General features: G+C 38.9%; 1 protein-coding gene across 1 annotated transcript; it reads left to right on the top strand.

Moving 5' to 3' along the window:
• Positions 1 to 31,635: 31,635 nt before the first annotated feature.
• HNMT (histamine N-methyltransferase) lies at positions 31,636 to 69,187 on the top strand. Its single transcript, XM_056117620.1, has 6 exons — positions 31,636 to 31,843; positions 35,085 to 35,137; positions 48,448 to 48,555; positions 49,299 to 49,429; positions 55,210 to 55,303; positions 68,336 to 69,187. Exons 1-6 carry the CDS (start codon positions 31,707 to 31,709, stop codon positions 68,689 to 68,691), a joined length of 879 nt encoding a protein of 292 aa, XP_055973595.1. The 5' UTR covers positions 31,636 to 31,706; the 3' UTR covers positions 68,692 to 69,187.
• The last annotated feature ends 2,902 nt before the right edge of the window (positions 69,188 to 72,089 follow it).

The raw sequence follows: 72,089 nt of genomic DNA, 5'->3' as shown, positions 1-72,089 counted from the left end.
CCGGAGCTGGAGGTTCTTCATTTCCTTAGCTATTTCTTCGATGCTCTTGAAGGCATTCCAAGCCACTCTCTTCCTCCTGTGCAATTCAGGTGCCAGGTCATTCATCATGTTGACTTCTTGACCTAGGTACACATAACTGTTGCATTCAGAGATGGTCATTCCGTTGAGAGTGAATGGGGTGTCAGGAATGAGGCTGTTTCTCATAAACATTGTCTTCATAAGATTCAGCTGTAGTCCGACCTTTCCACACTCACGGTCAAAGTTGACCAGCATTTGTGCCTCTTGGCTAATGTTTGGTGTTATTAGAACAATGTCATCAACAAAGCGGAGGTGGTGTAGTTGCCGACCATCTATCTTCACTCCCATTCCTTCCCATTTCAGTCACCACATGATGTTCTTGAGGGTGGCACTGAAGAATTTCGGTGAAATGGTGTCACCCTGCCGAACCCCTTTCTTGACATGGATGATCACTTCCTTGTAGAATGGTGAGATCCTGGTATTTAATCTGTAATACAGCTCATGGAGGATCCTGATGTATTGAGTTTGAATGCCCTGATTGGCTAGGGCTTCAATAACCACTTCCATCTCAACAGAATTAAAGGCCTTCTTTAAGTCAATGAACATTAGACAGAGTGGCATCTTGAACTCCTGAGAAACCTCAATGAGCTTGGTTATTGTGAGGATATGGTCGATGGTGCTGAATCCTTTGCAGAACCCAGCTTGCTCGCATGGTTGTACTTCATCTAGTGTTCTGCCAATCCTATTCAGGATGACTGTAGTTAACAGTTTGTAGATGACAGACAATAGGCAGATTGGGCAATAGTCGCCAATGTCGTGGATGTCTCCCTTCTTGTGCAGTAGTACAGTCCTGCTGGTTTTCCATTGGGACAGAACCTTGCATTCAGACAGGACCTCCACTACCCAGCTGTCGCCACGCTCCAGGACGATTTCCGGATGCTCCAGCCGAGACTCACGCACGTCTGAAGCCCCACAGAACAAGATAAGTGGAACTCTGAGACCTTGGACTCCAGGCTCAATGGATCCAGGGACAGAGATTCTCTGCTTGTTCCCACCAACCACAGGTGAGGAAGGGATTAAAATCAGGAGCCTCACCCTACCCTGCCCTGTCTGCTTCCATCAACCGCCAGTGACCCAGGAATTGGACTGTGCACAGAAGACCCACCCTACCCCTAATAGTACCAGATAAATACCTCAACGGCATACCTCCACTACCTCCACTACCTCCACTACCCAGCCACCGCCATGCTCCAGAATGCTTTTTGGACCGTGCGGCTGCGAAGCGGCCACGCAACACATTATAAGATACTTAATATCCATCTTCCAGAATTGCCATACCATATTTGATAGGGTTCAAATATGGTTTGAACCATGGGAACACCTACAAGGGCAATTAGAGGCCGTCCCAAAAGCTTCTCACCCTCTCTGAGAGCCTGACAAGCTACCGAGAGTATTCCGCCTGCACAGCAGAGTCTCACAAGCTATCCGTTGTGTATTCAATATGCCAAAACCAGTAATTACAATGGGTCTCATTCCCCTGAATCTGAAGGTGTCATCAGTATGGCAGCATTGAGAAGGTTGAGGAAGGAGAGGCTGATAAAATCTCAAGGCCGAATTAGCCTGACAAAACGAAGGAAGACAAAAATGATTATCTGTACTTTCAATGCACATATGCTAGCATCAAATGCATCCATCGAAGACCTGATGGTACAAGCGCAAAAGATCAAGTATGACATCATTGGTCTGATAGAGACAAGAAGGCATCAATCAAAACATACCGTTTACAACACTGGAGAACAATTGTTAATCGGAACATGCAATAAAAGAGGCATCGGAGGCGTCGGTGTCCTTGTCAACTTGAACTTGGCCATGAGCATTGATTCATTTGATGCATAGCAACCCAAATCAGACTATTACACTTGAATAGATGTGGCTCACTGCCAGCAGTTTCTATCTTCATTGTCTATGCACCAACATCCAATTATGATGAAGGAGAAATTGAGTTCTACATGGAGCTGGAGAAGTTCTATAAAGACCACACCTTCTACAAGATCATTGTTGGTGATTTTAATGCCAAGATAGGACCGAGAAGATCAGTCGAAGAACTCCACATTGGGACCCATGGCCTAGAATGGAAGGAACAGGGTGAGAGACTGTCTGAGTTCATCATGTCGACCAAGACTATCCATGGTAACTCAAAGTTTCAGAAGGCCGAATCTAAATGTTGGACATGGGAGTCTCCCAGTGGACGGTTCCCCAACAAAATAGACCACATCATATTCAATCGATGGTTTTGCCTGAACAATGTCGCTGTTGTCCCAAAATTCCAAACGGGATGGACCACCTTCTCCTTCGTGCAAAATTCTACTTCACAGAGTGGGGAGAAAGGACTGCAACGTTCAAAAAGAGAACTACCAGAAGGACCACCAACTGGGATCTCTTTGGCACTAATGCTGCAACATGGGAAGATGCCGTTGTTGACAACATTGACAAGGAATATGATCAACTGGTTCAGCACCTCCATGATTGTGCGATGAACACCAAGAGAGACATAGCCACAAAAAATGACTGTCTTTGAAAACTCTTGAGCTTATTCGCCAACGTGGTTTGGCGCATGCCTCAGGCTACTGCAAGTGAATGTCCGAGCTCGCAAAGCGATCAAGGAAAACCTCAGAGAGAAAAGCAGGAGCACTGGTAGATGCGGCAAAAGCTAGGAAAAGCATTCGTAACGCCCACCTGTCCTTTGCCAACTACAAGACCAAGATGACTGCCCACCGACGTCCTGATGGATCTATCACATCTTCCAGAAGGGCAATGGAGAAGATTATTCATGACTTCTATTCAGATCTCTTCGATGTCCACCTGCCCACATACCAAATTCCACAGGATGGATATGTCATTCCCAGTGATCTCGCTTCCGAAATTTGACACGCCATTTCATCGGTAAAGAAATGAACAGCACCTGGCCCAGACAAGGTCAGACCTGAACACCTGAAGAACCTGCCGTAAGTACTCATCAATATGCTGGCTCGGCTCTTCACACGCTCCTAGCTCAAGCACTCAGGATTTACTCCTGGAGGTGCTCGGGGGACCATATGGGGTGCTGGGAATAGAGGCCGCGTTGGCTGCATACAAGGCAAATGCTCTACCCACTGTGCTCCAGCCCCATAAATGAATCTTCTTGGACCCATGTATGGCTGAATAATCTGAGGTACACTAGAGTGGGTAGGTTAGCCCAAGCCTCCCAAACATTGCCCCAACAGCTTCTTGCCCTTACAATACACATTACATTCTTTAAGTCATTATTTGTGGTCTTTGTTGACCCATGTGACAATCTCTTTCTCCCTTTGATCTCTGACCCATAGTTTCAATTTTGTAATCTTTTTTCTCAGTAGATCATTATCTACTGGCCATAATATCCAACGGAGTCTAAGAGCATTACTCAACTATTCCGAGAATTTTCTATTTTTCAATTAGAAGCATTAAGAAAAATAATTCCATTGATAGAAAGAGTAGAAGGCTTAGGATAGAGAGAAATAGATTTAGGTTGATTATTTTTTTCTTTGAAATTTTTATTTTATTTATTTATTTATTTATTTATTTATTTTGAATACCCATCCCTCCACCAGTGACCATTTCCCACCACCACAGATCCCAGTATCCCTCCCACCCCCTTTTCCCCCCATCCCACCCTGCCTCTGTGGCAGGGCATCCCCCTCTGTTCTCTCTCTCCTTTTGGGTGTTATGGTTTGCAAAAGAGTTAAGCCTGATTTTCAGGGAGAAACATTGGATGATTTACTTTCCATTGATCACTTTGTATATAAGGAGATGTATATTGGAAAAAATGTCCTGGGACCCGCATGCCAGAGCTATGCTTGTAGAGGCTCATGGTCACTGGAGTTCCATCTGGAGAAGGAGGGATGCAGCACCTACCCTATCTGGGACCTCCCGGTGATATCGGCTCTGTTTGGAACCTGAAGCATTCTCTGGGAGCTGTGGGGTCCTCCAGCCGGTTTTCTTCTTTGTTGCTGTGTGCTGTAAGATGGCGCTGGGGGGCAGGTTGTGGGCATGACTTCCGGAATCAGAGGTTGCCTGGGAGCTGGGGCGGCCCCAATGCAGTTTGGAAAAAATGTCCTGGTACCCACATGCCAGAGCTATGCTTGTAGAGGCTCATGGTCACTGGGGTTCAATCTGGAGAAGGCTAGATGCAGCACCTACCCCATCTGGGACCTCCCAGTGATATCAGCTCTGTTTGGGACCTGGAGCATTCTCCGGGAGCTGTGGGGCCCTCCTGCCGATTTTCTTCTTTGTTACTGTGTCTAGGTTGATTATATTTTTATTTCCAAGGTGCTGGTAATATGCTCTTCATTTCCTCTGGGGGTCGCTCCAACTGCCAACTTTCAGACAACTGAGGTAATTGTCTCTATCCTATTTATCTCTGTGTCCTCCATAACAGCTAAAATGTGGCTTACTGCATTAGACGTTCAATATACATGTGCCAAATGAAAAATGAATAAAATTATAATTAGAAGTCCATAATAGTAAGAAGTGACAATACTAATGCAAACCACACTGCGTTCAGTGAGGAATGTTTAGGAGCCCACAGTTTGGAAATGCTAAGCTCATGGGGTGCACTGTTAATTAATGAACAGCTAAGTGCTGAGTTCAGGAACAAGAAAAGACAATTATAGCTCTGTTGTTGGTAAGGCAGCTTTTTCATGATGTGTGAGTCCTGCATAAAGTCTTGGAAATTTCCATTTTAATAAAAACAACCGTGGAGAATCATAGGAGACAGGAGAATCTGGTCTTTATCTCCGACAGTTTGCCTGCCTCCTAAAATAAGGTTTTACCAGCCTGATGCAAAATTCTGGTTGAACGTTTTGTTTACATCTGCAGATCTCCTTGTGTTCTCTAAAAGCGATCAGAGAGATTGAAGGTATTAAACTCTGACAGGCTGCCTTTCATGCTGAGTATAATTAGATTTTAGTCTCTGGTCAGAGACATATGGGTAATTGGGGCAAATTACTATCAAGCTAGGCACTTCCTCATATGAATTCGGTTCTGAATTCAAATTAACTTGACTTGAAGAAACCTGTCTCTGTGGGATCTCTCCTGTCATTCCCATCACTCCGATAACTTCTCTTCTATTTCTAACAAATTTAGGCATGCAGCCATCCTTTTTGGGTCTCTCAGTCATTATTTGTTTTCTTGATAGTCCATTTACTCTATTCCCCTTAGATCTCTAGGGTTCCCAGCTTTTAGCAGTTCTTTGCAATTTTTTTGCAATTTAAAAGAAACAATCTTAATAATCATTTGAGAGTTAGCCAAGATTGGTTCCCTATAGGATAGGTTTTCTGACTGACATTAAGGACTCAGTCTAAGATGGCTGGGTAGATGAAAGCTTTTTTTCTTTAGAAACTTTGTGGAGAATTTAACCAAGATGAATAAGATTCAGCAGTGTGTGGAAAATAGTTCTTTAAGTGCCTATAGGCCTACTGGGGAAAAGAGACACAGTATGGGTGCCTACTTATCCAAGTTACAACGCCAAGGAATATCTGATTTGTATCATTGTCAACATCAGCATTGGGGGCTATGTCAGTAGCTAAGTTCAGGTTTGGTGACATTCGGTGTCATTCTGCAGTCCAGTGGCTCAGTGATGACAGGGAATAGGACCGGTCAACTGCACTGAGCAGAGTTATGATCTTGTGCTAACAAAGAAGAAATCATATTTTGTGGGAAAAGGAGAAATCTTGGGGTCAGGTACTAGAGACAAGGACTAGATGAACTATCCTTTAATGACCAAACGTAAGACAATAGAGCAAAAAAGCATAAGATGTTCTTTTAAATTTTTTTCAGTTCCTGCTTAACAAATTATCACAAATTTGGGAGTTTAAAATACATGGATGTATTATTTTAAGAGTTTTGAGGGCCAGAATTTTGAAATGCAATGTTCTATGTATTGTCAGAGAATTTTCCTTTCTGGAAGTTCTGTCAGAAATCTATTTTCTTGACCTTTCTAGCTTCTTAAAGCTGCCTGACTTATATCTTCCATTAAAGCTTTCTCAATATACCATTAGTTTAGTTTCCCTCATCTGATTCCTTATTTCACTTTTATTGGGCTTATTTCAGAATATAATCTGAATTTTTTTATTTAGCTGCTTTATTATTTTTGTGGTTATTGTATTTTTAAAATTTTTATGTAGGAGTACTGCTATTTATTCAGCCACTGAATAGGCTGATTGAATTGTGCATTAACTCCCCCTTACTTTTTTTTTCCATTTTTTATTTTATTTATTGAATCACCACAAGAGCAGTTACTAAACTTTCGGGATTAAGTCTCGGTCATACAATGAAACACCCATACCTTCACCAGTGCCCATTATCCACCACCAAAATCGCCAGTATACCCCCATCCCACACCATCCCCCTACCTGATGGGGCAGATGATTTCCAAATTACTCTCTCTATACTTTGATTACATTCAACATTTCGACACCACACCCACCATTATTATTTGGGATTTTACCACAACACTCAGATCTGCTGAAAAGGCAACAGTAGACAGTTTTTTTTTTCTATTGCTGTTTATGAATAACATATGATGTCGTGTGGCTGCAGTAGTGGCCGTGTGAGTTTGAAATTCTGAAATTTTAACAATTAAATCTGGACCACGCAGTAGGTTACTGCCATCCGGCAACCACAGGGGGGAAAACCTACTGGGTTCTGAGATTTTTTCCTGAGTCTCTGGGATCAAGGCCATTAATCAGCTTGAACAGGAGCCAGAGAGGCCGTTCATTGGTGGTGACTTGGGGTCTCATTGGGGTGGAGAGGAAAGGGCCGGCTCTACCCTTATCCCATGAGGCCCCGTGTGTCTTGTCACTGTGGGCCCAAACCACACTGTCCAATGACCTCTGGAAGATGATGGCCATAAAGCCTCCAAGGGGGAGCAGGCAGAGGGACAACACCCTTTTCCCCCTGTGGTGGTTAGACAACAGTGACCTACTGTGGGGTCCGTACGCATTTCTGCCAAAAGGTGCTGGGTTTCAAGATTTGTTTCTGAGTCTCTGGGATCATGGCCATTAAACAGCTTGATCAGGAGCCAGCAAGGCCATTCCTGGGCGGCAACTCGGGGTCTCGTTGGGATGGGGAGGAAAGGGCCGGCTCCACCTCCATCCCATGAGGCCCCGTGTATCTCTTCGCTGCGGGCCCAAGCCTGACTGTCCAGTGGCCTCTGGAGGATAACGGCCACTGGGCCACCAGTAAGAACAGGACAAGTCACAAAACCTATTCCCACCTGTGGTTAGCCAGCTGCAGTAGCCTACTCTAGGGACCGGATGCATTTCTGCCACAAGCCGTTGGGTTTTGAGATTTGTTTCTGAGTCTCTGGGATCATGGCCGTTAAGCAGTTCGATCAGGAACCAGAGAGGCCATGCCTCCAATTATATAGCTGAGCCGGGAGTGGTTTGTGGGTGTGTCTCCCACATACCTAACTTTTGACCGTTTACTTACTTGGTAAACTTTGTTGTTGGGGTCTGATCAAAGGCACAGCAGCAATTTTGGGGTATCTGGAAGTCTGAAGGCGCCATGAGACTGCTGATGCACTCACCTCACAGGTACATATTGACCTGCTGGCGGAAACCATACCCCCTGGCTATTGTAATTTTAATCTCATTTTAAAATTTTCCTTTATTGCTTTTATTGACAGTGCTCAGTGTTTACTTTCGGATGTGCTCAGGGATCACTCCTGGCAGTACTTGGGAGATCATAAGTGTTGCGTAGGAATTGAATGAGGGTCAGCCTTGTTCAAGGCAAGTGCCTTAAGTCCTGTATTATCTCTCCAACTCCTTGATCTTATTTTTATAGTACCTTGTTATTTTCAATATAATATCTTTAAAATTAATTTCCGATTAATAATAGTGTTATTTTCTTTTGAATCATTCTTCTTTTGAATCATTCTTTCTTTTGAATCATTCTTCTTTTAAGTATGGTGCATCTACACAATGAATCATTTGTATCTACACAATGAATCATTTTTCCTGCAGTCACCAGGAAAAATGATGTCATGGTATTTACTTAGAAATGAATGGATAAGGAGAGTAACATACTAAATGAATCAGAAGGAGAGGGAGAGACATAGAATGACTGCACTCATTTGTTACTGTTGTTACTGTGTTTGGCATATTGAGTACCTCACGGGGAGCTTGCCAGGCTCTGCCATGCGGGTGAGATACTCTCAGTAACTTGCCGGGCTCTCCGAGAGGGGCGGAGGAATCGAACTCGGGTCGGCTGCGTGCAAGACAAACGCCCTACCGCTGTGCTATCGCTGCACTCATTTATGGGATATAAAATAGTATAAAACTAATACCCAAGTACAAGACAGTGAAAAAAAAAGTCTGGAAAACTGGTCCTTGGTTGGAAGCATACCCTAAGGGTGGCAGGGGCTGGGGGAGGGGGGAGGGCAGTTTAAGATAGAGAAAGGACCACTATGACAATGGTAGTTGGAAATGATTACGTTGGATAAAAACTTAGTGCTGAAAGTAGGTAAAGGGATATTACATGATATTTCAGTATTGGCATTGCAAACAATAATGCCCAAAGGGGGAGAAAGAGAGAGAGAGAGAGAGAGAGAGAGAGAGAGAGAGATGAAAGAAAAGAGAAGTGCCTGCCATAGAGGCAGGCTGGGGGTAGGGTGGGGTGTGGTGGGAGGGAAACTGGGAATACTGGTAGTAGGAAATATACACTGATGAAGGAACAGGTGCTGTGGTGTTGAGACATTGTCTGGCTGAAATCCAATCATGAACAACGTTGCAACTGTGTATCTCACAATGATTCAGTAAAAAATAAATGCATAAATGCATTTTTATTTAAAAATTAAATAAAACTTCATTTCTGTCTTAGACTATCTATTTCCCACCCCAGCATTACATGCTTAATTTGGGGTTTTTTTGGTACTTTCTTTTTATTCCTTGTTTCTAGAAAGTGACCAGCAACTGGTTGCTGTACTGAGGACCAACTTGATGGAATTCTTTCTAGAAAAGTGAAAGAGTAGCCAAAAAACAAAATTTGCTATGAGCAAGAAACAACTCAAAGTCTATATATCATTTAAGTATAAACATTATATACTACAAGATTTTGATATTACCTTCAAATTAAACACAAATTCATGGTATAATACTACACACATTCTTGTGACAAGAGTAAAATTTTAATTCTATAATATAAGCTAGTTCATTTATATCTTATAAATTTAAATCTTATATATCTTATAACAAATAATTTAAGATTCCATGCAAACATTAATAGCAATAATAATTAATCTTGCATGAATCAAATACTTTATAACTGTGCACGGTGACTTTACTTACATTATTTGAGCCCTACAAATATCATACGATGTTGAGAGTGGAATATTATTTGTTCTATTCATGGAATAGTTGTTCCTTTTCACAAAAGGGGGGCACATTTAATTTCAGGGAAAAATAAAACATTTGCCAGAGGTCACGTAACAAAGTAGCAGAAATAGAGTTTCCAGATCCTTGGTTATGAGACAAAGTTTGTATATGGAGAAGGAAAGAAAATCACTGTGTCTCACTTTGCCACTTGGATTTTTTTCAACAGTGTATAGAAAGTCCAAAAATTCAGTTTTGTAGAGATTAAAGAAATTTCTGACACCCAAATATATACTCCAAATGTACCTATATTTGGAAGCTGAAACTTTTTCATAAGAAAACTTTGAGTTGGCTGTCCAGATTGAAAGATGGTGTCCCCAAAATACGACAGTTTACAGAATGGGAAAGGATATTCACCGAATACACATCTGACAAGGGGTTGATATCAAGGATGTATAAAGTACTGGTTGAACTCCACAAGAAGAAAACATCCAACCCCATCAAAAAATGGGGCAATGAAATGAACAGAAACTTTCTTAAAGAAGAAATCTGAATAGCAAAAAGGCACATGAGAAAATGCTCCACATCACTAATCATCAGGGAGATGCAGATCAAAACCACAATGAGATACCATCTCAAACCTCAGAGACTGGCCCACATGCAAAAGAACAAAAGCTACCGGTGTTGGCACGGATGTGGCGAGAAAGGGATTCACCTTCACTGCTGGTGGGAATGCCGACTGGTTCAGCCCTTTTGGAAAACAGTATGGACGATTCTCAAAAAATTAGAAATTGAGCTCCCATTTGACCCAGCAATACCACTCCTGGGAATATATCCCAGAGAGGCAAAAATGTATAGTCGAAGTGACATCTGCACTTGTTTGTTCATTGCAGCACTCTTTACAATAGCCAGAATCTGGAAAAAACCTGAGTGCCCGAGAACAGATGACTGGTTAAAGAAACTTTGGTACATTTACACAATGGAGTACTATGTAGCTGTTAGAAAAGATGAAGTCATGAAATTTACATACAAGTGGTACTACATGGAAAGTATCATGCTAAGCGAAATGAGTCAGAAAGAGAGGGATATAGAAAGATTGCGTTCATCTGGGAGACATAAAGTAACAAAATAGGAGATTAATACCCAAGAATAGCCGAGATCAGTACCAGGAGGATTACTCCATGGCTTAGTAGAGGCCAGCCAGGCATGCTAGGGGAAAGGGCAGCTCAGATAGAGAAAGGAGCACCAAATAAAGGGTGTTTGGAGGATCCTCCCAGCATGGGAGATGCATGTTGAAAGTAGACTATGGAACGAACATGATTGCCATTCAATGCCTTTTTGCAGACAACAAAACCCAAAAGGAAAGAGAGAACAAAAGGGAATGCCCTGCCACAGAGGCAGGGTGGGATAGGAGGGATGGGGGTGGGAGGGATACTGGGATCCATGGTGTTGGAAAATGGGAACTGGTGGAGGGATGGGTATTTGATCATTGTATAATCGAAACCCAAGTACAAAAATTTGTAAGTCTACAACTGTACCACATGATGTTTCACTAATAAAAATTTAAAAGAAAGAAAGAAAGAGAAAGAAAGAAAGAAAGAAAGAAAGAAAGAAAGAAAGAAAGAAAGAAAGAAAGAAAGAAAGATGGTGTCCCGTAAGGAAGACACTGTCACCTTTGCCACCTTCCTGCCTCCACCACTAGCACAGCAGGAGAAGGCCGCGTAGGAGACTCAGCCATGAAGCAAGTGCAGATAGATGTCTGGGTGGTATTGAAGATAATCAAACATTAGCAAGGAGGACAAAGAATGGAGGTGGCTCAAGTTGTGCTTTGGGCCTTGTTGAAGAAAATCCCCTTGAAATTACCAATTGCTTTCTATTCCCCCAGAAGATGATGTTTTTGGCAAAGTTCAGTATCAGGTGGAAATGATGTGGATTCTGTGCCAGCCAAGTAAACATTGATTAAAAATTCACATCTGATCAATGTACTAATGCGGGAGCTTGAGAAGACTTTGGCTGTAACAGATAAACATAAACTGCTCAGTCTTTCTGGCAGCAATCATTTGGGGAAAAATCTACAGCTGCTGATGGACAGAGTGGATGATATGAACCAAGATATTTATAGTTCAATAAAACACATATATGAGAAACATGAGTAAACAGGAGCCGCAGAAACATCAGAATCAGCAGTGTTGCCAGCAGGAGAATATGCAGCAGAAGAGTCAGGGGATCCCCCACTCTTTGAGGAGGATTTGTACAAGCTTTTACCACCCAGCCCCACACTCACCTCCTGTCCTCCCTAGGATGGATTCACTGTTCATTGCAGGCCAAATTAACACTGTCTGAAGTGATAGCACAGCGGTAGGGCACTTGCTGACTCAGGTTTGATTCCTCCATCCCTCTTGGAGAGCCCAGCAAGCTACCGAGGGTATCCCCCCACACACACACACACAGAGCTGCAAAGCCTGGCAAGCTACCCGTGGTGTATTTGATGTTCCAAACACAGTAACAACAAGTCTCACAATGGAGATGTTACTGGTGTCTGCTCGAGCAAATCGATGATCAACAGGAGGACAGTGCTACGGTGCTACTGTCTGAATATCAAGGAGTTCACATCCCTAAATTTAACCAAACTCTTCATGGTACAGGCTCTTCGAGAGTGTAACAACTAAGAAAAATTTTTTCAGAAAAGGAATTAACATGAACTTTTGAAATCACATTTGGTCAACTCTTGGAAGAAAAGCATTTGTATATTGTAAATACTTTCTATGCAACAATAAAGTAAAAATTGGAAAAAAAACAAAAAAAACTTTGAGTTGAGTGCTCTGGTTCAGGGAGATGTAGAATGACAGAAGTTCTTGATTCTGTCTTCTTTGTTACTCCTGAGGTATATGCATAATGCCAAACAATTTCAAGTAATACAGTAAAACGCGATAGCACAGCGGTAGGACGTTTGTCTTGCACACAGGCAACATGGCCGACCCGAGTTCGATTCCTCCGCCCCTCTCGGAGAGCCCGGCAAGCTACCGAGAGTATCTCGCCCGCAAGGCAGAGCCTGGCAAGCTCCCCGTGACGTATTCGATATGCCAGACACAGTAACAACAAAGTCTCCAATGGAGACTTTACTGGGCCCGCTCGAGCAAATCGATGATCAACGGGAGGGCCTTTACCTTTACCTTTACAGTAAAACAAAACAAGAGTACTAAGAAAACTTCACATATGTGTATTTGCGATCTATTTCACAAGCAATAGAAATAGAATCCAGCTGTTTGAGGTAAAAATGATACGTACTTGCTTTAGCCCTCTCAAAGCTGAATATATCTTGTTGCTATTGTTATTATTTCCTGGGTTGGTGATTTTGGGTCACAACCGGCTGTGCTCAGGGCTTTGATTTGGCTCTGTGGACACTCCTGGAGGTGCTCAGGAGATCATATGGGGTCTATGTGCAAAGCAAGCACCTTAATGCTGTCCTATCTGTCTGCTTTTACTCTCTTTGTTTTTGAGGTAAAGAAGATTAATCTATTATTTTTCCATTGCAATATATTGGCTTTCTAGATATCCAGAAAGTCCGATATGAGATATGTTATTCTTATTGTGCAAATTGGGCAGGAGTAGGGCGTTTGTTTGCCTTGCATATGGCTGACCTGTGTTCGATTCCTCTGTCTCTCTCAGAGAGGCCGGCAAGCTGCCAAGAGTATCTCACCCGCATGGCAGAGCCTGGCAAGCTACCCATGGCGTATTCTGTATGCCAAAAAACAGTAACAACAAGTCTCACAATGAAGATGTTACTGGTGCCCTCTTGAGCAAAACAATGAACAACAGGAGGACAGTGCTACAGTGATTGTGCAAATCAATAAATCAATCCTTCCTCTGGTTTATAAAAGGAAGGTGGCACAAATATTCAGAAACACAAGTTTTGGTGCCCTATAGTAGTCTGCTACCTTTTAAAATTTAACTTGTATAATCTGCTAGGAGGTGTAAGAGGTCCTAAATGAACATATCCACTCATGGATCAAACATGTCATTTCTTGCTCCTTGGTATGTCAGTCTATCAAAGGATATTACACACACATTTTGAAAGAGATTTTATGAATTCTTTGAAGGGCACAACTGGCTTAAGGCTCTAGGAAGGAGGTAGATCATGGGGGTCAGAAGCCATCCTTCAGTTAAAGTGACCTTTTCAGTTTATCTGGTTAGATCAGATCTAGAATGAATACTTAAGTTCTCTTCCGTGCATTCCTCAAATAAAGGCTGATGTATTTTTCCTTTTATAGAAAAAAAGAGATTGCGAAAACCAGATGGGCATTTGCTCAACTGGCTTGCTATTTGAGCTTTGAAACATATTGAGAAATATTGAATCCATTGCAGAGAGCAAAACACAACATTTGGCTAAGTCAAAGACTGGGGAAATTTCTTAGACATTTATAGGACCCATCTTTCTTGAACTGTGCTTCAGTGGTTGCCTAGTTTTGTGCTTTCATTAGTTAGTGATGTGAATCATTTGTGGAACAAAACAAAGAATAAATAAAGATATTATCTCTGGTTGTTTCTCTTCCGCTTCATTGAAAACCTTCCTGAGGTTTTATTTATCCCTGAATTTATCAAATTTCACTCTTTCAACACATGGTTGAGGAGATTTTAGGCATTCTAGATTTTGATTTCAATTTTCCTGTTTTCTATTTATTTGGGTTTTTTTCCAATTTTTGTTTTGGCATTATAGCTAGCTGAGTTCAGGGCTTAATCATGGATCTGTGTCAGGGTTTACTCTTACTGGGACTGAGAGTCTATATCAGGTGTTGAGGTCAAACCCTGATCAGCGCCTTAACTGCTGTAGTAACTCTCCTACGCCTGGATTTTCTATTTGATGCCATCTGTGGTAGTGGTGAGCTCTGGCTGACCAAACACTTTCCTTTCTGATGTACCTATATCTCTCTTTTTTCTAAACCAAATTAGAGTAAGAGTGAAACTAGTCACACAGAATTAATTAGACATAACACAGCCCTACAAAGACAAACCCCAGATAAAGGCTTCCAGACCTTTCCATCCACACTGCCTCTCTGAGTCCATGGTCCACAGTCCTCCCATTGTTCATCAATTTGCTTGAGCGGGCCCAGTAACATCTCCATTGGAGACTTTGTTGTTACTGTGTCTGGCATATCGAATACGTCACGGGGAGCTTGCCAGGCTCTGCCTTGCGGGCGAGATACTCTCGGTAGCTTGCCGGGCTCTCCGAGAGGGGCGGAGGAATCGAACTCGGGTTGGCCATGTTGGCTGCGTGCAAGGCAAACGTCTCTCTGAGTAATGATCTACAATAATTTCACTGGTTGTGACACTGCTGTCAATAGTTCTGATTTCTAGAATTTGGCAGACGCTACAAGAGATAGGAAGAAATTAATGCCAGAGTGTAGAAGCGGGAATTTTTTTTGTTGGTTTGTTTTTTGCTTTTTGGGTCACACCCAGCAATGTTCAGGGGTTATTCCTGGCTCTGTAATCAGGAATTACTCCTGGTAGTGCTCGGGGAACCATATTGGATGCTGGGAATCAAACTCAGGTTGGCTGCATGCAAGGCAAACGCCCTACCTGCTGTGCTATTGCTCCAGCCCCAGAAGTAGGAATCTTAACTTATAAAGTTTTTTTTCACATACTAGCCCTTGACTGAGTTCAAACTACTGTTCCGAGTCAGTTTCTTTGCAATACTGGAGAAATAATCCCTACCACACTGGTTTTCTGACAGAGAACTAACGTAGCCAGTTTAAGATTATTGTAGTTTACAACTTTACAAATAAAAGATCAAACTGTTATGAGATCCTTCTTCCAGTTTCTTTCTTACTTTCCACTCTAAGTTATATTCACATGGCATTAAAATAAATATCCCCACCCCCTACCCTCCACTATCTACGTGAAGTTTTCTAGCATATTTTGGCCCCACAATTAGAACGTTTTTCTCCAGGTCTGAAACATTTTCATCACATTGATTTATTTGAAGCTTTGGTTCCCCAGTTTTTGTTTGCTTTGTTCTCTAAAGAAGAGAAATTAGGAAGTCTTCAAAGTCCTTAGGAAGGTGGTAAACTAAAGAAATACAGGAAGGAAGGAGGATTTGAAATAGGATTAGGGAAGTGGAGAAGAACCAGTTAGCTATCATATCTCCTAGTAGATATGCCTAATAAACAACTAAATGGATTATATTTGCTTGTTCATTTAAAAATGTACATGAAGCAAAATATTCATCCTTGGAGTATAGTTCTAGTTTGAACAAATGCCTCTGCCACATTCAGAGTACACAGTAGTGCCATCACCCCCAAAATACCCATCCTGCTACTTCTTTGATAGAGCCCCACCCTACATTTCAACTCCTGGAAAACACTGATTTCTTTCTTGTCCCATCTAGGCTTTTAAATAGAACTTGCAGGGAATATTCCTCCCTGGTGTGGTAAATTTGGTTTTTTTCTTACCTCAGCATTACCCTTAGTCTGGATATTTGCTTTTCTGTACTCATAGCAATAAAGTTCAAAGGGAAGGAAAGTCGCCATTCTCAGTCTTCCTATTTTTGCTTTGGCAAATGCTACTCTGCTTGCATGCCAAGAGAAGGTCCTGGGGGTAGAGATATATTGTTTTGCAAGAAAGAACACACGGTATCATAAGAAGACCATTTTCAGCACAGAACTCCAGCTCTGGTATAAAATTAGAATTGCTTCTCAACGAGAAACAGCCTTTATTCAACTAAGTACAAATTCCTTCAGGAGAGTCTTAGGTTTGATACAACTTTTAATTAAGTTTCTAAAAAGCTGGAGCTCATTTATTCTTCCTCTGTCTGCCATCTAGAAGCAATATGTGGGCTCCTGTGTTCACTAGCACCTCGCTCTGAATTCTAACTTTAGTTTGAGTTTTTAGACAAAATTTTTGTTCATTCTACAGAATTTTCTATAATTATTTGCCTGAATATTAACAATATCTACCTTCCCCCCTCCCACTTTTATTATGAAAATCTCTCTGAATAAGACTATTAAGGAGTCTAAGTTATCTCTGTACTGGATAGCAGTTGGTATCTTAAAACCAAATTAAATAAAATAAATTCCCTAAACAAATTTTCCAACGTGCATTCATTTTTTTTATCTTGACTAGTGATTAAAGGGTGATAAAATTAAATTTAGAAAAATTATTCTGGAGGAAATGTTACAAAAACCAGGTAAGTTTTCCGGTATTTATGTGATTAGGAAAAGATCAGATAGTTTAAAAGTCTGAACTTGAAAATTTTAAACAGCAATTTCTTTGGTGCCCAGATTAAAAATAGACCATAAAACAAAAGGGGCATTTTTGAGAGGCAAAAATTTCTTACCCTTTTCTGTCTTGTTTTCATTCAATGGCATAATATTTTTTGAGGCCAAATAGGGAGTTTTTTTTTAACAAAAGTTGGCAAACATGTGTGGAAAAATGTCCCAAAGGAATTGTGACACCAGGGATAGCCAGGCATGAGTTTGAAAAGGCAAGACCCACATCCTAGGTAGAGAGCATAATATTGTAGAGGCAAAAAACTCATACCAGTATTTGGAATTACTAGCACTAAATTCTTCAAATTTAACAAGTTAATTCCACTTACCTTCACTATCTTTGGCTCAACACATGAATGTATGACCTATGTCTTTGTTATGTCTATGTTAATGGAAATATTTTGGGATGTGCTAGAAAAACCCAAAGGCTTTATATGCATTTTGCATATATTATGTATCTACCTTTAATTATGTATTTTATGAATTCAGATTTCACTTGGGTACACAAAATGCACTTAGAAATCACAACTCAGAAATATACTGGCAATTTTTCTTACCAGAAGTCTTCTTTTCACTACTTAAATTGGCTGTCATCCACATGTAATGCCTAATTATACAATATCCTGAGAAAGAAATTAGCTCTTCAGATTCTGTAAGTCTCACCAACTCTTAGAACTCTAGGAAGATGCAAAACAAATGTTGATATATATACTTTTTTGTTTTTAATTAGCCATATTGATAAACAGATCGTAATTATTTTCTACAGCCCAAGAGCATATGGGTAATTACTATAATATCCTTATGTTCTCCAAACGGTTTGTACTTTACGATGATATAATCTATACTTAAAAATGGAAAATAGCTTTAAATCTGTGTTAGGGGAGGAAGAATACCAAAGAGTTAGTGGTTTCCAAATGCCAGATATTTAGATGTGTTATACTGTTGCTAGTCTCTGAATAGTAGCTTTAGATCCAAATGATCTTGGACTTTTGGAATTAGAAGTGTGATGGAAAGTTTTTTTCATTTGAATAAACTCAAATCTAAATGAGTTAAGAGATTGCACAATGTCACACATAGAGCAAATAAATAAGCAGAATTCAAGAAGTGGAACCAGAGGTTACATACTATGGACGAAGGGAACTTCTAGGGCTGCTCTTGGCAGCTCTGAAACTCATGCAAACTGGAGAAGTTCTAATGTCCTTTGATGATTCTTTATCTTGATCTTTCTGAGACCCTTTCTTTAACTCTGTAACTATCAGAAGTGATAGAAATATAATAACATTAATTCTATAAGTTTCGGAGAGCCCGGCAAGCTACCGAGAGTATTCGATATGCCAGACACAGTAACAACAAAGTCTCCAATGGAGACGTTACTGGGCCCGCTCGAGCAAATTCTATAAGTTATAACTGTATTATAGATACTATAACAGCAAAATATTGTAAAAATAGTCTTTATTTTCACTTTATTGAAGTTATCTGTTCCCAGGATAATATGGAACTTTGTGACCTTGGACTCTGGGCTCAATGAGAGCTGGGAAGACCCTCTGACTGCTTCCCCCAGTCTCCAGTAACTCAGGGGTCACACCCATAAGCCACACCCTGCCGGCACCAGATAGTTTCCTCATCAGGCACTCTCCAGGCACGGCTGCTTCTCCAGTAGGGAGCATAAAATGAGACCCCCCCCCCATAATCATGCCACCAGATTCTGTGCCAGGCTATTTTCACTCAGGGTGCCCCGGGGGGGGCGGGGTGAGAGCCCTCCCTGCACCAAGGGACCTAGCCCCGGCAACCGACCTCCACTACCCATCCGCCGCCATGCTCCAGGCTGCTTTCCACACACTTAGGCCAATCCTCACATATGAGTGAACATATTCCTGGACACATCATAAGATACTTCCTATCCATTTTCCATAATTACCACACTATATTTAATTGGATTAAGACAGTAGGCAACAAATCGTAGAGGGGAATATAGATATATGCCTCTTGGAGAGCCCAGCAACCTGAGAGTATCCCGCTTGCACAGCAGAGCATGGCAAGCTACCCGTGGCATATTCAATATTCCAAAAATAATAATAACAGGTCTCATTCCCCTGACCCTGAAAGAGCCTTCAATATGGCAGCATTGGGAAAGAGGAGTAACGAGAGGCTGCTAAAATCTCAGGGCTGGGATGAATAGAGACATTACTGGCTCCCAGCCCCAATAAATCAATGAACATCGGGATGATAGTAATACAATGATCTGTAAATAATTGAGCACTTAGCATAGTCTGTGTGCTTTGTTTCACGCTTCCTATTTCCTTTTTTTTAAAATTAATTCTGACAGTTAATATACCCTAAAAAAAAGGTCCCTATCTCAGACTAAACTGTCAGATTTACTTCAAGTTGTTCCCCTATCCTGTCCTTTTTAATACTGTGGTCCTGAATACAGCAATTCATGTCCTCCATCCTTGCATCAACTGGTTTTCAGCTAGTTTTATAAGGAAAGAAGCTGGAAAATAAGAAAGAATAGAAAAATGGAAATGGTGGGTGTTTGTCTGTTTTCTTAGAATCTAGTAAGCATTTTTAAGAGTGACTGTTTTGTAGTTTTTGTTGTAGAGATTCTTTACCTCTTTAGTTAGGCTGATTCCGAGGTATTTGATTTTCTGGGGCATAATTGTGAATGGGATTATTTTTTTTAATGCCACTTACCTCTGTTTCATTATTTGCATATAGTAAAGGCTATTGGGAGAATCCTCCCAGGATGAGAGATACATGCTGAAAATAGACTACAGACCGAACACGATTGCCACTCAAATGCCTCTTTTGCAAACCACAGCACCCAAAACGAGAGAGAGAACAAAAGGGGATGCCCTGCCACAGGGCTGGGGTGGGATGGGGGGGATGGGAGGGATAGTGGGAGCATTGGAGGCGGGGAATGGGCACTGGTGGAGGGATGGGTACTCGATCATTGTATAACTGAAACCCAAGCACAAAATTTGTAAGTCTACAACTGTACCTCATGGTGTTTCACTAATAAAAATTTAAAAAAAAAAGAGTGATTGTTGACCTCCCTTATTCTAGCTCTTACTAGATATCCAACCAATTAAGAGTTGCTTGCAGATGGTACCTCTTTTTACAGAGTTTGATTAGCTAAGCTCTTCAGGAAATTTATAACTGGAGATTAAAGAAAAGATGTCTCTATTGCATTACCGAAATTCAGCCAGTTTATAAGCCTCAAGACCATCATAGCTGCTTTGCAAATAATCACAGGCTAAAATATGTATGCTGCTAGCTTCCTAGCTGCAGCTGACTTTTAGGAGAAAAATGTTTCTGATTCAAAGTAAAAGTCACAGTAAAATTTGATAAAATTCTTTCCTTTAAAAACTTAAAAATGAAGAACATGCATATATAGATATACCATATAAATATAAATGCATATATAAACATAACAAGATTATCTAATATATATAGAAGTATTACATAAATTAATAAAAGTGAGAAAATAACACGAATTAATAAATATATGAAAAAATTAATAGGGCTTTTATCAAGCACTCAGCATCTTATATAAGCCACAAGTATTCGGAAACACACTGAAGAGTGTTAACGAGAGAAAGATGCAAATTGAAACCAGGAGAAGATATTACTATATACCACGAGTTGAGATAAGGTGAAAATAATTAGTGAGCCTGTTGAATAAATGATACCCCTGTGCTTTGCTGGTAATTGTTTATGTATATGTATATAAAACTATATATATGTATATAAAACTATATATATATATATATATATATATATCTTTTTTGGGGTCACACCCGGCGATGCACAAGGGTTACTCCTGGCTCTGCACTCAGGAATTATTCCTGGTGATTCTCAAGGGACCTTATGGGGATGCTGGGAATCGAACCTGGGTTGGCCACATGCAAGGCAAGCACCCTAACCACTGTGCTATCGCTCCAGCCCCTGTGCATATTTGTTAAACTTTTTTATAACCTCTAAAGTTGAACATTTATTTTTCCTATGATATAATTTCACTTAGAGATACAACTATAAATGTATATGTCCATCAAAATACATGCACAGGCATGTTTCAAAAAGTCAGAATGATGGTTAACTGTGAGTGGTGGTAGTAGTATTGATAATAGACATGAATTAACTTCTTGGATATGTACTTATATACATTCATGTATTTTTATAAAACCTTCTACAATAGGCTGATTTTGCTTTGGGGTCATATCTGGCCGTGCTCAGGGTTTAACCTTGGCTTTTTTTCTTAGGGATCACTTCTGGTTGTGGTTGAAGGAACATTTGAGGTGCTTGGATCAAATTCTCATCAGTCACATGCAGTTATACCATCAACTCCATTATCTCTCTGGCTCACACTTGAGGTTTTCAAGTGTACATAATGCTGTGTGTGTTTTTGTGTAAAGTAATCTTTGGACTTCATGGGAATATGTATCCTTTTCAGTCTACAAAATGCAGAACAAGTCTCCCCAGATGGCACATGTCTAACACAGATGCCAGAGAAGTTTGCTTACCATTACCATGCTCCTTGCAAAAATTTTCTAACATAAATATTTTCACTTTATCACGTCCCTAATTTAACATGACACCCACCTTCACCTCACTGAGAAGATCTGTCATAAACTGTGGCCAAAGCTCCTTTGACAAATTGTATTATTTTGTTTGCTTTGTTTTCTTTGTTAAAAACTGTTGGGTTCCTGGTGAATTGCCAGACTCTAATCACTTAATCGATGTCTATCTTTGGAAGGCATTCTCTATGTTTCTAGGTGGCATTTAAAAGAAATTTAGATTATTAAGTTGAAATTAAATTCTCAAAAGACTTTGGCATGCCTTTAGTTGTGGTGCTCATATACTTTCTGGTTGTAACTTCACCAGGGGTCATGATTTGCTCACATATATGCTCTCAGAAGGTTGAGAGCGTTGTACATTGTACAATTGTACAATTGGTTCTTGAATTTTTACATCCCATTAGTTATGGTCCTTGAACTCATCTGACTGTTGCATGCTTAAAAATCACTTGCGATGCTAAGGTTCGCTGATAGCATACTTTCAGAATATCAGTGGTCACATATAGTAACACCAGGTATTGGATTCATAGCCTTGTGATTATAAGACATTTGTTTACACCACTGAGTCACCTCTCCGTCCCTCCTTTTCTTCTCTTGCACAGAATAAGTAAAACGGGAATCTTCTATGAAATTAATATAATTTAGCAATGTTTAATTTATATATGTATACATATGCAGCTTTATGGAATGCTTAATGAAGGGCAATGTTTTGGAGTATAAAGGAAAAATTCCTCATCCTTCTGGATTCTTTACAAGGTTGATGAGTAATAAAATACATTAGATGGGTTAATAAAAAGTCCATAACAATCCATATATGAAATATACATTGTTGAAAATTCTAAAGAAAGTAAATTAGAATGGGAATATATATCTGTGCCAAGGAACCTGGAGTATCTAGAAAAAAAAGAAAGAAGGAAAAGTAAGAGTTTTAATGACAAGCTTGAATCACCTGATCTTTTACTCTGAGAGTTAAAAATGAGTTTCTTATATAGACAGGTTCTGTTTACTAATAGATCTGTATCTGAACTGTATCCTATATGCAACATTTTTATAATTCAAAAGAAAGTAGGGGAGGGGGCAAAATTATTGCTTCCTTAGTTAGGAAAGGGAAAGGATGAGACAAGGATGGAAACTCTCAACCTCTAGGGCCTTTACTGCTTTTAACAATATGTGAGCTTCAAATAAATAAACACATAAATAAATAATCTTCAAGCTTTGAGCAATAGTACAGATATCCTGAGGCCCATAGTGTCTTAGACGACCTTTACTTCTCAGTGCCAAGATGAATCTTATTGGAACAGCTTGCTCTGGGTATATTGAGAAAAGCCAACCACTCAATTAGAAGTCAAAAGGAAAAGTATTCAAAAGGTTACAGATTGGGTTGAATGAAAAGAGGACAAGATTGTTATGTATGATTAAATGGGACCTTAGTGTTTTGTGATAATTTATTCTTCTTTTGTTCATAAATCACTTGATCACTTGACATCCCATTACTCATTGAGTATCTCTAGCAGGCGCCAGTAACATCTCCATTCATCCCTGTCACGTACTACTGTAGCCCAATGGCGTCTGCTCCCTCCGGGAACATGAAGAGCATCAAACCAGTCATTTAGGCTCTTGACAAGTCTGACCATCTCTTAGGTGGGCGGCCACACGTTCTTTTGACATCCCATAAAATCCAGTTGGTAACGGCTTTAGTCCAGCGGTTGTCTTCAAATTGCATTATGTCTCTGGCCCATCTGATTTTTGACTCCTTGACAAACAAGACAGCGTCCCTGATTCTCAGTCGCAGACAGAAGTCAGAACTCCGGATTCCTTCTCTCACTTGAGTGAAATGTGATACTCCAAGCATAGCTCTTTATATTCCTCTTTAGGAGACCCGAATAGGGTTCTTATCCTGTTTTCGTAGGACCCAGGTCTCTGAGGCTAGCATTGGAAGCATTCATCGAGGACCTGATGGTGCAAAGGCAGAGATCAAGAACGACATCATTGGTCTGACCAAGACGAGAAGGCATTGATCACATCACTCCACTGTTGACACTGAAGAAGCACTGCTCCTTGGAACATGCGCCAATAGAGGCGTTGTAGAGGCGTTGGTGGTGTCGTTGTCCTTGTCAACACAAACTTGGCCATGAGCATTGATTCATTTGAATGCCTAACAACCCAAATCGGATGCTTACAGTTGCATAGATGTGGCTCATTGCCAGCAGTTTCTATCTTCATCATCTATGCACCAACATCCAACTATGATGAAGAAGAAATTGAGAAGTTCTACATGGAGCTGGAGAAGTTCTATAAAGAAGACCACACCTTCTACAAGATCATTGTTGGTGATTTTAATGCCAAGATAGGATGGAGAAGGTCGCCTGAAGAACTCTACATCGGGACCCCTGGCCTAGAATGGAATGAACAGGGTGAGAGACAGTCTGAGTGCATCATGTTGACCAAGACCATCCATGGTAACTCACAGTTCCAGAAGGCCAAATCTAAATGTTAGACATGGGAATCTTCTGGTGGACAGTTCCACAACAAAATTGACCACATCATATTCAATCGACGGTTTTGCATGACCTATGTCGCTGTTGTCCCAAATTCCAAACAGGATGGACCACCTTCTTCTTCGTGCAAATTTCTACTTCACGGAGTGGGAAGAAAGGGCTGCAAAGTTTAAGAAGAGAACTCCCAGAAAGACTACCAAATGGGAGCTCTCTGGCAATGTGGGAAGATGCTATCATTGACGGCATCGATGAGGGTCCTATATACATATGTGTATATATATATTCCATATATATTTGTGTGTATAATATATATATATACATATATATGTATCACAAACAAACCAATAAGAATGAAAAAGGGAAATCTTTTGCTTTTTGACTTAGTAAATAATAGTGATAGGAAGAGTACAGAAATATTTCACTTTTTCTTTGTCTATTATATTATGGAAAATCGTTATTGTGTGGATATGGTCGATGGTGCTGAATCCTTTGCGGAACCCGGCTTGCTCACATGGTTATCCTTCATCTAGTGTTCTGCCAATCCTATTTAGGATGACTTGAGTGAACAACTTGTAGATGACAGACAATAGGCAGATCGGGCAATAGTTGCCAATGTCATGGATGTCTCCCTTCTTGAACAGTAGTATGGTCCTGCTGGTTTTCCATTGGGACGGAACCTTGCATTCAGACAGGTAGCGAGTGAAGAGCCGAGCCAGTGTATTGATGAGTACTGACGGCAGGTTCTTCAGGTGTTCAGGTCTCACCTTGTGTGGGCCGGGTGCTGTTCGTTTCTTTACCGAAGAAATGGCATGTCAGATTTCGGAAGGGAGAACGTTGGGAACGACATATCCATCCTGTGGAATTTGGTATGTCGGCAAGTGGACATGGCTATTGAAGAGATTTGAGTAGAAGTCATAGATCATCTTCTCCATTGCCGTTCTGGAGGATGTGATGGATCCATCAGGACGTTGGAGGGCAGTCATTTTGGTCTTGTAGTTGGTGAAGGACAGGCAGGCCTTACAAATACTTTTCCCGGCTTCTGCCACATCTACCAGTACTTCTGCTCTTCTCTCTTTGAGGTCTTCATTGATCGCATCTCTGCACTGCTTTGCGAGCTCAGACGTTAGCTTGTGGTTGCCTGAGGCATGCGCCAAACCACGCTGGCGAATTAGTTCAAGAGTTTTCGAAGATAGGCGATTTTTTGTGGCTATCTCTCTCTTGGCGTTCCTCGCACATTCATGGAGGTGCTGAACCAGTCGATCGTATTCCTCGTCAATGTTGTCAACAATGGCATCTTCCCATGTTGCCGCAATAGTACCAAAGAGTTCCCAATTGGTGGTTATTCTGGGAGTTCTCTTTTTGAACTTTGCAGCCCTTTCTCCCCGCTCTGTGAAGTATAATTTTGCACAAAGGAGACGGTGGTCCGATCCTGTTTGAAATTTTGGGACAACAGCGACATCGGTCAGGCAAAACCATCGATTGAATATGATGTGGTCTATTTTGTTGTGGAATCGTCCACCGGGAGACTCCCATGTCCATCGTTTAGATTCTGCCTTCTGGAACTGTGAGTTACCATGAATGGTCTTGGTCGACATGATGAACTCAGACAGTCTCTCACCCTGTTCGTTCCATTCTAGGCCATGGGTCCCGATGTGAAGTTCTTCAGCTGATCTTCTCGGTCCTATCTTGGCAGTAAAATCACCCACAATGATCTTGTAGAAGGTGTGGTCTTCTTTATAGAACTTCTCTAGCTCCATGTAGAACTTCTCGATTTCTCTTTCATCATAATGAGATGTTGGTGCGTAGACAACGAAGATAGAAACTGCAGGCAGTGAACCACATCTATTCAAATGTAAACGTCTGATTCGGGTTGTTAGGCATTCGAATGAATCAATGCTCTTGGCCAAGTTTGTGTTGACAAGTACACCGACGCCTGCAACACCTCTTTTATCGCATGTTCCGAGGAACAATTCTTCTCTAGTGTCGAAAACGGCATGGTGAGATTCGTGCCTTCTTGTCTCGGTCAGACCAATGATGTCGTACTTGATCATTCGCGCTTGTGCCATCAGGTCCTCGATGGATGCATCTGATGCTAGTGTATGTACATTGAAAGTACAGACGATCATTTTTGTCTTCCTTCGTTGTGGCAGCCTAGGTCGTTGAGATTTTGTCGGCCTCTCCTTTCTCATCCTTCTCAGTGCTGCCATGTCAGTGAAACCTTCAGGGTCAGGTGAATGAGACTAGTTGTAGTTACTGGTTTTGGCATATCGAATACACAACGGATAGCTTGCCAGGCTCTTCCGTGCGGGCGGAATACTCTCGGTAGCTTGCCAGTCTTTCCGAGAGGGATAGAGGCTTTTGGGGAGACCTCTAATCCCCCTTGTAGGTGTTACCATATTTGAACCCTATCAAATACAGTACGACAATTCCGGAAGATGGGTATTTAGTGTCTTATGATGTGTCGCGCGGCCACAAAGCGGCCGCGCGCGTCCGGAAAGCGTCCTAAAATGTGGCAACGGCTGGGTAGTGGAGGTAGTGTCATTGAGGTTTCTCGGGAGTTCAAGATGCCACTCTGTTTAACGTTCATTGATTTAAAGAAGGCCTTTGATTCTGTTGAGACAGAAGCGGTCATTGAAGCCCTAGCCAATCAGGGCATTCAAGCCCAATACATCAGGATCCTCCGTGAGCTGTATTGCGGATTCACTACCAGGATCTCACCATTCTACAAAGAAGTGATCGTCGACATCAAGAGAGGGGTGCGGCAGGATGATACCATTTCACCGAAACTCTTCAGTGCCACCCTCGAGAACATCTTGCGACGACTGGAATGGGAAGGAATGGGAGTGAAGATAGATGGTCGGCAACTACACCACCTCCGCTTTGCTGATGACATTGTTTTAATAACACCAAACATCAGCCAAGCGGCACAAATGCGGGCCGACTTTGACCGTGAGTGTGGAAAGGTAGGACTACAGCTGAATCTTACGAAGACAATGTTTATGAGAAACAGCCTCCTTCCTGACGCTCCATTTGCTCTCAACAGAACGACCATCTCTGAATGCAACAGCTATGTGTACCTAGGTCGAGAAGTCAACATGACAAATGACCTAGCACCCGAGCTGCACAGGAAGAAGAAAGCGGCTTGGAACGCCTTCAAGAGCATCGAAGAAATAGCTAAGAGGACGAAGAACCTCCGGCTCTGGGCACATCTCTTTGATTCCACTGTTCTTCCTGTATTAACATATGCCTCAGAGACCTGGGCCCTACGCAAACAGGATGAGAATTCTATTCGGGTCTCCCAAAGAGGAATTGAAAGAGCTATGCTTGGAATATCACGTTTCACTCAAATGAGAGAAAGAATCCGGAGTTCTGACATCCGTCGACGATCAAGAATCAGGGACGCTGTCTCATTTGCCAAGGTGTCGAAAATCAGATGGGCTGGTCACGTAATGAGATTTAAAGACGACCGCTGGACTAGAGCTGTTACTGACTGGATTCCACGGGATGTCAAAAGACCGCGTGGCCGCCCACCTACCAGATGATCAGACTTCTTCGTCAAGATCATGAACGATCGGTTTGAGGCCCTTCATGTTCCAGGAGCGAACAGATGCCATTGGGCTACACTAGCATGCGACAGGGACAAATGGAGACGTTACTGGTGCCCGCTCGAGCAAATCGACGACTAACGGGAAGTGATTAAGTGATTATGGAAAATAATATTGATACTGGAAAGGTACAAAATGTGAGTATCAGTACCATACCATTAAAATAATTGGAGATATTTAATTGGAATTTGGATTTAGAATCTTCATTCTGAAGGTTTATGATGTTGTGCAACTTATTTGCTCCAAGTCTTGCTTTAGGATCCCAATAGTTCGTTCCCAGAGGGTTGAAGGAATAAATGACATAATATAGATAAGGCATTTTGACGCTGCGACAGCTTAATAAAAGGTGACTAACAGGGGACAGAAACTGAAAGTCGGTAAGAGACTAAGAATACTAAATTAGATAATCTTTCTAGTCCAGATTAATCACATGTCAGTATAATAAAAAAAAATTGTAAAAAACAACAGTGAAGTCATTGACAGTGACCTTTGTAATGTCTTGGCAAATGATATATGTGCTACATTGTAATTCTAATTTTCAAAAAGGAGAGGAAAAGATTTCAAATTTAGTAACTGCAACTGGAAGTTAGATGTATTAATTCCTAGAGAAAATTCAGGTGCAATAGGGATCACAAAACAAATATTCTACATGGAATTTTAAGAGGAAGTTGTGTTTGCTGAAACTGGACTTTTTAGTCAAATGCCCATCTTGCTTCAAGCAGCAAGATTTCTCTCTCTCTCTCTCTCTCTCTCTCTCTGTTTTTCTGAGGAACTGAAAGAGTAATCAGAGAAATGCCATGGATATAGTGCATAAACATTTCAACAGAAATTGTGATAAACTTTAATAAAGTAGCATATTAAAGAACATTCGAATGAACATTATTACACCCAGAGAAAGCTTTTTAAATCAGTTCTTTCTAAATTACTGACCATGGAATCCATTCTTTATGGAATACCTAGCAACATCTGAAAAAAAATTGAACCAACCAGAATATTCCTGGGCAACACTTGTCAAGAATAAACCTGATCATAACAGTAGCTACCAGTTAGGCAGACTTTATGGTATTGTGTCTATTTAAGGCATCTTGCATAATTATTACTTATATTTCCTCCTTTTTTCCCCCATTTTCTTTATTGGAGTGGTATAGTGCTCACATGTTTGTTTACCGGGAGTTGCACACTTTGGTTAGATTTACCTGTGCCGCTGTTATGGGGATTGAGCTCACAGTCTTACGCTATGCTTTAGTCACTGGGCTATCACCTGTAGCTCCCACCTATTTTTTTGAAAGACAACTGTAAAACCAGAATTTGTCTAAAAGAGGACACTTGTGTAAGTTATCATATAAAATTGTATTAAAGGATAAATAGTACTTGCCATTGGACTGACATTTTTTTGCTTTCAAAATTCATGTGAAATTTTACTTCCAAACTGATTTGTCTAGGCATTGAGGCTGCGGTGGAGTGATTAAGTCATGAGAGTAGCAGACTTGCGTGTGGAATTAGTGCTCTTATAAAAGATATCCCAGAGAACCTTCTCAAACCTCTGTCATGTGAGGACACCAAAAGAAGGCTACTGTCTATTAACTTGTAACAGGCTCTCACCAGATGCCTAACCAGCAGTCACCATGATTTGGGACTTTCCAGTCTTACGAATAGTGAGAAACAAAATACTTGCTTAAAATACCCAGAATGTCAGAATATTTTTGTTACAGTAGTCCAAATGCACTAAGACAGATAAAAGTCACACTTTTTTTTTTAACTTTTTGGGTCACACCCATTGTTGCACAGGGGTTACTCCTGGCTCATGCACTTAGGAATTACTCCTGGCGGTGCTCGGGGGGGGCCTATAGAAATGCTGGGAATCGAACCAGGGTTGGCTGCGCGCAAGGCAAATGACCTACCTGCTGTGCTATCACTCCAGCCCCCCCCACCCCAGAAAAGAAAAAAGTAACACTTTGAAAGTAGGCCTGTTCTAAGAGCCAGTTTCAAAATTTCCATAGGTTACATATAGAAAAAAATCAGAATTAAAAAAAAATCTGAATTATTTTGCTTAGGTTTAAGGGGTTTAATCAGACAGAGCTTTACTATGGAGGAGTTACGGGAGACAGACCTGCACATTTTTTTTTAATCATTTTACAGAACTGAAAGGCCATAGTGGTAAGCACATGATTGGAAGGGGTAGTCATCATTCAGTTGCTCTGTAAGAAGTAGGAGAAACAGGGCTAAGCGAAGTGCTCAAAAGACTGGAGCACATGTATTGCTTATGGGAGGCGTGGGTTTGGCTCTGTACACTGCATGAGTATGGATAACCAAGAGTGAGCTCTGTGAATCAAGCTGGGAAGAGCACCTGAGCACCACAGCTATTGCTCCCTACCCCTAGAAAAGGTTAAATATTATTAAACCATAACAATAAATGTTATCAAAGTTGTAAAAGGCTCAGAAATCAGTTCGGTTTTGGTGGAACTATAAAATATGCAGTCACTCATGAAGGTGGTGGCACATAAAGAATGGGAACGAACGTTCCAGAGGGTGCAGTAAGAGAAGGAGATAATGTAGGCAAGGCAATACAGAAATCTATTCCAATAATGCCCTGCACTTTGAAGGGATCACTAAAGGAAAGTGGAACATAAATCTGAAATATCTGGGATCCTTGATAGGAGATACTCTCGTCTCCAAAGATTCGTGCTGTTATACTGCATTAGTACCCAAGAAATCCTCTCTAGCCACTTTTTTACCAGTGGTCTTTTCAAATGGTAATTTGTAGTTTTCTGGTTCCTCACTGAAGGAGTTCAGTCTTAAATTCTCTTGAAGGCCTGAAGGCCTGAAATTCCTACAAAAAGAAATCTCAGAGCCGAGATAAATTTTAAGGTGAAGAAGTTTCAAGCAGCTGGAGATTTCTGAAAGTGGCACGCTTACTCACGGTTGTGTCTCCCGGGTTTTTACTTTTTGGCAGGGGTGTGTAAGGGGGTTAAGGAGGGATGGGAAGTGGGGGCTGGAGAAGAACTGGCAGGAGATACTTGGGACAAAAGCTGCCCTACCCTAGGGCTATTTCTGGTTTTGTGTTCAGGGTCACACCTCAGATCTGGTCTGAGACTGGCAAGGCAAAGGCCTTAACCCCTCTGCTGTCTTTTGGCTACTTTCTCTTCACCCTTTCTGACTAAGAATACACAGCATATACAGCAGTTGCTGTCAAAACAGGAAGTAATTAGAATGTAGTTTTGTTTTCACACACCTCCACTTCAGGGGGCTTTATTTACTTATTTATTTATTTATCTGGCTTTCTTTTCAACTTACGAGTTTTCATGCATATTTCAAATAGTGGATTTATTGGCCTTTTTTAATACTTGGGATTAATATAATCGGAATAGCAGCTATATTCATGCATGACTGCGTATTTTATAGCTCCACCCAAACGAGGATGATCTCTGAGCCTTTTACAACTTTGATAATGTAAGGGACAGGCCCAAAATGGACTACCACCAGAATTAATTTAGTTTAGCTCAATAGGAACCTGCATTGCAAAATAACTTGTTTTTCAAGGAACAGGTCTAGATAAACTTTTTCAGATCCACTTTAAAGGAGCCTGCACTGCAAAATAACTGGTTTTTCTGCCCCTGAGCAAGGAATTCAGATACAGGTAGTCGAAGGGTAGGGGTCAGACCAGATAAATGGATGTCTCTCACAAGACCCATGTTGCAAGACCCAGGACTGCCTTAAAAACCTGTCAGTTCCTAAGCACTGATGCAAAATGCTGACCTTTAAACTATAGGCTAGGAAGTGATATACCCTTAATTGGATTGGTTAAGAAAGCATATGTTGTTACAAATCTATTTGGATTTGAAATGTGCGGGCTTTGCTGTAACGGCCAGTGAAGGCCTATATAAGATCCCCTTTGAAGAAGTTTGGGGTCTTGCCTCACCTAACTGACCTGCGTGTCTGTGTAGGCGGCTTGACCCTGGCTAGCCAGTCTTACAATAAACCTTGCTTGCTGTTTGCAGTCTCTGGAGTTTCTTTGTCGTTAAAGGGAGATCACGATCCGCGCCCTAACAATAACATTTACTGTTATGGTTTATTAATATTAAACCTTTTCTAGGGGTAGGGAGCATTAGCTGTGGGAGCAATCGCTATAGCAATAGCAACAGCTGCCTAGGGCGGGGGTGAAGTCCACTGTGTACTAATAGTGACTTAGTGACAAGCTTGGCTTTGTACACCAGCTTTTCCCGCAAGTTAAATTCAAAACAAGCCTCTTTTTTTTTTTTGGCTCAAAATTGATGGGGGTGGGGAGAAACAGAAGGAACTAGGAAGAGAAGGAGGAGGAAGCTCAGCCTTTCCCTCCAGTCTTTTCAGAAAGCCAAACATGGCATCTTGCATGAGGAGCTTGTTTTCTGACCACAGCAGATACGTTGAATCTTTTCGGAGGTTTCTCAAGAATTCCACGGAGCATCAGTGCATGCAGGAATTCCTGGACACGAAGCTGCCAGGCATAGTAGCAAGGTAACGCAAAGGGCCGCCTTTGTGAAAGGGACAAGCCTTGGGCGAGGTCTGTGTAGTGATAGATGGTCCCGCGCGGCCCAGAAGGTTGGGGGCGCGGGCGTGGGGGTGGTCGGGACTTGCTGATAGCCCCTTTGCTCGGCCCTGGGCGCCCCGCGCCACTTCTCTCCGCGGTGCTTTCCCTCTCTGCTTGCTTTAAACATCCAAAGGCTCTGATTTGCGCAGTTATTTCCAGCCGCGCTGAGATAAGCTTTAACCATTTGAGGGCCCAAATCCCTCTGTTCATCCCGGAAAAGATAAGATACAAATCTTTGGAGCTCAGATTTTTGCTGCCTTTCTCCAAATTTTACATATCAAAAAAAAAAAAGAAAAAAAATGCCCAAAGGAATCTAGTATATTCTTTTTATTAGAATCAAATGTAAATGATTACGGAATATTCTGCCTCTCAGGAGTGAGAGGGTGTCTCCCAGTTCTCTGAATATCCATTTAAATTCAGTATGCTATTCCTTTATTACAGTTATCACTCAAAAAATAGTCTTACCCTTTCAACTTAATATTAGCAATGTAGCCCTTTAAAAAGGCATTTTTCTGTTATCAGTGAAAGTCAGTAGTTCCTATACTTCTTGCAGTTTTTTTGTGTGTGTGATTAATGTGTTCAATTTGTGCCACCGTTGATAAGCATTATGAAAGTAACAGATTCCACATGCTAAAGATAATCAAATCACCTGGGTGGGGTGGGGGTTGGCTGTAACTTACTCTGCTTCAGGAAATAATAATGGAAAACTGAGAAGAAATGACTGACAATGAATCCAGACTGCGACAGCGAAAGAAACTTAATATTTTCTCCTTTGTTGAATTTTACTATTTTAGGCCTGAAATTCTTTCACCAGAACTGGATTTCTGCCTAACCAGAGTAGACATTGTTGGATATATTTGAAATTATGCTTCCTTTCTATTTTCCATGGTTCAGGTTTTAAATGTATTCTTAAAAACAAAACATTATGTAATGCATTAATAACAAATGGCTGATGCAAAAAGCCAAAGCCAACAGCTATGACTTATGAGGAACTGTAATTTACCTCTTAGTGTCCTTTTGCTTATTTCTAAAATTAAAGATAGAAGTTGATTTCTGAGTTTCTTTTGCAGTCCTAAATGTTGAGTGTCCATGGCTTATCCAATCCTTTGCTTTTCTTCAGTCTTCTGTTAGAAGGGATACTTTGCATGGTATGTTAGAATAAAAGGTGCTGGCCATCCTGTCTTCAGAGGGTATGAAATCTAATTGGAAATATTGAATTTAAATTTTTAAGTGAATAAAGGCTGGAGAAGTTTCCAAGGCATAATTAAATTAGCATTTTTAAGTTAATATACACTCAGGAGCAATCTGGGTTGTGAATTTTTAAATCTTTTGTTTATTTTGATTTTGGCCCACACCTCAAACCTCCAGGGACCAGGTATTGAACTAGGGTCAGCTGCATGCAAGTTAATCACCTTCCCTCATATACTGTCTTTTTAGCCCCTGATTAGAAACAATCTGAGCTCAAATATCATTTATTAAAAATTGTGTATACATTTATTTTCCTGATGGTGATGTTTATGATGACATTCAAAAGGCCTTTAAAACTGCTGCTTAAAATTGTATGTTTTAAGTAGGCAAGATTTCTACATTTTTTTTAAATTTTAATTTTTTGTTTCCTTCTCTTAACTACACTTCCCCCCTCCCCCCCTCCCCCATATACTTATAGCAAGCTGCCAACCATGGACCAGTCCTCCTGACCCCAGTTTTTTCTGGTCTTGGATATTAGTCTCATACTATTTTTTAAAAAAATAACTGATAAGTGAGTGCAGTCATTCTATATCTGTCACTCTCTTTTTTACTCAATTTACTCAATAGGATACTCTCCATGTTGATCCATTAACATCTGTGCATATTCCTTAGTGTAGATGTACCATAGCTTCTTTATCCAGCTGTCTGTTCTTGGACACTCAGGTTGTTTCCAAATTCTGTGTGAATAGTGCTACAATGAACATAGAAGTGCAGATGGCATATCTGATGGTGTTTCTACATACATTTTATTTTTGCTTAATGCACAACATGCTCATTTAAAAAAATATAACAGTTCTGAAAAGCTTATAATAATAAGATTTTTAGAAGTACCATAGTTCCTTGTACAGCCCAGGACATTCCCTAATTTTCACTCTCCATAAGCAACTGCTCTGATTTTGATGTCAGTGAGTCCATAGGTCACTTATGTGAGGTGGAGAAGAGAGAGCTAACCTTTTCTTTTGTATTAGCCTAAAGTTAGTTCCTCTGTTGCTTCCTAATCTATCAATTCCAATCCCACTCTTCTTTCTTTCTTTCTTTCTTTCTTTCTTTCTTTCTTTCTTTCTTTCTTTCTTTCTTTCTTTCTTTCTTTCTTCTGGTGGTAGGATGTGTGCACATCCATAGTTTTCAAGCCTATTCCTGGTTTTGTGCTCAGGGATCACTCTACTCTCTCTCTCTCTTTCTTTCTTTCTTTCTTTCTTTCTTTCTTTCTTTCTTTCTTTCTTTCTTTCTCTCTCTCTCTCTCTTTCTTTCTTTCTTTCTTTCTTTCTTTCTTTCTTTCTTTCTTTCTTTCTTTCTTTCTTTCTTTCTTCCTTTCTGCTCAGGGATCACTCCAAACAGTGACAGGGACCACATGGGGTGTGGTGGATTGAACCCAGGTCAACTTCCTGTGTTTCCAACTCCTCCTGTGTTTCTATTATTAGAACTGTAGTGCACGCTTTATTCTCTCACTTTAAAACTTGAGAATTAAGTTTTTTCTAACATGTTTTTACATCTCCAGTGCCTAGGATAGGCATATAAAACTGTTTAATAAGCATTTGTTTATTCAAAAGAAGTCAGCAAGAATAAAATTGAAGAAGGTAGATATTATAAAGTATGAATCACTCTAACCTTTGTCCCACCTACAGTGAATGATAATCAAACTCAAAGTTTCACTTCTTCAGTTCTGTTTCTTCAAACACAAGCTAAACAAATAAAATTTCCTACCTCTCTGCCAGTGAAGATGGTTAATGAATGGAACCTGTATTTCTAAAAATTTCAAAAGCAGTAATACAGCCCTTGAAATGATCAGAACCTTTCATATTGGCCTCTGTTTGGTTCCTATAATTTTAGTTTGTTCTCTTCAATTAGACTTGATAATCAGATTTTACAAAGCACATAGCACTTTTTTTTTAAATACAAAAACTCCTTTTCTTTTTACAGGATTGGAGACACAAAATCAGAAATTAAAATTCTAAGCATTGGCGGAGGTGCAGGTATGAATAACACATTTTTAAAATTTAAATTTCACTCCAAGCATCATACTGTTTTATGGCAATACTGAAGAAATCTATTCTCCTTTTGGAAAAGAATAACGTATTTAAACCAGTACAAACAATGTCGGTTCAACTAAGATGAAATGTCCACACAGATTTATAGTTCAGGGCATCAATTTTCATTATTATCTGTACTGTGACTTTGTTATTCTTGCCTTTTTTTGGGGGGGGAGGGGTGGCAGAGCAAAGGGATGTTTCTGGTGTTTAGGGCTTATACCTACTTTGATGTCTCAGGGACAATTACTGATAGTGCTTTGGATGTGAGATTAGAATTTTGATCCACTGCAAGAAAGGCAAGTGCTTTAACTCCTCTACTCTCTCTGGCTCCTTATGAGCGGAGAAACATAGTATATAAATTTTATGAAAAATTATTTAAATTCATAAAAAAGGAAACTTTCACAAGACATTCCTTAAGCTGATGTTTATTTTTTTTTTTCTTTTTGGATCATCCTCGATGATACTCAGGGGTTACTCGTGGCTCTGCACTCAGGAATTATTCCTGGCAGTGCTTGGGAAACCATATGGGATGCTGGAAATCGAACCCAGGTCAGCCCCGTGCAAGGCAAATGCCCTATCCACCTTGCTATTGCTCAGGTCCCAAGTGATGTTCCTTAAGTTGTGGTTCTTGGATTGGTTGTCTGGTTTCCATACTGCTGTTGTTCAATGAGACAATAATAAGAGTATGCTAGCATGTAGATCAATGCATAACACCTTTCATTGAGAAAGTATTTCTAGGAGAAAAATCCTCTTATTTGCATTGTTAATTTACATCCTTGTGATCCTACTGTTTGAAATGCAATAGGCCCTCACTAGTCTCTTACTCCAAATTCAGTTCCAAAATGGCCTTCTAAACATTAAGCAAACTCCCAAACCTGATTGTATAAGCCATATCATGATCTCATTACTCTTGGAATCAGAACTTTTTATCCTAGGGGAAAAAAGAGAAATCGTCAAAGGTGGATTGAGATAAAGATAATTCTGATTCTTCTGCTAATGAACTGGTGACCTGAACTGAAATAATCTTAAATTTGAGCACTAGTTTGTGAATGATTAATTATATCTCACAAGGTACATGCAAATTATACTTTAATAAATTGCTTAGTACTTTGCCACTGTGCCTATAAAGTGTATGCTGGTCTATTTTTGCAAAAATAAATCAGTTTCGCTGGTAGATTTTTGCCTCAGATCAAGCTTCTGAGTAGAGTTTACATTATTTTTAAACAGCTAGTGTTCTGGAGATATGAGTTAATATATACAATGCAATCATGTATTATTTATATGTTATTTGAAATAATTGCTGAGTGCTAATTTGGTATTGGTTTCCACTTGAAATGGAAACTACATTATTATTTGAAATATATAGTGCCAAGTGGGAATCTCAAGGCTCTTAAATGAGTATTCCAGTACTACATGAATGAGCTGAAATGGAATATTTGCACAAATTACCAAGAACCCTCTGATGAAATGTCTAGTTTCTGCCATTATTTGTTAACTTTAATAAAATATGCTTGTGATAGAAGGTTTAATCCTGAAACTAGTTTTTCCTTATTATATCTTTTACCAAGAGAGCAGAAACCAAGGACAAACAATAGAATATTTTCATGAGTGATATAATATTGTGTTTAATCTAGAACTTTATTATTGTTTATTGATATTATAAATACTAATTATTAGAATAATAAACTTCCTAAAGAGTATGTTACTTTTATTTAACTGATGCAGACATTTCCAGTGTATTTTGAATATGAGTTTCAGATAAGCAACAATGAAATTGCCATCTGATAGTGTCACTTTTCCTCACACAAGAGAAGCCTTACTAAAAAAAAAATTATTAAAAACAATCTTTATCGTGGTGAAGGTAATTGACCTTTTAATATAAAGTTAATTGTATTTCTAATGTAAATTCATTCAGATGCTTATAAGCTATGTTGAGAAAGGAACATTTGTCCCACACAGCAATTCCTTACATAAAGGTACACATAAGAATTATTTTTGAGAACTTCTCTAAACAAAGGGAGCAACAGTTACAAAGTTCTCCCTTTTTTGAGCCCTAATATTTCTTTTAATGATACTGTCTGTCTTGGGGAAAATGTAGGTACCCTCCTAGGTTACTGTTAATAAGAAATTGATGGGGGTGAAAGAATTCCAAGAAAAATTGAAACTATAGTTAGATAGTTTTCATTACTCAAGTACCCTGTGTCAAATTGAAAGCAATCCATTTAAGAGTCCAAAGACTCCATGTCCTTAGCATGAAATTTTTGTGTTTTGGATAAGAGAGGATACCTCTCTTCTTTAGTCTGAGTGTTCATATGCCACTCTGGGAGATGTATATCTAATAGCTTGTCAGTTAGCATGCAGAAGGAAGGAAGGTTACATTTCCTCCTTAGCTTCCGGAAATGGCTCCAAACATTTTGCACACTCAGCACTGTCTGATGCTATGTATTATATGTTGATTTAGGTATTCCCTTAAATATACCACTTTGGTCCGATTTGGTGCCTGGTGCTCATCTCTATTATCACATCTTACAGGAATTCTGCTTCAGTCTCTAGTTTATGAGCTTTCTGATTTTACTTTCTAGATTTTTTTTGGTTGTCCAAATACTTGCAGATAATATTTTCCACATCTTATTTGGAAATGTTTTCTCTGCATTTATAATATTACTGCTGCTTCTCCCATCCACAATGTAAACATAACAAAAGCAAACTAAACACCTACCTTACTGAAACTTTTTTTTTTGGTCAAATATGTTCATTTTCTTTGAGGGCTCGCTTAATGTTCTTTTTGAGAAACATAAACAGGGTTTGCCTTGAGCCCTTTCTGTCTTCTGCCTCTCTGCTCTAGAGGCCGGCCATTGTGTTGAGAGTGTCTATGTGTTTGAGAGAATGTAAGGTGTTTGTGAGTGATGCTTGAAAGTATAGTTCTAAAGTTAAGCAATTCCTAGGGCTCTCAGTAAATCAAAAGTAATCTACTATAGCAGTAACATTGATAAGTAGCTCTATAACCAATAAATTATATATTCAATGTTAAAAATTGTTACAATGAATATTACGGGTCCATATATGTGCATGATTTTCTGTGCTTTAATATAACACAGAAAGTATCTGGATTGCATTACTTGAAGTTTCTAAATATTATGTTAATTGCAGCGATTATTTTTTAAATATTGAAAGCAGTAACAGTATTCTAATCTGTTAGGACATCCATTGACATCCATCTTCAACACTGATGCTTCCCTAAAATTGAATCACCCAGTGGAGTTTAATTATTATTTTACCTTTAGTGAGTGTAATATTTTTACTAAATGGCACATAGAGAAAAAGGAACCTATATATATTTTTTGTGAGCCAGAGTTCTAATAATTTATAGTATATATATCACTGAAAAAATATTCCAGTATTAGAAGCAATATGTTCTTGCTCTGTACTCTGTATAAATGAAATTATTCGTTTAATTCTTCAGTTTTTATGTTGAAAATGGCAAAGTTCTCTAAGAGTTAGATAGTAATCTCATTTTATGCAACTTTTTAATTATATTTTATTAAACTATAATATATAATATATAATATATATAATATATAATATATATGAGCCTCTAAATAAATTTTAATCAACTGTAACCTCAAGTTTTAAATGAAAGTTTTCTGAATGCTTTCAGAGCCAATTTTGGCAATTATTTTATTGACATATGATCAGAGCAATTAAATAATTTTCTTGCTGAACAGTAAAATATAGATTCCAAAATTCCTCAGGAATTTAAAATAAGGAGGAAGAAAGTTTGGAGACCATTAACTCTCATTTTACAAATAATAAAAATTTAGAACATCAATCAATGCAAAGCCCAGATCTCCTGGCATACGTCCAGTAAATAGATATAAAGATTGTAGCAAATAGATATAAAGGTTAATTATTGACTTGGTGAAGGAGAAACGAAACATTTAGCTATGATCAGTTATGTGAAAATCTAATCAGTTGATTAATCAGTATCCTTTCATAAATGACATGTCAATGTGACACTGAAGTTCAATTTCTTTAAGCTAGATACAAGTTGAACAAATGTAATTAGGATAAGAATTGGAAAAGAAAGTGTGATATCAGGTTTAGAGGCAAAGAGGTTGAAGAAAGTGTAGGTTAATACTTTCAGTGGTCTGGAAGAAGTCAACAGTATTTCAGCAATTAGAACTGATTGGGAAAATAGAGGAAATTAGATATTTCTCTGCCCAGAAAACAATTTGAATGTGCTCATTATCATCTTCAAATATTTCCAAATTAGTAAACTACAGAATATTTGCCCCTAATGGTTGAGATTTCTAGGGCCCCTATTAGAATTTACTAATGAACAAATCTATGCAGAATGAAAATACACATCTTTGAAAATAAAATAATTCTCTAGAAGTGCCAACAAAACAAGAAAAAAAGTCTTATCAAACATGTTATAGAAGGAGCTCAGGCATTGATTTCTTGAGTGCTTTGGCCAATAAAATTGCTTTCAGTCTGAAAAGAGGTGTGCATTTCTCTAGAGTGATATGGCTAAAATTATGTTTTATTATACTGAGGAACTGTAGCACTGTAGCACTGTCCTCCCATTGTTTATCGATTTGTTCGAGAGGGTCCATTAACGTCTCCATCATGAGACTTGTTGTTACTGTGTTTGACATATCGAATATGTCACGGGTAGCTTGCCTGGTTTTGCTGTACAGGTGATATACCCTCAGAGATGGGTGGAGGAATCAAACTCGGGTAGGCCGGGTTGTCCGCATGCTGGGCAAACGCCCTACCTGCTGTGCTATCGCTCCAGCTCCTATACTGAGGAAATGGAATTTAAGTAAAATTTTCAGACGTGATAATTTTTGATCTATGTTTTAGTTGCTTCAAACCTGAAATACGTACAAACTGAACTACTTGTACACCTGCATCAAACTAATAGTTACTACATTATCAGAAGGATATATATTGCAGGATTCATTATTTACAGGATTTAGGACTGTTTTCATCCAGTAACTATTCTGGGGTCTTGAATATAAAGTGCTGTTAAAAGCTTTCATAATATGTAAACATCTTGTATCTTTTTATTAGAGTAGTTTACTCTATTGTATTTAAAACTTTCTGTGAATATGGAAGCATTATTAGGGACAGATGCATCACAGATTTAAACAAACTGAACATAATGCTGCAATAGTGGATCCACTGTCATTAAAACCAGAGTAATCAAGATCGTTTTACTAATTCAATAAGGCTTAAAACAGGAAAGCAGGGGATAATAAGCAAAATGAAGACAAAACTATTATTATTTGCAAATTAAAGGACTGTATGCTTGGAAAAGCAAATAAACTCAGTTGTGCAGTCTTAAGATGAACAAAAATGTAATACTGGCCTCAGGGAATAAAGTAGGTAAAAAAGTGATAGGGTTAATTCACATTATTTTGTTGTGTTAGTTTTTGAGTGATCTTCATTCATTAAATAGATGTGACAATCCAAAAGTCCCTGGCATGTGATTTTCTGTAATTTTATTGAGGGACAAATACGTATCTCTCAGTTGTACTAGTTTGGGGCATGGGCTTTCAATTCCCTTCCCACATGACATACTCTGAAATGACGTTTTGATTTAGTGCACATACTTATGCATCCCTGACGTAAGTGGCCTATTTTCATCTTCATTTGATAGATTTCCAACCTTATGTTTCAAGGAGATGTCCTAATAGAGACTGTGGTTAATGCCCAGGATGTTTTGTATTTTACGTCACTCTCACTCTCCTCTCTCCTCCCATTGTTCATTGATTTGCTCAAGCGGGCCCAGTAACATTGCGAGACTTGTTACTGTGTTTAGCATATTGAGTACATCATGGGTAGCTTGCCAGGCTCTGCCGTGGGAGCGAGATACTCTCGGTAGCTTGCTGGGCTTTCTGAGAGGGGCGGAGGAATTGAACTCGGGTCGGCCATGTTGGCCGCAGGCAAGGCAAAAGCTCTACCCACTGTGCTATCGCTCCAGCCCATATTTTACGTACAAAGTTATATATATATATACTTTATACAAGTGTATGGGTACACCTATATAAAATATGGTAATGAAATCAGTAACTCCACATATACATTTTAGAGGCTATAGTGTTACACTACAAGAAATACATTCAAATGAATTTTGATCTATTCATGGAACGACTTTCAAGTGAGAACATCAAAATAGTCCATGTACATAGCAGTCTGACCTGGGTAAAGAAAATTAAGTCCTTAACAAAGAAAAAAACAAAATCTCAGAACAAGGTAAAGAAGAATGTTAACATTGTTTTCTCTAGTAGTGAGATGGTGATATTATGCCTTGTCTTGGGTTTTCTTTCTAGTATAATCCCGAACTATACCTTTATTAGCTGATAAAAAAATGATGGTAAAGATACATTTACTAAATTCTGAGAGTTTTTTGTCTAGTTTTAGCAGATACTCTATGCTGGCATATAGGGTTTTATGACATGTTTTTTTTAGGCCATTTGACTTGCTAGTAATGGTATTTTCCCTATGCTAACACTTTAAGGACATTCTTACGTATATTGCGGTTTAGCAGAGCTTTCCCTAACAGCCCACAGCTTCTTCCTTGCCTACCTATGAGAGCAGTTATTCATTGTCATGAATGGGAGGGTGAGGCTGATCAAATGGATGGTGGCTGTGCACTGCATGTTTCTTAACGTACATGATGTTTCCTGTTTATTATTCCCTGCTTCTTGCTGTACAAGGACAGTGGACTCTCAGACCTTCCTCTTACTGGAGTATAAATGAATGTAAAGTTTACTCAACAAGATATGTATCTTTACCACTGTTAATGCTATAGTCTAATAAAATAAAACTCATGTGGAAGTTCTTTCAGGTAGAGCTAAAAATGCATTTGTGCAACATTTTAAAATATTAGATTACAAGTAAAAAGCGTCTCCGAAGTTGAGTCTCTTCTGGATTGTCTATTAAATATCTTTATATTTCAGTTCTCAGATCACTTTAGGATATTTCTATGCTGGGATTGATGTGTAAACACAAAAAGGGCACAGCGGTCTATCTCTCCCGCTGCCCGCGTTCAGTAGTTTTGGGCTGCTTCCCCCACCATGGGGAGGTTGATGGTGATGGGCAGGTGAAGGAAGGAATGAGGACCAAGTTGGTTGGTGTCAGTTGTGGTTTATTCCACTCTCCTCTTCATTCTTCTCTGATTCTCCTGCTTCTTCCTTCCCCGTGCTACTTCATTCTCCTCCTCAATCCCCCCTTCTGGCTCTGGAACCTGGATCCCCCAGCCCACTCTTACAATCTAGTTAAATTCCAAAACCATGAGGGGTTAGGGCTTACACATCGGTGTGTCACAATCAATAGGGGTAAAGTTCTTTCTTGCAGGAGATGCTTCCAGGACAGATACTCTCTCAGCAGGATGACCCACCCTAGAGCAGAATCCCATGAGTGTGTTTCTCCTCTCCTTGTCTAACAATATGTAAGCATTCATAATATTAATCATTTTGTATAGACAGAGTAAGAGAGACATTAAGCTTATAGAATTGCTCTCTTGGGGCCATCTCGATCTCACACTACAGTGCTCAGGCCAGTTAGTCTTTTCTATCTCTAGTAGGGTGCTTACCTTGTCATTACCTTTGGATCATAACAGCATTTGTCCATGATCAAGCTCTTAACTTATAGTTAAGAATCATGGAACTTTGGCCTGGCCCATTTCGATGCCAGGATAGCTCACAGCTTGCCCTGGGTCTATTCAGTCCCTCATCGGGACCCTGCTTTTGGGGACTAGGAACTAAGAACAACTGAGGCTTAAGTCAGAAAAGCAGATGCCCGGGAGTGAATAATATTCAAAGCCAATTAAATCCCAAGTACAACAAAAGCATAATATTAACAGTCTTCCTGTAAAAAGGACATTGCTTTAAAGTAACCTATTCAAAAGATATACGGAGAGGAGAAAGGAAATATTTCACTCATACATATAAAATCATAGATCTCTGAGGAATCTGACCTTACAAATTAACAGTGTCTGATTAGGGGGAAATCTGAAACTGGTTGGAGAGGAGAGCATAGGGAAGAGTTTACAGATAAACACAATGGAATGGAAGTGCCTCAGAAGCACTGTCATAGACCTGAGTTCCTCATGGCAAGGGTAGCAGGACATACCAATATCATCCTAAAATGTTTAGAGCTACATTCCAATAAACACAGACGAATGGAGGTGCTTCAGGAGCACTGTGATGGGTATCACCCTAAAAACCTAAAGCTCCCTGTGGCAGAGGAGAATGGGCATACCAATGTTATCCTATAGATTTCATAGAGTATTTAGGTTGTATGGCTTTGCCTAGGTCTCCTGCAGTTACCAAATTTTCAGGCAGTAGATTTCCTGTACAAATAGCTAGAAGACATAAGAAAGCAAATAACGATGCCCTTTTGACTAAGATAGCATATTTATAACCCCCTTCCTGAGATCATAGAGCTACTTTACTATTCTAATCTCATCTTTCTAGACTGACATTATTGTTGCAATACTGAAATACTGAGTGAGAGATAGAGAGAGAGAAAGTGTTGATATTGCCAAAAATTTTCTGTCTTTTACACTATAATTTGTAATCAGGTTTCTGGGGCAGAAAGGTAGTTAAGTAGTTGGGTTCTATCTTTGCAGCATCATATTGTCCCCTGAGCATCATTGACTATATCCTTAGAGATCCAGAACACTGTGGGGTGGTTCAGGTAACTCCCTGTTTTGCAGTTTCTGAGATTCTGAGCTTCTTCATTCGATTGCATTGAACCAATGGCCTAATGGACAAGAAGCAGGGAAAAATAAGTCCTCCTGCATAGAGCCTAGGAGCACCCCTCTGCCTGAAACAAAAAAATAAAAATTATAATAAATCAGATTAGTTTTGCTTTGGTTACAAACCTGTGCCTGACCGTATTTTCAAAATTTACTAAACACAGTTATCTGTGCAACTTTTCTCCCTAGAAACGGTGTTGGTGCTTGTGTTTGTGCCTGATTGTCTAGTAAGAAAACTTGGAAGATAATAATGTTAATGTTATATATAATACAGTCAATCTAAGGGATTACACATATTTTATATCAGAAATCAGAGAGGAATAGGCTGTCAGATAGAAGGAAATAGCTCTAATCCTTAATCCTCCATTAAAGATTCTTTCATTTGAGGAAGCCCAAGGGTTTTCAGACTTGAGTTTGGGTTTCATTTGCTGTATGCTCAGTTAGAGGGACAAACTAGGCATCACCATATGTGATGAGTTCTCACTGAAGCAATGCAACACTTCAGTTTCCTCATTCTCAGTATTCCTGACTTCTCTCAAATGTAACCTTTTTTATTTTTCTTTTTGGTTCACACCGGGCCATGCACAGGGGTTACTCCTAAACTCTACACTCTTGGCAGTGCTCGGTGGACCATATGGGATGCTGAGAATCAAACCCCGGGTAGATAGCGTGAAGGCAAACACCCAACCTGCTGTGCTATTGCTCCAGCCCCTCAGATGTCACCTTTTGTGATGTATACTAGACTATCCAGTGGGAAATTACAAACTCCCTCAAATCTATTTTGCCTCTACTTTATCTATTGGACTCCCATGGTCACATGGAAAGACTGGATATTTTTACCTTTCATTCACTACTGTATCTACAGTGATTAAAACCTGGCTTTTAGTAGGTGTTCAAATATATTAGATGAATTAATATATTTAGAACAATTTATTGAGCCTTAATTTATTGAGTAATTACCATATATTATGAACTACAGTAAATTATCTTTATAGACTGCCCATAACCTTTATAATAACCTAATAACATAAGCCATATTACCCTTAATTTATAGATAGGCAATTTAAAGGGCAGAGATATTAACAAAATGTGCCTTGGATAATTCTGGCGAATACTAAATTTGAGTTCAGTTTTATCTCACTGAAGCCTCTAAAATTTCCTGCTCATATATTCTTTCCATTTTTAATCATATTATCTTGAATTTCAAGCAAAAATACAGCCTTCCTGTGCTTTTTCATTAACTATATCATTGAAGTTCAGGGAGTACAGAAAAGTTTTCTGGAATGTAAAACCAACTTTTCTCCCCTTATTTTTGCAGTTTTCCTAAATTCTGTCAATAGTCTCAATTATGTACTCCTCTTTAAATATAGGCATAATGCTTTTGCAATATATTTTATAACCATAAAAATACCTCTTCATGAGAAAGAAAAATACCAAATGATCTTACTTCTATGTGGAATATACAAGGTCAAACTTATAGAAATAAAGAATAGATTGATCTTTGACGCTGAGAGGAGTGTGAAAGCAGATGTTAGTGGGTACAAAAGTCCTATTTTAAAATGAAGAAGCTCAGCCTTGGAGGAGTAATGCAGAGGGTAGGGCATTTACCTTGCATGCGGCCGACTGGGGTTTGATTCCCGGCATCCCGTGTGGGACATAGTTTATTTCTCCTGTTCACAACCAGGAGAAATTCCTGAGTGCAGAGTCAAGAATAACCCTTGAGCATTGCTGGGTGCGATCCAGAAAGCCCTTCCCCCTCCAAATCACTATAATGCAGTTTTTGTACAATCAAATGTATACATACATCTAATGTGTGAGAGAACAAGTTCTTTATAATGAATACCTTGCATAGCAGAGCCTGGCAAGCTCCCTGTGGCGTATTTGGTATGCCAAAAACAGTAACAAGTCTCACAATGGAGACATTATTGCTGCCCGCTCAAGCAAATCAATGAACAACGGGAGGACAGGACAGGACAAGACCTCATTTTAAGATGTTTAATTACAAACTTAGCAGCACTGTAGCACTGTCGTCCCATTGTTCATTGATTTGCTTGAGCAGGCACCAGAAACATCTCCATTGTGAGACTAGTTGTTACTGTTTTTGGCATATCGAATATGCCAAGAAGAGTTAGCCAGACTCTGTCGTGCAGGCGTGATACTCTCCATAGCTTGCTGGGCTTTCTGAAACGGATGGAGGAATCGAACTCAGGTCAGCCACATGCAAGGCAAACGCCTTACCCACTGTGCTGGTGCTCTAGCCCTGCAAACTTAGCACTAGGAGTAATTTTAACCTTAAAAGCTAATTATTATTGAAAGTTAAATAATAAATGCCAAATTGTTAATGATGTGTGTTGTTCCATATTTGGCTAAAAATGGCACTGGATAGTCATTTGCATATGAAATTATGTTCAGAATCAAATATGTCTTAAACTTATTTTATAGGAAAAATGATTTTTTGTTGTTGCATGGTAAAGGAAGATTTTCTGTAATTGGAAAATGAACATTTTAAAATTAATTGATTCAAACAAAATCTGTAGAAATATTTTAAATGATAGAGAAGTGAGTGAGGGAAAAATTACATGCATCATTCTAAGATAGATGCTGATTATTACTTGTCACATTTTTTTAAACACTCTTGAAATGAAGCGCTCTATAACTCATTGATTTATGCTGATAAATGTTTTAATTTTCTTAGACTGCTCTCTTTGCTAAGCTTAGATCTATTTCTGATTTTTTTCTCAGTCTCCTTCTTTTCATACCTCCCTGTCTGAATAACCTAAGCTACTTGTTGACTGCTTGAAGAAATTTTGTTAATATCATTATGTCAAAATGTTAAAGACTAATATTATTTTTATTTACTAGTCTTACCAACAGATAGTTTCATTTTAATGAAGGTTAATGGCATAACTTAAGAGAACAAATGTGGAAAACTTAAATTGTCAGTGTTAAAGAAGAGATGTTTTTAAGATAGTAATAATAATAATAATACATATTCTGAAGATTTAACATGTTTTGGGTGACAACTCAGTGTTACACTGTGCTTTATATGTGATATTTCAGTCAGTCCTTACAATAAATAAGTGATGTGTTATTATTATCCTTATTTAATTTTTTTTAATTGAATCACCATGAGATACACAGTTACAAAGTTCTTCGTGATTGTGTTTCAGTCATACAGTATTCCAACACCCATCCTTTCACCAGTGAACATTTCCCACCACCAATTATACCTATTTTTATAATAAGATGAAGTTTGGAGAGACAGAGCAAATTGCTTTAATGTCTTTTCAACCTAGTGCATAGAGAATGTGGGTTTGGAACTCCATACCCACATGTATCACTTCTCTCATACAATCACTTTCAGGCTAAACTTATATTAGACCAGATCTGTTTTCTTACTGTTGTTTTCTGAGTTCCACTATTGCGATGACTGGCATGTAGTAAATAACCAATTAATAGTTGATACACAAATTAGTTAATATCTATTATGCTCTAACATCCTTTCCATTTACCTTTCTAGGATCACTTCATGTTAGGACATCCTGTCCAATATCCCAAATAATCTAAAGTCCTGAAGTTCCAGATGCTCACATGTACAGTTTCGCCTCCTGATTTTATGCATCTCTGCTTTTCCATCCTTTCCATCTGTAGCTCCTCATTTCCCTAGAAGGGAGCTTTTACTTACCCTGAAGCCCAGAGCTCAGATGTTATCTTTCTCCATGAAACTTTCATCTCTTTGGCTTTACAAATCATTTCCTTGTAGTGTCTTCTTCCTCTTCTTTCTTTATTTTCATCTCTATCTCTTCCACTAGACCTTTGTGGTTTTGTGGGCAAATGCTTGACATGTTTTTTTTTCATTTTGTATCTCATATGTAGATACCATTATTTTGTTTTATATATATATGCACATTTCTGACATTGGTACACATATTCTAGTAGGTGATATCTTATTTTAATTAATTTTTAATTTGTGGGCCACACAGCAGTGCTTAGGGATTACTCCTGACTGTGCACTCAGGTTTCATTTTAATACTAGCGTGCTGGGGAATGATATGGGCTGCAGAAGATTTCATGCAGTTCAGCTGCATGCAAGAAAAGACTCGCTGTACTATAGATCCAGCTCCTAGTTGGTGAAATTTTGAGTTTGTAATTGACAGTGTTTCTTCTGATTTACTATTTTGATTTAGTGATATATAAAAAGTAGTTTAATTTCGTCTTGAGATCAGTAGCAGCATAAATACAATATTGTAATAAGTATTAAATAAGGTTTATATGAATGGATGGTTATTAAAATCCTCTTTAATTGGCATCCCTCATGCCTTAGCCATTCTACATCGTAACATCATGACAGGGAAATAGTTGATCATTATTCTTCATTTAGTCTGGGTTCTTCTGTCTGTGCCACAAATATTCAATAGCTCAAATTACTCTTAATCATTTCTTTCTAAGTTGATGTGATCTGTTCCATATGCTTGTCTTTTAGGTGAAATAGATCTTCAAATAATTTCCAAAGTGCGGGCTCAATACCCAGCTGTGCATATCAACAATGAAGTCATTGAGCCAAGTGTTGAACAGATTGCCAAATACAAAGGTATCTTTAACTGTGGTACTATATAACAAATCTTATTCTGAGAAGTTTATCCCCCACATTTGACCCTAAAACCATTAACTACATAGTTATCATATGTATGCCTTGTGTAGGCTTATTGGGAGGGAAAAACTAATTGATATTGGGCATTTTTAAAGCATGATTTAATACCGTGTGATAAGAATAATAAGTAATTGGTTTGCTTTTATTGACTACCCATTCACTGATTATTTATATGAATTTTAGACATTGTAATTTTTACATGTCACAAAATATCATTATTTTAATTATTTCAATCATTCAATCAAAAGTTTAATATCACAAACATTGTAGGTAATAAAATAGGTTATGATATGTTTTTAGTTCTATTTAAAGTCTATTTAAATTAGGTGGCAGATTAGCCATGGCTTGTGAGTAATAGTTGACTGATTCCTGGATTCTCAATACCTGTTTTACATTTATTTATTGGTAAATTGACTAGTGATTTTCCATTAATAAGTAACTTAAATATAACCTCTACCTATTGAGGTGTATCACAACTGCTTCTGATTAACTATTTTAGTTCAAATTTTATTTAATGTTAGAAAAAAAATCCAGATTAACTCCCTGGTAACCCAAGATACTTAAATATATATGCTTTATATTTGTTATTTATATAATATTGATTTTCATTACGTTCTACATGGAAATAGACTCCACATCTGCACTTAAAATTGATGGTTTCCTACATCTTTTCAATTTTTCAGAGCTCGTAGCTAAAACATCAGACCTTGAGAACATAAAGTTTGCTTGGCATGAGGAGACATCATCTGAATATCAAAGCAGAATTATGGAGAAAAATGAACTTCAGAAGTGGGACTTTATTCATATGGTTCAGGTAAGAAATTTTCATTGTTATATACTGTCAAGAGTAAAATTTTTCAGAATTATGTATAAAGAGTTCCAGTATTCTAATTTTAAAAAGAAAAATGAACATCTGATTTCTGATTATGAAGTGAGTAGTATTTGTCTAAAATTTTGAAAAATGGGTAAGACATAGTACAGCATGTCAAGTATTAAACCTTGCCTTGCATACTGCCTATCTGGGTCCCCTTAGGGTCCCCCGAGCCCACCAGGAGTGATCCTTGAGTGCAGAGTCAGTAGTTAGTGCTGAGTACTGCTCAGTATGGCTCTCCAATAGAATAAGAACAAAAATATAAAATAAAAGCATTGTTAATATTAAGAGATTATCTAAAAAGTTTTAATCATCCTGTTTAATTTACTCAGTATACTTGACTTCCTGTGTTCAGTATTGACTTAATTTTTATAGGGTTGGGAATTTATAGGTAGATTTGGAGCCATAGCACAGCGGTAGGGCGTTTGCCTTTGGCGCAGCCAGCCCGGCCGAGCCAGGTTCGATTCTTCTGCCCCACTCGAAGAGTCCGGCAAGCTACCGAGAGTATCTTGCCCGCACAGCAAAGCCTGGCAAGCTACCTGTGACTTATTCGATATGCCAAACACAGTAACAAGAAGTCTCAAAAATTGGAGACGTTACTGGGCCTGCTCGAGCAAACACCTATGAACAACGGGAGGACAGTGTTTGTTTTGAAGATAATAGAGTGATCTGAGTACAATTTTTTGGTAGCTTTAATGATCTGGATGAAACACTGGCACTGAAGTTTCCTGAATCCTTTTACTATTGCCTCTTAGTGAAGTAGATAATGTGTATGTGACAGAAAGATCAGCTTAGATGTTTCCTCGGGTAAAAAGATTTGACTAATATTAGTCAGTCTTTCAGTTGGAATCTATTTCCATAGTCTGTTATTATTGTATATTTCTTAGAAAGGAGGTAACTATGTAGTAGATGTTATGGGGTTATATTTTCAGGGATCACCTTATTTCTAGATAGCATTAGAGGATAGGGGTTTTGGATGTTGATGGCTATTAGAACATGTGTATATTGTAGAGCAATTATTTTGTTAACTATATAGGAAGGTTAACAAAATAAAGTTAACCTTGTAAAGCACCTTCCTTCCTATATAGTCAACAAATACATTTACCTCAAAGGAGTTAGGTTATAATAAATCAAATGAAGAAATTATTCCAGCATAGGTCTATTCGGCTATCATATCTCTGCTCTGTGAACTGACAAATTATTTACCTATAAAGGAAAGCTTAGCAGTGCCCAGCAAACCTAGACTATGTTAGCATTGGACTTGCTTTCCCATATCTTCTATCTCTCTCTAGCTCCAAAAACCCTCCCCTATCACTCATTCCCAAGTGTTGATGTTTTTCATATTATATAGAGAAATTATCAATCATTAGACGGAAACTCTTTTACCTGTTAAACGTATTTGTGCTAATAGCTACCATTTGTTCTGTGGTATTGCAAAGAGCCACCGCTAATCAAATTCCAATCCCTGGGGGCCAAGAAATATTACAGTGTATAGGGCACGTGCCTTGCCTGCAGCAGACGTATGTTCAGTCTCCAACATTCCGTATTGTTCCCTTGAGCACCAACAGAAATAACCCCTGAGCATCACCCAAAACCAAACAAAAAACCAATCTCTCTACTAATGCTCTGGATACCATTCTTTTTCCCATAAACTAAAATATTTTAGTTTTTAGACATTTTCTTTTCTCCTATTTATCTAAAAACTTTAAAGTTCTTTTTTTTTCTTATAGCAACTTTAAGATTTCTACATTACAATTAAGTTCCCCCCCTCTCCTGTACTCTTCTATTCTGCTTTTTTTCTGTGCCATGTCTCTGTCTCTCAATTATTTATGTTCGGTTTTTGTTTTGTTTTTGGGCCATACCACTTGGTGCTAAGGGCTTTCTCCTGACTGCTCTCAGGATCACTCCTAGTGGGGCTCAATGGACTGTATGTGATACTGGATATTGAACCTGGTTCAACAGCAAGAAAACACCTACCTACTGCCCTGTCTCTCTAGCCTCTCTTAATTATTTCTGATAGTTATGATATTGGGCTAGAGTGATAGCACATCGGGTAGGGCATTTGCCTTGCATGCAGATGACCCGGGTTTGATCATTCCATCCCTCTCTAAGAGCCCGGTAAACTACCAAGTGTATCCCACCCACACAACACAGCCTGGCAGGCTCCCTGTGGCATATTTGATATGCCAAAAACAGTAACAACAAGTCTCACAATGGAGATGTTAATGGTGCCTGCTTGAGCAAATCGATGAACAATGGGTCGACTGTGCTACAGTGCTACAGTTATGATATTGTTTTAACTACATGTTCAGAGTCAACTCTACAGAATCTCAATTTCACATCAAATTATGGAGTACATTTTATGGCTAACTTCCTATTTTTATACAGGTAGTATTATATATCAGTAGCTATTTTGCTGGTTTGCTTTATCTCTATGACCTGTGTGATAAATAGCATGAAGTAACCTGATACCAAAGGTGACCCCCAGAGCAGGATAGGTTCATGATACCAAATATGACCTCCAGGGCAGGACAGGTACACATACATGTAGGTCCTGTAGTTCCATTTTATATCATTCATTCACATGAGAGGAGCACTCATTTAGTTGTTTTTGCTTAATGCAATAAATTATTTTGGAAGAATCTACAGAGAAGGGCTGGAGTGATAGCACAGCAGTAGGGCATTTGCCTTGCACGCAGCCAACATGGCCAACCCGAGTTCGATTCCTCCGCCCCTCTCGGAGAGCCCGGCAAGCTACCGAGAGTATTGGATATGCCAGACACAGTAACAACAAAGTCTCCAATGGAGACGTTACTGGGCCCGCTCGAGCAAATTGATGATCAACGGGAGGGCCTTTGCTACAGAGAATATTGAATTCATGGGTGAGATTGATGAAATGAAATAAAAGATGCATTTTTGTGGGTATAGATTTCAGGGATGCATGAAAACCCTCGGGGAAAATTTTTCACTGCCAATGTACAATTCCAAATTCTGAATGGAACGATGCTGTATGGAAGGGCCTTTGCTTACACTTACTTGAGATGCCCTGCCTTTATGAAAAATTGTGGGTAATCTCAAGTATTTTGTGACCAAGCATTTAGGCTCATGCTTTGTACAGTCTATGTTCCTAGAGAATCTGTCAGCTCGGAAACTGTCACATTTTCTGTGATTGATAAAACTCATCTTGAGCATGTGGCAAACTTAATTCAAAGGGATTAATTATACAAGCAATGTTTCATGAAATGGCGTCTGCTTTAATTTTATTGGTACCATTTTCTCCAAAAACTGCAGTTAAACAAATATACAGTGTGGGTTGATGAGGGTTGAAGCAATAGTACAGTGGGTGGGACAGTAGAACACATGAGACCAACCTAAGTTTGTTGCCTGGAACCCCATATTGACTTTGTCTCTGAGTACAGAGCCAGGAGTAAGCTTTCATCACAGCTCAGTGTGTTCCCCAAACCATATGTATATACAGAGAGAGGGGAGGAGAGAGAAAGAGAGAGAGAGAGAGAGAGATTTATTTTTTTAATTTATTTATTGAATCACCGTGAGAACAGTCACAAAGCCTTTCAGTTCAAGTCTCGGTTGGTCGTAAAATGATCAACCACCCATCCCTTCACCAGTGCACATTTCCCACCACCAAGAACCCCAGTATACCCCCTTCCCACCCACTCCCCGCCTGTGTGGCAGATTTCCACTTTTCTCTCTCTCTATGTTGATCACATTCAATATTACGACAAAAGACCCACCATTATTATTTGGATTTTTTCCCAATATTCAGACCTGCCAAAAAGACATCATTAGATAATTTATTTTTTATTGCTGACTAGGGAGAGCATATGATGTTGCATGGCCACAATAGCGGCCACGCGAGTTTGGATTTCTCATATTTTAGTAATAAACCTAGAGGGATTACTGCCTAAAGCCCCTGGGTTCTGAGATTGGTTTGTGTGCCTCTGGGATCATGGTCATTCAGAAGCTGGAGGAGGCATTTGAGGGTGGCAACCCAGAGCATTGTTGTGGTGTGGAGCAGGGCTGATTCCACCCCCATCCCCTCGTGCTTCATCAATGCAGTTTCATACTTGGCTGTTCATTAGTCTCTATAAGATGAAGGCCACTGTGCCGCTGCTGCAAGGGGAGACAGGCGGAGGGACACACACCCTTCCCCTCCCAGGGCGGCATTACACAATAGTTAAATGCACAGTCCAGATGCATTTTGATTGGACATTATATTTTTCTCAGATATTCCCACCACCATCCAAGCTTGTTTTTCAGGGACAAACGCTGGATCATTTGCTTTCCATTGATCACTTTGCATATCAGGAAATGTTGTGTGGATGCTTACATGGCTGAGCGGTTTAGTCCTGGTGCCCGCATAGCAGAGCATGCTTGTAGAAGCTTATGGTCACCAGGATTCCATCAGGAGAAGGTGAAGAGACAGCACCTACCCCATCTGGGACCTCCTGGTGATATTGGCTCAGTACAGGGCCCGGAGAATTCTCCGGGAGTTGTGGAGCCCACCAGCTGGTTTTCTTCACTGCTGTGTGCTGTAAGATGGTGCTGGGGGCAGGTTGTGGGTGTGACTTCTGGAATCAGAGGTTGTCTGGGAACTGGGGTGGTCCCCACACGGCTCAGAAGATAGTCCTGGTACCCGCATAGCAGAGCCATGCTTGTAGAAGCTCATGGTCACCAGGATTCCATCTGGGAAAGGTAGGGAGACAGCACCTACCCCATCTGGGACCTCCCAGTGATATCGGCTCAGTCCGGGGCCCAGAGAATTCTCTGGGAGTTGTGAAGCCCACCAGCCAGTTTTCTTCGCTACTGTGTGCTGTCAAGAGTGCTAGTTTTGAATCAAGGCACCAATACGGCACAGAGACTAATGGAGTTCTATCTCTAGCAATAAGTCACTAAGCTATTGAAGCAAGAAGAGCAAATTGCACATTTAAAATTATTGGTTGTTAACTATCTCATGGTGATTCAATAACATTAAAAAAATAAAAAAAAATTATTGGTTGTTGTTGAGCAAACTTTATAGATTTTCCTTCCCCAAATTACTATTTTTTTACATTTTTGAGTAAAAGGTCATTAAATATGAAAATCAAACTTGTATTTAGTTCAAGAAACAAATTCACTGTATAAAAGTATCTCATTACACAATGGCCACTCAATATATTTATTGCAAACTACAACACCCTAAAGGAAAGAGGGAGCAAAAGTGAATGCCCTGCCACAGAGGTAGGGTGCGGTGGGGGGATGGGATGGGGGGTGGGAGGGCTACTAGGATCATTGGTAGTGGAGAATGAGCATTGGTGGAGGGATAGGTACTTAATCATTGTATAACTGAAACCCAAGCATGAAAGTTTGTAAATCTACAACTGTACCTCATGGTGTTTCACTGTCACTGTCACTGTCACTCTTCTCCCACTGTTCATTGATTTTCTTGAGTAGGCCCAGTAACATTGAGACTTTTATTGTGTTTGGCATATCGAATACATCATGGGTAGCTTGCCAAGCTTTGCCGTGTGGGCGAGGTACTCTCGGTAACTTGCCAAGTTCTCTGAGAGGGGCAGAGGAATCGAACTCGGGTTGGCCATGTTGGCTGTGTGCAAGGCAAACACCCTACTCACTGTGCTATCAATCTAGCCCAGGAGTTTCATGAGTAAAAAAAAAAAAAAAAAGAAAAAGAAAAATATCTCATTTCTCTTTATTTTTATTTCTAGATGCTGTATTATGTAAAAGACATCCCAGCCACCCTAAAATTCTTTCATAGTCTTTTAGCTACCAATGCTAAGATTCTCATTATTCTTGTGTCAGGTAAGCTAGTTTTCATTCAATTTGAATTTAAGACAGTAATAATGCATGTGTGCATGGATTAATATGTTTGAAGGCAGTTCGTGTATTTCATCTTCATTATGCGATTCTTGGCTTGTGCTCATAGTTAATTAATTAACTTAGTATTAGCTAAGTCCTCCAAAATAGCTCTCAGTTTAAGAGTTCTGGGGACATGAAATGTCTACCTTTTTCATTTGGGAAATTTTCTCTTCATTCTCTGTATATAATTTATTTTTATGTAATGAAGAACAAATATAGCTCTCTTGATTTTTTTTAAATGAGACCAAAAAGAGTAACTTTATTGGATTGCCGACTTTTTGTCTCTTTCCCAACTCTACTAATAGATCATTTAATGTTCTATATTTGTAATATCATCATATTGTATTAATTTGTTTTTCAAAAGTCATAATCAACATATTTATTATAGATTTTCTCAAATAATTATAAAAAGTAGTTAACTTGGCCTGTTTTATTGTTTTTTTAAATTTTCTCAAAAAGTATTTAATTTTGTTTAGTTGTTTTCAGTGGCATAATATGTACCACACAGAAAACAGAAATAAATATTTTGCAAATTTAATATCGATATTCTTCATATCATTCATTAATTTCTTTTATTCAGCATACTTTATGGTTTGCACATATATTACTTTGCAGATTGAATCTATGTATATAATATGTAACAGTATCTTTCTGTTTTTTTTTTCCATTCAATAATTTTTATTGTTTTGACCTGCTGAGTGGTAAAAGTGGTGACACATAAATTGTCAGCAAATTTTATAGTACTTCATTTCTTTTTTTTTTTTTTTTCTTTTTTATTAGTGAAACGACATGAGGTACAGTTGTAGATTTACAAATTTTTGTGCTTGGATCTCGGTCATACCACGATCAAATACCCATCCCTCCACCAGTGCCCATTTTCCACCACCAGGATAATATCCCTCCCCCCCCATCCTCCCATCCCCCCATCCCCCCCTGCCACTGTGGCAGGGCATTCCCCCCTGTTCTCTCTCTCCTCCTGGGCGCTGTGATCAGCCACAGAGGCATTGAGTGGCGAACATGTTCAGTCCAGTCTACTTTCAACCTGCATCTCCCCTCCTGGGAGGATCCTCCAAACACCCTCCACTTGGTGTTCCCCTTTCTATCTGAATTGTCCTTTCCCCTAGAATACCCAGCTGGCCTCTAAGTTATGGAGTAATTCTCCTGGTGTTGCTCTCAGCTATTCTTGGGTATTAATCTCATATTTTATTATTTTATATCCCCGAGATGAATGCTATCTTTCTATGTCTATCCCTCTCTTTCTGACTCATTTCGCTTAGCATGATACTTTCCATATTGTGCCACTTGTATGTAAAGTTCATGACTTCATCTTTTCTAAGAGCCACATAGTACTCCATTGTGTAGATGTACCAAAGTTTCTTTAACCAGTCATCTGTTCTTGGGCACTCAGGTCTCTTCCAGTTTCTGGCTACTGTAAAGAGTGCTGCAATGAACAAACAAGTGCAGATGTCACTTCGGCTACACGTTTTTGCCTCTCTGGGATATATTCCCAGGAGTGGTATCGCTGGGTCAAATGGGAACTCAATTTCTAATTTTTTGAGGAACGTCCATACTGTTTTCCAGAAGGGCTGAACCAGTGGACAGTCCCACCAACAGTGAAGGAGTGTCCCTTTCTCGCCACATCCGCGCCAGCAACGGTTGCTTTTGTTCTTTTGAATGTGGGCCAGTCTCTGAGGTGTGAGATGGTATCTCATTGTGGTTTTGATCTGCATCTCCCTGATGATTAATGATGAAGAGCATTTTCTCATGTGCTTTTTTGCCATTCGGATTTCTTCTTTGAGAAAGTTTCTGTTCATTTCATTGCCCCATTTTTTGATGGGGTTGGATGTTTTCTTCTTGTGGAGTTCAACCAGTATTTTGTATATCCTTGATATCAATCCCTTGTCAGATGTGTATTCGGCGAATATTCTTTCCCATTCTGTAGGCTGTCTTTGTATTTTGGTCACTGTTTCTTTGGAGGTACAGAAGCTTCTTAGTTTAAGATAGTCCCATTTATCTATCTCTGTTTTCACTTGCTCAGCCAGTGGCGTGTCATCTTTGAACATACCATTAGCCTCAATGTCATGGAGGGTTTTGCCAACTTTGTCTTCAATGTATCTTATGGTTTCTGGTCTGATGTTGAGGTCTTTAATCCATTTTGATCTTACCTTTGTACATGGTGTTAGGCAGAGTTCTGAGCCCATTTTTTTGCATGTAGCCGTCCAGTGATGCCAGCACAATTTGTTAAAGAGGCTTTCCTTACTCCACTTCACATTACTTGCACCTTTATCAAAGATTAGATGATCATATGATTGGGGGGTGATGTCAGTGTATTCAACTCTGTTCCATTGGTCTGCAGTTCTGCCTTTGTTCCAGTACCATGCTGTTTTGATTATTACCGCTTTGTAGTAAAGTTTGAAGTTCGGGAGGTTGATTCCTCCCATTTTCTTTTTCCCCAGAATTGCTTTAGCTATTCTTGGGGGTTTATTGTTCCATATAAATTTCAGGAGTGTTTTCTCCATTTCTTTGAAGAATGTCATGGGTATCCTTATAGGGATTGCATTGAATTTGTACAGTGCTTTCGGTAGTATTGCCATTTTGACAATGTTCAGTCTTCCGACCCATGAGCAGGGGATGTCTTTCCATTTCCTCATGTCCTCTTTTATTTCCTGAAGTAGCGTTTTGTAGTTTTCTTTGTACAGGTCCTTTACTTCCTTAGTTAGGCTGATTCCTAGGTACTTGATTTTCTGGGGCACAATTGTGAACGGGATTGATTTTTTCATGTAGCTTTCCTCTCTCTCTCTGTTTGCATATAGGAAAGCCATGGACTTTTGGGTATTGATTTTATAACCTGCAACTTTACTATACAAGTCTATTGTTTCTAGGAGTTTTTTGGTGGAGGTTATTGGGTTCTCTAAGTATAGTATCATATCATCTGCGAATAGTGAGAGCTTTATTTCTTCCTTTCCTACCTGAATGCCCTTAATGTCTTTTTCTTGCCTAATTGCTATTGCAAGTACTTCCAGTACTATATTGAACAGCAGTGGAGAGAGTGGGCATCCTTGTCTCGTCCCTGATCTTAGAGGGAAGGCTCTCAGTTTTTCCCCATTGAGGATGATGCTTGCTGTAGGCTTGTGGTAGATGGCTTTAACTATGTTGAGGAAAGTCCCCTCTATGCCCATTTTGGCTAGGGTTTTCATCATAAAGGGGTGCTGGATCTTGTCAAATGCTTTCTCTGCATCTATTGATATGATCATATGCTTTTTATCTTTTCTTTTGTTGATATGATGGATTATGTTGATTGATTTCCGAATGTTGAACCATCCTTGCATCCCTGGGATGAATCCTACTTGGTCATGGTGTATGATCTTTTTGATGAGTAGTTGGATTCTATTTGCTAGTAGTTTGTTGAGGATCTTTGCATCTGTGTTCATCAGGGATATCAGCCTGTAGTTCTCTTTCTTTGTGTTATCTCTGTCTGCTTTTGGTATCAGTGTGATATTTGCTTCATAGAAACTGTTCGGAAGTGTGTTTGATATTTCAATTTCATGGAAAAGCTTAAAGAGGATTGGGAGTAAGTCTTCTTTAAAGATTTGAAAGAATTCACTGGTGAATCCATCCGGGCCAGGGCTTTTGTGCTTGGGGAGACTTTTTATTACCATTTCAATTTCCTTGATGGTGATAGGTCTGTTCAGGTATTCCAGGTCTTCTTGGTTCAGCCTTGGGAGTCTGTAGGAGTCTAGAAATTTATCCATTTCCTCGAGGTTTTGATGTTCTGTGGCATAAAGCTTTTCAAAGTACTCCCTGAGGATCCTTTGAATTTCTGTAGTTTCTGTCGTAATGACCCCCTTTTCATTTCTGATTTGGTTTATTAGGGTTTTCTCTCTCCCTTTCTTTGTGAGTTTTGCCAGGGGCTTATCGATTTTGTTAATTTTCTCAAAGAACCAGCTCTTGGTTTCATTGATCTTTCGGAATGTTTTCTGGGTTTCCATCTCGTTAATCTCTGCTCTGAGTTTTATTATTTCCTTCCTCCTGTTAGGGTTGTGCTCCTTTTGTTGGTCCTTCTCCAAGTTCTTAAGCTGTGAGGTTAGTTTATTTATGTGGGCTCGCTCCTCCTTCCTGAGGAATGCTTGTAGAGCTATAAACTTTCCTCTTAAGACTGCTTTTGCTGTGTCCCATAGGTTTTGGTAACTCGTGTCCTCATTTTCATTCGTTTCTAGGAATCTTTTGATTTCCTCTTTGATATCCTGTCTAAGCCACTCGTTGTTTAATAGCGCACTGTTTAATTTCCATGTGTTTAATTTAGTTTTCTGTTTTTGTGTGTGATTTACTTCTAATTTCAGCGCATTATGGTCTGAGAAGATTGTTGATATAATCTCTATCTTCTTAATTTTATGGAGGCATGTTTTGTGGCTCAGCATGTGGTCTATCTTGGAGAACGTTCCATGTACGCTTGAGAAGAATGTGTATTGAGCTTTTTGTGGATGAAGTGTCCTGTATATATCTACTAAGCCCCTTTCTTCCATTGTTTCCCTCAGATGAAGTATGTCCTTGCTAAGCTTGAGTCTGGTTGATCTATCAAGAGGTGACAAAGCGGTGTTGAGGTCTCCCACTAGTATCGTGTTGCTATAGATGTCTTTTTCCAAATCTATGAGTAGTTGTTTTAAGTACTTTGCTGGTCTCTCATTAGGTGCATATACATTTATTATTGTAAGTTCTTCCTATTGTACAGATCCTTTGGTCAATAGGAAATGGCCTTCACGTAACAGTATCTTTCTAAGCTTACACCAAGACTCCATATTTAAAAGCCATGTTTAATTTTATATTTCATATCAATAGCAGAATCACATCTGTTTGGTATATTCTAAAATATTTTCAAATATTAAAAGAGAAAAATAAAGAGATGGAATAGGGAGTAATTCTCAAAAATTAGTTAACTTTTTCTAAAAAAATATTTAATCAATTTTTTATTCATGGTGGCAAATTTTTAGTACGCTCTTCAAAATTCTTTATTGGTATACACAACATCCAATATAGGATGCAGATGTCCTAAAGAAAAAGCTATTGTCAATATATGTTATTTCTAGACACAATAATATAGCACATGACTTTTTAATTATTAAAAAGTCTTTTCTCATATATTTTTCTCTATCATATGTAAAAATAGCACTTTTTGCCTTTATTGATCAGAATAGTTAAGTAAATTGATTCGTGAATGAATTCTAATAGATTCATTAGAATTTGTAATTAAAAAAAACTTGTTAATCTCTTAAAAAACATTCAACCTGAAAAGAGAAATAAAATGATGAAGTACATTCATCTTTTTATCTGCTTAGCTTAACTTACATGTCAGGTTTCTCAGTTCTCGCCTGATTCGTGCTTAACTCTAAAATTCTCACAGTGAATGACTGAAGCCTTTATCTAAAATAACTTGGGTAGTTCATCTTCCTCCGCATGACTTGTGAGGACTGGTTATCATGCTTACATGCTGTTGATAATTATCAGACAGGATTCCAAATTTCTGTTCCCATTTCAACTTCTGATATTTTTCTTTCCAAACCTTGTGTATGCTCCCTTGTTTTTCTTTGCCCTGAGAATTGATTTAGTCCAATTTCCTTTATTCTCTAAAGCACCATTCTTTAATTTGGTGAGTTGTCTGTATGTTTGGGGAGAAGAAACAGAAAGCAAAAGAAAGCATTGGAGTTCCATAGCTACTCACTCTCTCTGCCCGTTAACTTGCTCAACCAGTGTTCCCTTTCTTGTACCTCATAATTTCTATTTATTCGTCTTTGCAGTACTTTCCCCAAGATGCCAGCCATCATTTTCTTTGTGTACTTTATTATTTGTACATAAAACAGTTTAACTTCATTTTGTTCTAACTTTCTCACCTCAGTAAATTTGTGCACCTTTGAACCTCTCTTAAAAACACATTTCCCTGAGATAGATTTTGTTTCTCCCTCAGTGTATAGAAGTGCCTGCAGTTTCTTTATTTCCCTCATCTTTAAGAGAAGTCATTTCTTTGTTGCATTTACAAATTCTATACATATATGAAGAAAATAGATTGAGGTTAGTTTTCATATTAAAAATGACAACATAGGAATTTCTGATTGTATTTATTTTACATAATTATTAGTCAGCATGCATAGGATTGATCTACATTTTATTCGTAATTTTGTCACTGCTAATAGTACATCAAATCCTTGCTTGCCAGACCAGTCTGCGGCTAGCAAATAAGTTTAAGAAAACTGCTCAGATCATCTTTGGTTTCACCGCACACCTCACACCTTTATAGAATTGCTTCCCTAGGGACCAGAGGAATAGTACAGTGGGTCGGACATTTACCTTGCACATGGAGAACCTGAGTTCGATCCTGGTATTGTATATGGTCCCCCAAGCACTGCCAGGAGTAATTCCTGAGTGCAGAGCCAGGAGTAATCCCTGAATATTGCCAGGTGTGCCCCCTCCAAAAAAAAATGTTATACTAACCGTTCTTCTCAGCCCTAGCTGTAATTCTTGAAACTTAATTCTTCATACTTGCCCTGCAAAATCGTTCCTTAAATTAACTATTTCCTCAAAACTTGATACACCTGCAAAAATGTGGTTTATACTAGACTCTTCATTGTTTTCTACAGCCATTTTCTAAACAGAATTTGCTTCATAATTAACAAGTGAATTAAAATTGGTTTCTCAATTTCTTTTGCTTCAAGGCAAAGTTGTCATTTCTAGTTATGCTGGAGTGTGGAAGAAAGTGTTCACTAAAGATGGTCCAGAGAAGCTTGTCACTAAATTAAATTCCTAAGTGCACTCATTTAACTTGTGTTTTGTGTAGGGAAATGACAGTGTCTTGATGTCTTGATTGGCACCTTCTTCTACAGCTATATTTTTCAATGTTTTTTTCAATCATGGCCCCCTTTTGTTCTTATTTTCTTTCTGTAGACCTCCTATCCTACTGGTCAGAACCTAATTTTGAACTGTACTCAGCCCCCAACCTTATGTTTCGGTAATTTTCACCCATGACACCTTTGGAATGTTCTGGGCATCAGCACTACTTTAAAGAAACATTCTAAGTCTGCCACAAAGTGAGGGTGCTATACTCCCCTTACATAACACCCTGTTACTAAATCAATAAGTTGTTTCTATGAATAAACAGAATCATTACATTATCTTTGTATCATATCATCACACATTTTTTAAATTTGTTAGATTGTAAGATAAAATATGGAATATGTCTCTCTTGATGAAATGTCGTGTGTGTTTAACCATATTCAAAAATGCAGTCTCTACTCTTGATTCTACTTTGGCTGCACAGAATATTCATGTGCAGATTTGGTTCATTTAGCTTTTTTGGAGCTCTTAACATTAAGTCACTGCTAGTTTCTATTGCTTTTCCTTTACCTTTGAAAGATTCCTAATCTCATGGAAGATTGAGACACATAAACACTGTCAACTATATACTGAGTTTGCAATCAGAAACATATGGGGAGTTAAAAGTTTTTTGAGAAGAGTTAGCTCTCCACATATCTCTAGTTCTATATCTTGGCAACCCTACTTGCACTACAGAAGACACTCAGTAAATATATTTGAATCGAAATAAATGACAATTTAGTGTTTCTGTCTTACGTGATTAGAACTACCACTTTTTTAAGACTTCATCCCTAATGACACAGTGACAGAATAGTTTAGCTAAAATTGACTGTATGATGGACCTTTAATCAGAGAATATAGAAAGTTATGGATATTTGAAGATGGTTTGTACACAGGAATAAAAGACAATAAAGTTAATAAATGCTAAATTTGCATACTGAAAAAGAACAAATGAGGTAGTTTCACATTTGAAAAGAACAAATGAGGTAGTTTCAGTCTTCTGCCCCCCGCGCCTGACTGTCCTCGCTTTCCGGGACCCCTTGGAGGGGAGCGGGTTGAGCTTTCCTCCCCGCCCCGACCAGGGCTCTGGCAGCCAAAAAGTGTGTATTACCCCAGGCCAAAGTGATGTCAATGATATGTTTTCTGAAAATGTAGTTACTAACATTAGTTGAAAGAATTGCCAATTAAATGTAATTTATTCTGACTAAAAAGAGATCATTGAAGTTTTCTGTCCTTCCTGTTAACAAAAGAAGGAAGCAAATTGCGGCATGTTATTTTTAACATTGTAGGAAAGAAGAATCCAGTTTATATCATGTTGAAAATAAAGTAACACCATATGTTATGTCCACTGAGAGCCATTATGATAATGCATCAGTCTGAAAATGTAAAATCACTTGGCTTAGAAAAGGCACTGAGTCACAAACAATAACACAGGCAAATTTTCTGCAAATAGTATTCAGTTCTATTTTCTTTACCAAATTAAAATAATAATGATGATGATGATGATGATGATGATGGAGAAAACACAGAGGGCTAGTGTGCATCTTTTGTATTGGGAAGCTCAGGTGAGATCCCTAGTATAACATGGTCCTCCAAGTACCACTGAGGACAACCCCGAAATAGTGAACTGATAGTAGACCCTGAGCAACACCAGACATGATCCCCTAAAAAACAAATCTGGAGTGGGAGGAAAACTTGGGACAGTGTAGGAGGGAAGACACTCTTGAAGGGATTGATGTTGAAACTTTGTATGCCTTAAACCCAATCATGAATAACTTTGTAATTAACTGCGACTCAACAAATAATAATAAATAAAAATAAAGGCAACCCCCACCAAACAGTTAATAATGGTTACAAATTCTTTTCCATCACTATTTTTTTGTGCCTGTGTTCTTTTTTGTTTTTGTCTGGGGGCTAAACCCTGCAGTGTTTAGGGACTAGTCCTACCTTTTCTCAGAAGTCATTCCTGAGGTGCTTGGAGAACCATATGTTTCCAGGAACTGAGATCGAACTTCCCACAAGCAAAGCATATGCTTCACCCACTGAGGAATCTCTCTGTGCTTATCTCAATGGGTTAAGCAAATGTGTTTTTTTGTATTCGTGTGTAAATTCTTATTTGTAGACAGTCTTAATTTGGAAGAAAGAATGAAAGATTTTTTTAATGCATACTCATGAATCTTTTTTTTTACCCATTGATTTTATTTTTTCTGCTTCGTTGCTATTCTTCTATATGCTTCATGAGTTACCACTGCCTCCTCTAAAATATCAAAGAACATCAATTATCTAGGCTATTATTTACATTTCATGCCTTGGGTAGTCTCTTTTGTTGAGTTAAATCAGGGCATATTAATGTAATCCATGGATAAGTCCAGATGTCTTTGAGCAGCCTGTAATTATAGACAGAATAGTATGTATGTTCATTGTTTGTGTACTTTTCTATAGTGTCAATCTCCTTATATCATAAAGGATATTTCTGAAACAAAAATACTCAAGTCTCTGAAATCTTCCCTTAAGAAAGTTTCACTTTTAATCTTGGAAGCTAATAGAAAAGCAAGATTCTCTCCTAGATATTGAGAGATGTTAAAAATTCAGTTTAATTCCCAAACACTTAGACGTTAAAAGTTCAATTTAATTCCCAAACACTTGAGCAATATTTTTGTGTATCATTTGTGGTTGGTTCTCAGTGCCTTCATTTTATTAACTCAGTGAATCATTACAGCAATTATATGATGAGGTCTTATTATTATCCATTTTAAAGATGATAAAACTGAGGGGTAAAGGATAGTACAGAGGATAAGGGTTAAGTTGCTTTCATTGAGTGCAGCTGACCTGGGATTATCTGAACCCTGCTTGGAGTGATTCTGGAGTGAAGAGCCATTAGTAAGCCCTGTGCATTGCTCAGTATGGCCCCAAAACTAAACTGAAAGAACAACCAGCCATCAAAAACAAAAAAAAAACTGATGAGGTGAGGGTTATAAAGCAAGTAAGAAGAAAATTCAGGCTTCACACTTTGACAGTTTGACCTTAGAGATCACTCTATAATTGTGTTTTTCTGGCTCTGGAATTAGCAGTCCAGTATTACATGAATGTATGAAAGGTTTGTAAAGAGATGGGCATTTGTTTTGATGTATGACAATTATAGACTTCTGAAGAGAAAATTTGTTTTCACATGGTCTTAAAGTTGCAAGAAGTAGAAATTCATTGTCAGACTAATTCCAAATAGCACTCATTTATTTTGTAAGTACTTACACACATCAGGTATGCACCTAGCATTGTGCAATGACTCACTTAAATGATCTCATTTAGTACTTGTCATTACATTTGAGACTAGTCTGGTTATCTCCATTTTACAGACAAGAAAATTGAGGTTCTGAGAGGTTTATAATCTCATCTCATTTGTTATGTGTCAGAACAGTCCAACTGATGTCTTTCTCTGTAAGATGTTGAATCTCCTAGCTTCTATGCGGGTCAGTTTTAAGTTAACTACTTACAGTCCTTGCTAAAAATATTTCATAAAATATAAACAAAATTTACAGAAAACAGTAATATTTATTATTTTCAGTCCAAGGCAAGATTTTGTAAGTGGTTGACATGAGAAGCTACCCCATATCTGATTACTTGGGTAAATTATATATAGGTGTGATTTAGTTCTTTTCTCTCAGATATCCTCTGATCTCAAGTCTAACAGCTGTCTCCCTTCTCTTTCTATGTGAATGCTCGTTAAGTATCTCAAATTTACATTTCTGAAACCAGATGCTTGATGATGCTTCACAATTGTTATTCCCTTATTCTCCCCATTCCCAATAATAATTTCTTCTTTTTCAAGTTTTTAGCCCGAAATTTTTGAGGTTGAAGTCGGTGGGCTCCCACAAGTAATTTATGTGAAGTAAAGAGGAGAGAGATATAGCCACTTTCTCCCAATCCACTTCTGAAACTCTGGGACACACAGGGAAGGATAGGACTGTTTTTGATGAGCCCCTGTGTGGCATAGGCCGGAGCCCCCACCAGACCACCAGGTGGCCATCAAACCACACCTGATGCCCCTGGACCTTGGCATGGGAGGTAATCCCCATCACCCGATTTCTCTGGGAGCTGTGGACTCAGGCTGGAGCCAGGAATTGCACTTTGCAGGGAAAACTCAGGTCATTCAGGCCCTTCCCCTCTCACAGAAAAGAATTTCTGAGTAGATAAGCAATGAAGTAAAAACAGATTTTATTTGGAGACTTTGGAGGAAAGAGAAGGAGGGAGAAAGAGAGAAAGAGAGACAGAGAGAGATAAACAGAGAGACAGAAAGAGAAACACGCTCAAGAAAGAACATGGGCTTCTCTAAAGGCAGAAAGCGCCCCAGTATACATCTTAAGAGCGGAGATGTGTGCAAAACATATGCCCAGGCACCCCATATGCTTGGCCACATGGACACAAGCAGCACATGGGCTCGGGCAGCATTCATTTGTGCTTCCTTTGTTCAAGGTGGCTTTTATAGGGTTGCCCAAGCTGCCTTCATGAGGCTTCTAGCTAGGTTTGCCAAAAGGTAGAGTTGTGATGGTCTTCTTTGAAAACTCCTTTTCTTCACCTTTGTTTCTTCTGGATCTTCTTTTGAAGGATGGGCCCAGTCTCTTTGGTCTAGGTAAAGGGCTTAGTTTAGGGCTTAGTTTCTTAGTAGCCACAAGGTGGGTCCTGACAACTTTAGGACTAGGTGATTTCACTAGTCTCCAGGAATTCAGTTGCCATGGTAGCCCTTTCCTAATCTGCCATTATCAGGGTTGTCCCTAATTTTTTTCAATTCGCAACCAAATTCCAAGTTGTTCGGCAAATCTGATTGGATCTCAGAGTGTAATATTTAAAAAATCCAACCAGTTCTCATCATCTCCAAGCTTGCTGGTCCAATTTATCATCATCTCTCACCCCGTCTTCTTACTACTGTTAAATTGTTAACTCTGTTCTCATCTGGGTGGCCAAAGAGATCTTGTTAAAATGTATTTCCGTTAAGGAATTCTGATGTATTGTCCAAAAATTGACATTGAAATTTAAAATTTAAATAGAAATGAACGGAAGTGTACTCTTTCACTGTCACTCTCCTCCTGTTCATCGATTTGCTTGAGCGGGCCCAGTAACGTCTCCATTGTGACAATTGTTACTGTGTTTGGCATACGAATACATCATGTGTAGCTTGCCAGGCTTTGCCATGCGGGCGAGATTCTCTCGGTAGCTTGCCGGGCTCTTCGAGAGGGGCGGAGGAATCGAACTTGGGTCGGCCATGTTGGCCACTTGCAAGGCAAACGCCCTACCTACTATGCTATTGCTCCGGCCCAAAGTGTAACAAAAATTAAAATTTATTTTCTAGTCACATTAAAAGTTCCATAGCGTCAAACATGTAGAGATTACTATATTTGACAAAACAAACATCAAATGTGTCCATGAATCCAGAAAGTTTTATTAGATAATGCCAGAATGGCTTCCACTTCTAAATGATTTAATTCCCTATTCATTCCCACTGCCAGCCACCTGACATCAATTCTTTCTTTTTGGATCACACTCAGAAATTCACAGGGGTTACTCCTGGCTCTGCACTCAGGAATGAATCCTGGTGGTGCTCAGGGGACCATATGGGATGCTGGGAATCAAACCCAGGTTGGCCGCATGCAAGGCAAACGCTCTATCCGCTGTGCTATCATTCCAGCCCCAATTCTTTCTACTTTCCCCCTGGCTCATTCCATGCAAATATCACTAACTTTCTGGTCAGTTCTTAAACATACCACATATGTTCCTGCTTTCAGTCTTTGTAGGTACTATTCTCTCCACCTGGATTAATCTTTCCCATTATATTAACCTGGTTTTCCTTTCTGTCTGTTCAAAAGCCACTTGATTAAAGAGAAGCCAATTTATATAAAACAGCAACCCAACCTACTCTGACCCTCCTATTTCTTGCTCTGACTGTTATTTTTAAACAGCCTTTAGCATCAATGTGAATTATTTACTTATAAATTTTTCTTTCTTATTAAATTGTCTTATAACTGTATTATGTTACAAATACAAGGGAATATTATACTTTGAATATCTAGTGCACCACTGCTGAGTTAAAAGAAAATGAATGCAAAATTTTCTCTTACACAGGAACCAGTGGCTGGAACAAACTATGGAAAAAGTATGGATCTCGCTTACCCCTGAATGACCTCTGCCTGTATGTTACATCCTCTGATCTCATTCAGATGCTGGACGATATGGGAGTTAAGTATGAGTGCTGTGACCTTCTGTCTACCATGGACATATCCGATTGTTTTATTGAAGGCAATGAAAATGGAGACTTCCTTTGGGATTTCTTGACAGAAACCTGCAACTTTACCACAACAGCGCCACCTGATCTCAAGGCAGAAATTATGAAAGATCTACAAGAACCTGAATTCAGTATAAAGAAAGATGGAAAAGTGCTTTTCAATAATAGTCTGAGTTTCATAGTGGTTGAGGCATAAATAACAACCACAACAGTATCTAAGTCTATTCAAAAATTATATTTTGAACAATGTTGGTCTCTCATTTCAGTATTTAAACTATATATAATCATTAATATAAAATGTTGTTGTTTTTACATGTGAAATTCAGTAAATTTGAAGACATTTTAGTATTTCCTTGTGTAATAATGTTTTGTCTGATCTCATTCCTCCTCTAAGAGACAACAAGCTGGATAAATACCAGCTAAGGTGGCTAAGTGACAAGACTAAGATTCATTGGCCTATTAAAAAAAAAGAGAGAAAATCCATTTTATTTATTGTACTAGTATCCCCAGCATACCAATAAAGTATGGCTATGAATTTTTTAAATATCAGTATAGAATTAATGGTGATATGTTCAACGTCAACAAAGCATATGTTCATTGAGTTTCCCCCCATTGTCTTTTACTTTTTTCCCTTCTGATTTATTTTTTATTCATTATTAAACATAAGCAATTTTCAGATACTACAAAATCAACTCTGGTATATGTTACTATTTCTTTCATTTTATTTTCTCTTATAATTTTACTTGTGACTTTCTGGTACATTTCACCCTCTTTTCACTTTGTTGTCATTGTTTAGATGACTGAGGATTACACATATTTAATTGTGATGCTTTCACACTTAGTTGTTGTCACACTCTTGTTATATGCTTCCAAACACTTGATTGTGGTACATGAATTGTTGGCTCCAGGGGTGACAAAAAGAGGTGAATCTAGATTGTACTCAGCAAGTGGGGTGATGCTAAGGATTAAACTAGAGGCCTCATGCCTGCTAGGCTGGTGCATTGCCGCTGAACTATACTATGGTTTTAGTATATATTTTTCTATTTGATTAGCTCGAGCTCGAGCTAATCAAATAGAAAAATATATACTAAAACCATAGTATAGTTTACTTCTATTTGATATATTTTAAAAATTAGATTAAAAATGGTTTTGACACAAAACCATTCTAAAACGAAGGGTTTTAGATGTCAATACATTTTATTTAAATAATTTTATAGTTTAACTTTTAAAAATATGACTTACCTGTGTTTCAAATTTAAGTGTAAAGTGTGAGACTAAGAACAAATTGTAAAATAAAAGCTATGTCAACACATTGTTTGAAAACAAAAACACTGATTTTTTAGGATAAAAGAGATAGCTCAATGGTCTGAGGTGAATGCTTTGCATGCAGGAGCTCAAGATGTGGTCCTTAGTATCACATGACTTCCTGAGCACCAGGAAGAGTAATCCCAGAACACCCTACCTTCATTAACCTCTGAATTGTTCCTGATATAGCCCCCAAACCAAAGAAACAAAACAAATTAAAAAAAACTGACATACAATGTATCTTTTGTTATTAACTTCTCAAAACGCTTGAATTATATTGATATTTATAAGTCCTAAAGCTCTTGTAAGATGTTTTTTAAAATCATGTTCAAATCTTTGAATAGTAGAATTTCTAGAATTTTAATAAACATATTTGTTATTCTTCATTTTATCTTTTATAGTATAATTCATGTAAAATATTTTTGGCAATTAATCTTATAATTAACATTAAATATTTGAGAAAAATAATTACTAACTCATTTAGGAACAAAAGTAAGATTTTACTAAACATTCCTGGCTCCTTTTCTATCAGTGATGAAGCCTTCAATGGTTGTGATTTTCATTCTTTCACATAACAAAGCTACCATTTCATGCTGTAGTATGGTCACTTAAGTGTTAATGACTTTAGGCCTAGTGGAAGTCCAGTGGACTCACAACAGTTCAGAATCTATGACAATGATGGACAAACTTTGTTGTTCATAATAATTAAAGCTGACTTGCAGTGCTCTCTTTTCTTAGACAACTTCATCAATGTTTTTGAATTACAAGTTCCAACAAATGAAATGACAGTTATCCAATCAGAGTCTTGAATCTGAGCCCTGAACCATTAATCATACTCATATGCACGACTGACAAAGGAAATCTGTGAGGCACACATGATGGATGGATACGGGCCATCACGACCTTGAATAACTTTGCCAAAAAAATGAAGAGCAAGACTATATACAGCAAACTATGGTCTTTTTTTAAAAAAGAAAACAAAAAAAGGAAAGAAAAGTACACATGCAGGGTCATGGAGGATGGGAGGATGCTTTGGAGCATGTATTTACATTTCTGAGGCCCAAAGTTTGATCTCTAACATGACTAGGTATAGCCCCAACATCTAAGCACTGTTATTCGTCGATTGCCTCGAGCAGGCCCCAGTAACGTCTCTTTCATCCTAGCCCTGAGATTATATTCAAGGCTCTTTTAGGAGAATGAGACCCATCATTGTTACTGGTATTTGGCATATTTGGTGCGCCACGGGGAGTTTGCCAGACTCTGCCCTGTGGGCAGGCTATATTCGATAGCCTGCAAGTTTGTCCAGAGTAGGAATGAGATAATAAGATATCATAAAAAGATGTCCTGATAAGATGTCGCGCGTCCGCGAATGCGGCCGCGCGGTTCCGGAAGCTGGATGTTATAGTCTCTGAGTCTTGGCCATTGATGGGATTACACGGCGCCAGGGGGCCAGGTGGTGGGTGTGACCCCCGCCTACTGAAATTTGGAGGATATGGGTGGAGGATGCTCGACTCCAATTCGAGTAGGCTTGGAGATCTCGGCCCCGGAACCCGCGTGGCTTTGTCCCTCTGCCAGTACCTTCATGTGTGCGGAGAGTGGTCTCAGCATGGTGGTGACTGGTCCTGGAGGTCTTTGGCTGCCGGAGCCCTGGTCAGGACGGGGAGGAAAGCTCAACCCGCTTCCCTCCAAGGGAACCCAGTGAGGAACAGCCAGGCGCAGGGGCAGGAGACTGACTGCATCTAATCTAAGCACTACTGGGCAAAAAAAAAAAAAAAAGAAAAAAACATAAAATGCAACTAACATAACTTCTTAAAGCATAATTATATGATACAGCCATAGATGGATATTTGTCACAAAGGCCTTTTCTCCCTTATAAAATAAATATAAGGCTAATTACATTTGATCTGCTTCAAATTAGTATAACAGGATTTCTAAAACTCTTAAAAAGTGTTGAATTATAGTTTAATAGTGTTAACATTTGTGATATTGGTATGCACAGTCTCACCATACCAAAGTGCTCAAGACCCTTCACCAATTCCCTTTTGTTATGTGTAATTCATATCATCATTGTTCCTACTCACCCTGTCACAAAACTGGAATTCTCAGAGAAAATCTAATCATGATAGTAAGCACTATTGGTAAAGGAATAGAACTCTGCTTCTATCTGCATTTCATGGTAGTACAAAGTGTTCAAGGAAGTCACATGCTGAGTTCAGATTTATTCTGCGGTGGAGAAAAAGACTCATTAGGAATTTGAACATTATTTGCTCTATCACTTTGTGTCTCTCA

This window comes from Sorex fumeus, unplaced genomic scaffold, assembly GCF_029834395.1.
Source record: "Sorex fumeus unplaced genomic scaffold, SorFum_2.1 ptg000035l, whole genome shotgun sequence".
In the NCBI taxonomy this organism is placed as follows: Eukaryota; Metazoa; Chordata; class Mammalia; order Eulipotyphla; family Soricidae; genus Sorex; species Sorex fumeus.
Note: the sequence above shows the minus strand (reverse complement) of the source record. Positions and strands in the feature narration are given on the sequence as shown.

Coding starts and splice junctions, on each gene's coding strand:
- HNMT (XM_056117620.1), top strand. CDS start 31,707: ATGGCATCTTGCATGAGGAGCTTGTTTTCTGACCACAGCAGATACGTT. Junction 49,430..55,209: donor ACTTTATTCATATGGTTCAG/GTAAGAAATTTT, acceptor TTTTATTTCTAG/ATGCTGTATTATGTAAAAGA. Junction 55,304..68,335: donor TCTCATTATTCTTGTGTCAG/GTAAGCTAGTTT, acceptor TCTCTTACACAG/GAACCAGTGGCTGGAACAAA.